Here is a 72,089-nt window from a genome sequence, read left to right as displayed (position 1 = left end):
TACCTTATACTAAATACTTATCATAAGTACTCATTTATTATCCCTACCATAAAGCCTTAACTACAACAAATATTAAAAGAAACACCACAGCATCCACGAGTGGGGAGATAGAACAATAAAATGATTACTGATTGCATACTCAGACAAAAGTCCTGGTTCCCTGTTTGGTTAGCCCATGCTCTACCGACTGAGCTAGCCGGGCTTATCAGTTTTAACAACAAGATCAAGACCAATACTGTACTCAAATTGCAATGACCACGGCTCTTCCTTTCAGTCATTGCCATCTTCTTCAGAAGATGCTTCAGCTTGGTCCTCAGGTGGACTGCTAAGGCTTGAAGTTAGGCCCGAGGCTGGAGGAACCCAACGGCTAGGAACCCACAAGGAATGGTGGAAACAATGTTTTACCATTATTTGGATAATCCCTTAAAAATCCTCATCAATTAGTCCTGTTAACACAGTAAGACCTGACATACTAGAGATGAACACCCGATTAAAAGTGCTCCCACGGGGGTCCCATCAATCATAGTGGGGCCCTTAATGTCCGTTAATATCTGTTGAGGGCGATTATCCAAAAGTACACATTCTACTGCGGTTGCCAAGTCCATGCCGAGGCTTCCGCTTGTAGCGGGCCGGAGTTCGGCACCTGAGCCGAAAATGCTGATGGGTTGGGAGCAGCCATTTGTGTCGCCGCATGGCGACTCTTCGTGCTTGACTTCCCGTTTCCCGACTGCACTTGACCCCGTCGGCAAGCAGAGTCACTGTGGGTGTCTGACTTACACTGACGACACCACACGGCTCCAGAGCGGCACTCACGATGGATGTGTCCAGGCGTCCCACAGCGGAAACATCTTGGTCGCGAGGTAGCATGGCTAGGGACTGACGAGTGACTGACAGGCGGTTGGAGTGGAGCAAGGGCGTCTAGTACTTGGCCCTGCATAGACCGCGCCTGTTCCCTCATGCTAGCTCCCAGTTCCCTTACCGCTTCTACTAACATAGCTTGCGGCCCTGTAGGTACATGGGACATACGTTCCAAGGCCTCTGCAATCGTCTACAGTTATCCCAAAAAGTGGGTCTCCAGGCTGTAATACTCTTGGTGTCTGCTGGGAGTAAAATATTGCTGCCCCAGAGATAATTTAACATTTGTCGAGTGGGCTCTCCGTGGATGCCACACTCATTAACTGTGGAACGCAACTGAGCAAGCCATTTCCAATCCAGCGTTATTATAGCAGCTTGCAATCCCCCCCCCAGGATTTGGAGTGAACATGACCGGGAAAGCAGTTTCCATAATAGTTTCCGCTGCCTCCCTGTCTTCTGCCGACAACGCTTACCCAGCCAAGGTTTACCAGAACTGGTGTCTTTCACGGGCCAGCCGTGCTGCCTCTGGCATTGCTAACAGGGATGAATGCCCTCCAGGAGCCAGATCCCTGGCAAACCCGTCTTCCTTTGTAGGTGGAGGAAACTCCTCCCTTAGAGGTGGGGGAGGCTCCTCACTTGGAGGAGCAGACAGGATAGTGCGCTCGGCGGGGGGCTGAGAACCTGCTCCTATACATGTGGTCTGAGAGGCCGTTGTGGCGGGTAAGGTTTCTGGTGGTAAATACAAATTATGGACCGCGGGGGCTATCGGACAATCGTTTTCTCCTTCACTAGAAGACGGGATCACAGGTGGGGCCCCTAGTCGTGATTTTGTGGCAAGGGCCGCTTTCTGCTCTGCTGCATATTGTTTTAAGCAATTAATCACAGCCTGCCAAGGTTTTGCCAATTTTTTAGCTGTCTTGTCCTCATCTAGAACAGCTTCCCAAATCTGATTCCCTAGTTTGCTAAATCCATAGCTAAATCAATTCCCTGAACGCGTCGCTTTTCTAAAAAGCATTTAAACAAGTCATACGCCACTTGCCTCTCCATTTTACCGTCAGTGCTGTTGCAGCTCTTTTCCGAGGCTTCGGCAGCGTAGTCGTGGCTGGATCACCTCTGTAGGTGCCTCCAAGGTGCGGAGCCTTCTCGTCGCTCTTTCACCTCCTGTGCTGCTCCAGGGCCGAAAGTCGCACTGCACCGTGGCTTGGGGTCAGGGTCCTTTGTTCAGGCGCCATTTGTCGCAGTGAGGGAAGACTTGGACAACAATCAATATGATTAATAAGCAAGCTTCAAACTTTATTGAACATCCAGGTGTTTATATAGGATAGCTCAGATACAATAACAATCTCTATGCAGAACCATGACAGTTTATTGGATAAAGGCTGAAAGCCAAGTCCTCCCACCTGTGACTAAGTATCATGTCAGCAGTTCAAGGACACACTGTCCTTGCCCTTGATTGGCTTAGGCCAGCGGTGTTCTGTTCCTTGCCGACTCTTGTTCACCCAGCAATGTGACCCTTATCAACCAGCCAATCCTCCACATAAATTAGTAATTTCTAGAAATACATCAATGCACACATTATTCTGGCCACTGTCCATCATTTACCACCAGTCCTGGCTCACCGGAGAGGTCCTAGATGACTGGAAGCTGGCCAGTGTGATGCCCATCCACAAGAATGGCCGGGTGGAAGAACCTGGAAAATACAGACCTGGCAGCCTGATTTCAGTGCCAGGCAAGATTATGGAGCAGATCATCTTGAGGGCAATCGCACAGCACCTACAGGATGGCCGAAGGATCAGACCCAGCCAATGGCATCCTGGCCTGTATCAGAAATAGTGTGGCCAGCAGGAGCAGGGAAGTCATTCTGCCCCTGTACTCAGCACTGGTTAGGCCACACCTTAAGTACTGTGTCCAGTTCTGGGCTCCTCAATTTAAGAAGGACATTGAGATACTTGAACATGTCCAGAGAAGGGCAACAAGGCTGGTGAGAGGTCTGGAGCACAAGCCCTGTGAGAAGAGGTTGAGGGAGCTGGGGTTGTTTAGCCTGGAGAAGAGGAAGCTCAGGGGAGACCTTATTGCTCTCTACAACTACCTGAAAGGAGGTTGTAGACAGGTGGGGGTTGGTCTCTTCTCCAAGGCAACCATCAACAGAACAAGAGGACACAGGCTCAAGCTGTGCCAGGGGAGATTTAGGCTTGAGGTGAGGAGAAAGTTCTTCACAGAAAGAGTAATTGGCCAGTGGAATGTGCTGCCCAGGGAGGCGGTGGCGTCACCATCCCTGGAGGTGTTAACGAAGAGATAGGATGTGGCACATGGTTTAGTTGTCTTTGAGGTGTTAGGTATTAGATTGGACTTGATGATCTCTGAGGTCGTTTCCAACCTAGTTGATTCTGTGATTCTGTGAAGATCAATCATACTATACAATTATGGAGAAGAGTAATAAGTAGACAAAAAGTTAGAAAGAAATACTCATTCTTTACTTTGCATGTTAGTATAGTGTACATTTAGGAACAAGCATAGATTATGGATGCAGTAATCTTTGTCAGAGCAAGTATGACATTCAAAACAGAACAAAAACTAGATCATGCCACTGAAAGGCTCCACCCCAAAGCAAATAATACAGATCAAAAGCTCCCTGCCTCTGTAATGAGCAGGTTCAGATCCTGCTCTTTCAGATACCACATGGCATCGCTTTCATTTAGTATCTCAAATGATGATTTTCCTTTGAACTGCTGACTCTGTACAATAGAGTACAGTAAGACACATTTTTACAGAATCATGGAATCACAGAATGTTAGTGGCTAGAAGGGACCTCAGAAGATCATCTAGTCCAACCACCTATACCAGATCACACAGGAATGCATCCAGGTGGGTTTTGAATATCTCCAGAGAAGGAGACCCCAGAATCCCCCTGTTACAGTATTCCATCAACCTCACAGTGAAAAAAATTTTTCCTCATTTTGATATTTATGAATACCAAACTTCATAGCTGAGACACCAGGGTTTTTCCTTCTTGGGTACTCCCACAGAACTACAGAATTCTTCAAAATTAAATAGGTATTCAATAGTTCTACTCAGATAGCATGTTATGGTAACAGCTGGGTCTTAAACTGTAGAACTGTAGCCCAGAGATAACTTCTTTCCACTATTTTTTAAAATTATTTCTTTTTTTGTATGTCAGCAAAAACTGTGTTTCAAAGATACCATAAACTGGAAATGAGATGTCCTCAAAGGCACAGCATTAATGTCATCATCCCTTACATGGTTCTACTCCCCCCACCCCTTCCCTTTAAAAAGCCTTTTTTCATTAACATTTCTATTGTCCAAACAAATTTAAAAGCAATGATGACCTTTCTTGGTTGCTTTGAGAAAGCAGAATTAAATTTCTTTAGCTGATCATATAAAACTAATTCTAAGAAATACAGTAATTCTTGGTGTTCATATTAATATGCATTTCTTCAGTATTGTCTAAGCAATAACCTAAGAAAGGTTTTGTATTGTTTACTCACAAAGTCCAGCTCAAGTAAGCCAGTATAGTGATATTAACACAAATTGTCAAGTAAAATCCAGTATATCTTTTTGAGTGATTTACTGAGCATATATGAAGTAAATTATTACTTAGAGGTTATCTTTTAGGAGATTTTTCTTGCTATAGTGCTTTTATACCACTTTTTGTCCAAATAATAGTTTTAACTTGTAGTTCTAATCAATATTTCACATTGGAGAACATGTGTATTGTACCTTTGCCAAGACTATAGCATAAAGTGTAGGAATTTTCCTTCATTGTTACTATTCTTTAGTGAGCACAATATATGTTTTTATCTTTTTGAGAGACAGAGAGACAGAGAGACAGCAGCTACAGCTGCTGGTCTGATTAAGTCTCCACCCTGAGAGATGGGTTGTTTTAAAATAGTATTTCTTTTTCTTTTCAAAGTAAGTCATTTATTTTAAAATACTAGCTAAGTAACTTATAGTATCTCAAGTTATTACATTGAATGAGGCTCTCTCTAGCCTTTTACACCTCTTCTTTTGCCATGTTTGGATATCTTCCTCTTACCCAGGTTCTAATCCCTGCAGGAAAAAATGGCCAATAATCTTTATTTAAAGTGTTAATACATTTTCCCAGTGTGTGCTTGGGTGTGAAACAAAACATTTCCAGAGCTGAGCACTATGTATATTTGTTAAACACTATGGGCCTGTAACTAGTATGAAGGTAAGATGCATTTTTTTGGGTTTTGGCTGGAGAGTGTTTTGACTTCTAGCTTTAGACAATTAAATTCAGGTTTTGAATTCCTGTTTGCCTATTGGGAGGGATGCAATAAAGTCCTTGTCCATAGAGATACTTACCAGCTTGCTGATCGATACGTATCGTGGTAGTAGTAATTACAGTAGTAGTAGTAGTAATCCAAGCAGTTGAATGTTACACTCTTCCTCCTGTTGTGAATATTAATTCCTGGGCTAGTATAGCTGTCCTTCTTCCAGACTGTAAACATACATTCTAGCCATTTATGCATAAGTTAGATTAAATCTATGAAGTTTTTAGTTTATATGCTTTATTTCAGATTTTTATGACAAAACTCTCTTTTAGCATAACCAATATAAAATACTAATTGTTTTATATGTGTAAATGTTTAAAATTAAATGGAAAGGGAGCTCTTTACTGAACTGCTGCCTAAAACAAAGCTTGTTTTTAAAGAACTGTAAATTAGCAGCTTCTCTGGCATGTGTCTGGTTTGTCTGAGCATTTAAAGCATAAAGTAACAAACCTTTGCTTAACCTAATACCAAAGGGGAGTGGACAGTGTGTTTATGCAACTTATTAAAAATATGATTGTAATACTTCACTTTATATATAAGGTAAGTAAGGGAAGATGGCATGGGAAAAGATGTACAAGTTTGATTGTTTTTCTAGAAACAATGCAAATCCATAGGCAAAACATACAGTACTTATAAACTACATATATGTTTAGTATTTATCACTGAGCAAATTGTAAATTCTCATTTTATTCTGATGATCTTAAATAGATCTCTCACCTAAACTTATATTTTATGTCTATAGTTCCAAAAGCTTTATCATTGAAAGGTAGGTAATTATTTTCAAACCCATAATTTAGTTTTACATCACTAAGTGAATGGGATTACAATTGATTTGCATATCCTTTTTTTCCCCAGAATTATTCAGCTGTTTCATACCACTTTTCCATAAATGTTTTGTCAGTTTTTCTATACAATATCAATGAGATGCTGATGCAAATTTTCAGAAGGCAATATCTTTCAAATAGATATCATTGAATGGGGTGGCTGCAGCTCTGGCACCTTTAGTTTGCTTGGTAACAGAGACAAATGGAAAAGTTGGATTTGCCCAGCTGTGCTCCCTTACCAATGGACCAACCCCTGATGAATATTAGAGTAGTCTTTGAGCTTCCTTGTGCTGAGCTGAAGAGGCCTTAAGAGACCTGTCAGTCACTGAACTATTGCAAGAAAAGAAATCCTGTGATCTGTGGTTACTGTCTGCAGGAAAATGCCTGGGAACCATTATAAAAAATCCAGCATGTGAAATGCTAATCCTCTTGTAGAGGCAACTGCCTGCAGAGACCTAGACAAATCCTAGGAATATCCTTGGTATCTGTATGCATAGTGTGAATTACTTTGGACATGGATGCACCTCTAGGAACAGGGTTTAGCACTGGTAATCTGAGAGAGCTAGTATGTTCTGAAAAGTGCCTGGATGAGCACTACAGGAACAAAACACTGGTGGCGTTAAATGTCTTCAGGCTCACCTGATGTCAGATGTAATAGGTTTATACACCACAGGCATTAATGTAGGTTTTAAAATAACTGTATTTTCTACTAAGAGTCAACAGGAATGCATCATGACTGGATGCTTCTTATTGCTTGAGTCAAAGTAATTAATTCTTAGCAATGTTTTTTAAAAAAATACATTTCCTGGCTGGAAATCTTGCTGAAATATTTTTTTTTTTTTTAAGTTGGAAGGATATTCCTGTATGGACTTTGTTTTGTGCTTTCATTTTTTTTGGGTCCATATGATGCAAGATTCAAGTAACAGGATACTGTTCTAGCCAGTAACATAAAGAAGAAGCTAAACCAATGCTAAGCTGATGAGGAAAATGAGGAAATAGAACTTTAATGCTGAACATCATGTATTGCTTAAATTGTCTTAGTTTAGGTTTCAGAGCAGACAGAAAGATATTTTACCCCTCCCCAAAGGAGCAAAATGAAAATGCTCTTCACAGATTTGGAAATTTAAATGGAAATACTATTTACAAATATTTACACAATTTACACAAATGCAAACCACCTAAATTCACATTTCAGCTTACAACAACTTCATAAAGACAAAAAGCTTCCAACAATCCATGTTTCAATGCCCTGCCAGGCCCCTCACCATTCCTCCCTACCCCCCCAAGCTAAGCCTAACAGCACAGCTACAAAACTAGCTTTGTCTAGGCTGAGCCAGGCCACAAACCTCCCCCACATCACAAGAGACAAGAGATCCACTCTGGGAAGGGAGAGAGAGGCAGAAAAAGAGGGACAAATTTAGTCTGCAAACCATTTATATAGCAGATTCAGGGCTTATGGGATAAAACAACAAATAATTACAATCTCTTGTGCCTATCTAGACCCTTGGAGGACTTTTCAATGCTATGGTTAAGACACCCAGGCTTAAACCCACAATATACATCCTGGCCTCATCCGAAGCTGTTGTGATGGAGAGCAGTAGCACAGTTGTATTTGTGAAGGCTTTGTACCAGAATAGCTGGTGCATTAGCTGACAAAGCTGAGAAGGTAATTATCAGTATTTGAAAAGAAATCGTCCCATTTTTATTTTTTGTTATCCATGTTCTGACTGGGAATGGATCAAACCAGAACATGATTCCTTTGTAATTGTCAGTGTATTTTGCATGGTTTTTCTTTTCTTTCAGCCTAGTGACATGGGAAGATCAACCAAAACCTAATTGCTGATAGCTATTAAGCCAGGTTATTATTAGGTTCCCAGTTCGCATAACCAAAGATGATCTCTACATGCTTTACATACACTTACAGTAATACACATTCATCAAGTTTCCAGGAAATGGTTTACATATGCATGGAATAATTTAAATAGATAGAGTCCTTTTTACTTCTTGGTCACTGCTGTCACTTTCTGACCTTTCAACAATATTACAGTCCCTTGTCAATGTTCTTACCAATTTATCTGTGTGTGAATCTTTATCACTTTTGCCCCCCTTGAAGCTTTAGCCATTGTTCTGCAGCTGTTCTTCACTCTAGCCAGCTCAAGACCTCACCATTATTTATGTCTAGAAACCTAGAGTCTAATCTCTCTTAACTACTTGGAAAGTTTCTAAATGTAAAAAAAACTATTAGTAAGTCTCCCTGCTTCACTAGTAAATATTGTAAGATGAGATCACAGGACTCCTTTAGAAAACAGTACATAAATCACATTAATGGTAATTATAGAATGAGTATTTTATTTAGGGCACTGTGCTCAAAACCAGTACAGTTCACCAGGAAGCACTCAGTAACCCTTCACTTCTCTGCTGCTCACCTGCAGATTGTTCAGTTGTTCTGGCAGCAGCTTTTAATTCCATGTTGATCACATTTTTTTGGACTTCAACTCATATTATTCCACATTGTGTGCTTCAAGGCACCATCAGGAATAAATTTGTTCTGCTTGAAGTTTATAGTTAGCACCCCAGGAAAATGACTGTGATTAGCCAAATCAAAGTATTTCAGAGACAGCTACCATACCCCAGCTGAAGTGCTGCAGCTGATGTCACCCTATTAAAACAGTGTCTTAATTTTAATTAGAGGTTAGAAGACATTAGTTTATTCAGTGTACACAGTTCATATAATGAACTGCCTCTTACAGACTGAATCTTTGTGAGGTGACAAATGGGAGGAGGACTGGGAGTTTGTGGTTTTTTTTTCTTGCTTTCTTACTTCTTCCTTGCTTCTGTACTCCAGATTAAAATAAAATTGCTGATGCTTCTTTCCCAGTTTAATACTGAACAGCCTCAGATAAGTTTTATTTTATAGAGATAACAGCTTTTGTGCTTTGTAGATAACAGCGTCTGAAGAACCCAAATAACTACTCATCATGTCACAGCAGAAGTTGTGGCAGAAAAGTTAAGCCCCATGTCTGTCACACTTGGACTCACTGACCTTTTTACTGGTAGAAATGTGTTTTTGAAAGTAATCCATATCACAGTTTTGCAGTATTCTCAGCCAAATCTCCCAGTCTCTGACAGGGTGTGGTAGTTTTAGGCTATGCCTTTAAAATTTTTCACAGATCTTGAATAGAAAGTGGTAAAATGTAAATAAATCATTATTGGGAGTAAAAAGGCAAATAATGACAGTTCTGAACAGTCCCACTGGAGAGTTATCTACCACAAGAATCAGTCTGGTAAATAATTTCTCTCTCTTCTTGCTTCCTTGGGCTGGGAGATACTGACTGGCTTCTGCTTGACCTTGGCTGCATTGTTTTGGCTAAGTCTAACGTCTCTCTGCTCCTTTCTCTTGTTGATTTTGTGTACAGGGAGGTAAAGGGGAGCAGGGAGAGAGAAGCTGTTAGCTTCCCCTGGTCTTCCCCAGGGGGATCCTTGTGTGCTGTTTATTAATTGTAAATACCTGTAAATATTGTAAATACTGTATATTTTGTACATATTCATTGCATTTCATTGTAGATTGTAGTTTTGCTTGTAAATACAGCTTTCATTTGCTTCCAACTGAGCTGGTCTGGCAAATTTCATGTTGGGGGGAAATTTTCAACCCACCACACAGGGCAGGCTGGGGAACTATAGGCCTGTCAGCCTGACCTCAGTGCCTGGCAAGGTTATGGAGCAGCTCATCCTGAGTGCCATCAAGCGGCATGTACAAGACAACCAGGGGACCAGGTCCAGCCAACATGGCTTTGGGAAAGGAAGATGCTACCTAACCAATCTGATCTCATTCTATGACTGGGTGACTTGCCAGGTAGACAAGGGGAGGGTGGTGGATGTGCTCTACCCAAACTACAGCCAAGCCTTTGACACAGTCTCCCACAGCATCCTCCTGTGTAAGCTGGCAGCCCATGGCTTGGACAGTTGCACCCTTCACTGGGTTAAAAGCTGTCTGGATGACCAGGCACAGAGAGAGGCTGTGAATGGTGCCACATCCAGTGGGTGTCCAGTGACCGGTGGTGTCCTCCAGGGATCAGTACTGGGCCCAGTTCTATTCAACATCTTTATTGATGACCTAGATGAGGGGATCAAGTCAACCATTAGTTAATTTTCAGATGACACCAAGTTGGGAGGGAGTGTGAATCTCCTGGAGGGTAGGAGGAGGCTGCAGAGGGACCTGGACAGGCTGGGTCAAAGGGCTGAGGCCAATGGCAGGGTCCTGCACTTTGGCCACAGTAATCCCATGCTGTGCTACAGACTGGGAGATGAGTGGCTGGAGAGCAGCCTGGCTGAGAGGGATCTGGGAGTGCTGGTTGACAACCGGCTGAACGTGAGCCAGCAATGTGCCCAAGTGGCACAGAAGGCCAGTGGCATCTTGGCCTGTATCAGGAATAGTGTGGCCAGCAGGAGCAGGGATGTAATTCTATCCCTGTGCTGATTCATAAGAGAAACCACTGGTGAGGCCTCACCTCGAGTACTGTGTGCAGTTCTGGGCCTCTCACTTCAAGAAAGATACTGAGGAGCTGGAGCAGGTCCAGAGGAGAGCAATGAGACTGGTGAGGGGCCTGGAGGGAAACTCTTGTGAGGAGAGGCTGAGGGAGCTGGGGTTGTTCAGCGTGGAGAAGAGGAGACTTAGAGGGGACCTTATCACACTCCACAACTAAGTAAAAGGAAGTTGTAGTAAGGTGGGGGTCAGGCTATTCTCCCAGGCAACTTGTGGCAAGATGAGAGGGCATGGCCTGAAGCTGTGCCAGGAGAGATTTAGGATGGAAGTTAGGAAGCACTTCCTCATGGAAAGGGTAGTTAGACACTGGAATGGACTGCCCAGGGAGGTAGTGGAGTTGCCATCCCTAGACGTGGATGTGGCACTTAATGACATGGTCTAGTCAAGGTGGTGCTGTTAGGTCACAGACTGGACTTAATGATCTCAGAGGTCTATTCCAGCCTCAATAATTCTGTGAAATACTTCAACAAGTTGCCCAGGGAGGACTCATCCCTGGAGACACTCAAGGTCAAACTTGATGGGCCACATGACACTGCCTCATGCTTCACTCTCTTCATGTACAGATTCAGGAGTCAGTGTGCAATTGAGCGAGAGCAAGGGACAACTCCAAGGAAGAAAAGATGAGTGCCATGCATTTGGGGATTGAAGAAAGGGACATTTGGAATCATCTGCTCTTATTTTGTTACTGGACGGGTTTTGTTTGTTTGTTTTGTTGTTCTTTGAGGATTTTTTTTTGCTATTTTCTTACTATCATAATGTCACTGAGCCTCACTTTGACTCTCCCTTTCCTGCAGTCAGAGGATTATACAGGAAAACCATATGTGAACCAGATAACCAGACACTTCTTGAACTTAACAGCCCTGAAGCTTTTTTGTTTTGTTTTGTTTGTTTGTTTTTGTTAAAAGATGGACCAAAGGATTTGAAAGCTCCAAACCAGCTGCTGTGTCATGATGGTGGGTCTGAGAAATTTGATAGCAAAAGCAGGCAGATAGTGGATTTAATAGCAATTGTCAATGTCAGAAAGAAACAGAAAATACTGAGAATAATATTCATGAGGTAATAAGGAAGCAAAAAGTTCTTAGAAACACTGCCTGGATAGCACATCTCGCTCATCAAGAAGTGTTTTTTTGTCAATGTACTATTTGAAAAGACGTGTGCACCAGTAAACACAGGGTTTGCACCTGTTTATTTGCTACTATCCATGGAAATAGCCTATTGCAGCCCTTCTGTATTAGTGAAACACTTAGCATGTGTCAGGATTTCAGAAACTGACCAATTACTTAGTAATTTGAGGCAAGGGGACCAACTGCAAAAACCATACATCTTCTTAAAGCATTTGCTAGAGATATGCATTAATATGATGATGGTGACTATTTGAAAGGATTCCTTCAGTGTACAGTGCATAACTTCAGACAGTCTTGGAGGACTCTCCATGCCCATTCTGATGCTGGCACTAATTCTTTCCCCAGCTTTCCACTGGTCTGGGGCTTAACTCCTGGACAGCATCCTAGTGTGCTAATAGACTTTCTTTTGGCAGAGGGGTTTCCAGGAATGCCTTTGAGTGTCCATTAGAAGAGGACTATGTCTAAAATCAGGAGCTGAACCTTACTTCAGTAGACTTGTAACTCTTCTCTGTATGCTATATGCACAATGACATAATAGTAATGGAGTTGTTCAACCACAGTATATAGAAGAAAGAAATTTATCAATAATGATGATCTATAAAATGGTCTAGTCAGGTGTCTTAGTTTGAGCTAGAACAGAATTAATACTGCTTTGTCATTTTACTTTTCAGATGAGTCTCAGTGACTGCACTTTCTGAAATTAACAGTATATACTTGCAGTTGGTGTCTGCTTGATGCTTATAGTTACTACTTAGAGAGGCTTTTGCTTATACTTGCTCCTATAGAAACTAAGGTCACTGCTAAATCTTGTCCAAAGGGACTTAAAATATTGTTTATATTTTAAGTGTGTATTGGACCAGGGGGGTCCAAAGGGACTTAAAATATTGTTTATATTTTAAGTGTACAGGTTGGACCAGGGGGGTCAAAAGGGACTTAAAATGTTGTTTATATTTTAAGTGTACAGGTTGGACCAGGGGGGTCAAAAGGGACTTAAAATGTTGTTTATATTTTAAGTGTAGAGGTTGGGACCAGGGGGGTTCCTAAAGGACTTAAAGTATTATAAACACTGTTTATAATTTCAGTGTGTGGTTGAGTGTGTGTGACTGAGACGTAGGAAATCTACGAAGCGAGAGGGAGTCCCAGTCTGTGGTTCCATTTCTCCGCAAGGAGGACAGCCAGAAAGGGACAAAGCAAATGAGTGAATGGGAGCGTGGCCAATAATTGTATGTTTGGGACCGGTCATTTTGCCATAATTGTATTTGTTAAGTGTTGCAAAAAGCCAGTACTGTGCTGTACTGTGTAGAATGGGGGGGAGACAAAGTAGTGAGATCCCAAAACATACCCCACTTGGTTGTATACTTGCCCACTGGGATGAAATTGGAGGCCTTCCAGGAGGGTGGACAAAACAACAAACCCTAATTAAATTTTGTACCCGGTGGTGGCCAGTATATAAGTTAGGCGATGGAGAAAAATGGTCTGTGAATAGGAGCCTAGAGTATAACACTTTATTGCAATTGATGTTGTTTTTAAGAGGAGAACAAAAATGGGAAGAGTTAATATATGCTGATATGTTTTTCTATCTCCGAGAACATCCTGAGCTTCAGAGGGACTGTGGTATAAGAGCTCCCTCAGATCCCTTAGTTTTGGCCCTTGAAAAGGAAAATAAGTCTAAGAACAAGAGGAAGGCACATTTGAAAAGGTGGTGTTCTGCATGTAGCATAGGGCAGAGATGCCTTAAACTTGAGGAACCGAAAGACCTGCCTGAGTTTTATCACCCCCCAGGAAAACTGCAAGGGGTAGTGACAGCAGGTCCAGGAGATAACACAGAGGGTCCTGGTAACAGCAGTGATTCTGATAGTGACACTGGAGTTAGCTCCACAACCCAGGCTCTGGGAAGCCCAGTGGCAAGAAGGACCCGAAGACAACAAGTAACTGCCCTGGCTTCCCAGCTACCCATTCAGGCCCCTCTGCGACAAGCAGTAGGGCCAGAGGGTGACCCAGTCTGGATTAAGGTACCTTTTACAAGCCAGGATTTGGATAGCTGGAGGAAAAAGGCTAAAAATTATCGTAATGACCCTACTGGGACAGCTACTCATTTTCGATTTATGATCAGGCAGCATAACCCAGACTGGGATGATATCCAGTTATTACTGGAACAAATGACTGAAACAGAAAAACAATTAATTGAAAGACACGGATTAGAAATAGCAACAGAAAGAATACAAACTCGGGGAGGGGGAGGAAATACAGGGGATGTATTTTCACTCCAAAATCCAGGATGGAATACAAATGATGCCCTGCAAAGAACTAGACTGGAAGAGTACAGGGAATTTATAGCCAGGGGAATGGAAAAAGCCATCCCGAAAACAATTAACTGGTCTGTATTATACTCAGTCAGACAAGGGCCTGGTGAATCGCCCTCAGAATTCCTAGATAAGCTGAGGGAGGTCATGAAAAAAAAAACCTCTCTTGACCCTGGGTCAGAAGTAGGTACACAACAACTGGTATCATTATTTATTGGGCAATCTGCTGGTGATATCAGAAAGAAGTTGCAAAAATTGCCAGCTCCGCAGAGAAGGGATTTGGAGGCACTTTTGGATGTAGCATGGAGGGTATTCTCTAACAGGGAAGAAGAGAATAGAAGAAAAGAAAAAAGGATGTTGGTGGCAGAACTACAGGAAAATAGGGAGACTAAAGGGCCTACTAGGGCACGGTTGAAAAAGGATCAATGTGCAATCTGTAGGAAGAAGGAACACTGGAAAAGAGAATGTCCAGAAAGGAAAAAGAAAAATAGGGTACAGGCACAGCTGGAAGAGGTTGATTAGGGGGAGGGAATTACCCTGGCAGACCCTCTGGTTGTAATAAGGCTAGGGGAAAAGGAAAAGAAATTGGAGTTTCTGGTTGATACGGGACCAACCTTTTCAGTCTTAAATGAAGCTTTGCTGCTTTTGGATGAGAGCTATGTTTCTGTGGTAGGGGCTACAGGTCAAACTGAGAAGGTGTATTTTTTTAAACCTCTTAAATATAAATATGGTAAAACCTGGGGCTTACATAAGTTTTTATATATGCCAAATGCCCCGAAGTCATTACTAGGAAGGGACTTGTTAGAAGCATTGGGAGCTGAAATTAAATTTAATGAGGGGAAGGTAGAATTTAGGGTAAGGGAGGAACAGTTAATTAAGGTTTTAAGTCTTGCACTAATGAGCCCTCAACGAGATGAAAACAAAATAATAGAAAGTATAAAAGATCAGGTATATCCTGGGGTTTGGGACACTGAGCAACCTGGAAGGGCCAAAAATGCTTTACCGATAACAACAGATCTTAAACCTGGAGCCCAAGCAGTCAGGATAAAGCAATATCCTTTAAGGAAAAAAGATAGGGAAGGAATTTTGCCCATTATAGAAAAGTTTATAAAATATGGGCTGTTAACAGAATGTGAATCATCATACAACACCCCAGTTTTGCCCGTGAAGAAACCCACAGGAGGGTATCGGCTAGTACAGGATCTAAGGGCCATAAATACAATCACGAGGGACATTCATCCGGTAGTAGCAAACCCATACACTTTCTTAACTCGATTGAGGACTGAGTTAGAATGGTTTACTGTCCTGGACTTAAAAGATGCTTTTTACTGCCTACCTCTGGCCCCTGAAAGTCAGTCGCTGTTTGCTTTTGAATGGGAGAATCCAGAAACTAACAGAAAATGCCAACTGACCTGGACCGTGTTGCCCCAGGGATTTAAAAACAGCCCCACTATTTTTGGAAATCAACTGGCAAAAGAATTGGAGAAGTGGGATCAGCCAGAAGGAGACAGAGTCCTACTACAGTATGTAGATGACATCTTGATAGCAACTCGAACCACAGAAGAATGTGAAAAGTGGACTGTGATTATGTTAAATTTTCTGGGACTTGATGGGTATCGAGTCTCCCCACAAAAGGCCCAAATAGTACAGCAGCAAGTAACTTACTTGGGATATGAACTGACTGTGGGACAACAAGTACTGGGCCCTGAAAGGAAGGAAGCCATATGCTCCATTCCATTTCCCAACACAGGAAAAGAATTCCGAACCTTCTTGGGAATGACAGGCTGGTGTAGGAATTATGGCCTGTTTGTCAAATCTCTTTCTGATAAGGCTCTGCAATGGAACGGAGAAGCTAAACAAGCCTTCCACACTTTAAAAAAGGAACTGATGAGGACACCAGCATTAGGCCTACCTGATGTCACTAAACCCTTTTTTGTTATATTCCCATGAAAGTCTGGGAATAGCACTTGGGGTCCTCGCACAAACTTTAGGACCCTATCGAAGAGCAGTGGCATACCTCTCTAAACAACTGGATGAAATAAGCAAAGAATGGCCAGGATGCCTGAGGGCTGTGGCTGGGGTGCTCGCATTTTGTGGCCAAGGTAGTACAACAAATAAGTAAAATCTTAGGAACTGATTGGCAACTCGACACTCCTTACAATCCACGCTCAAGTGGACAGGTGGAGAAAATGAACCATTTAATTAAGAATCAGATAATAAAAATTGGACAGGAGGCAAAACTCCCTTGGCCACAAGCATTACCAATTGCCCTGCTGCGAATTCGAACTAAGCAAAGGACTAAGGAGAAGCTAAGTCCATTTGAAATTCTATTTGGAAGACCCTATGTGGTGGGAACAATGGATCCTTCTGAACCAGGGCAGTTCAGAGAAGAGATGCTGAATAAATATGTCCAAGAGATTTATAAGAATTTAAACATGATTAACAAACAAGTGATTGGAACCAATGTGAGGGGACTAGACAAACCAGTTCATGATGTAGACCCTGGAGATTATGTCTGTGCTAGATCTCTTTCAGAAAATCCCCTGGAACCCAAGCGGACAGGACGCGGGTAAAGAAGGCAAAAGGCAGCCCTTGGAAAGCAGAAGAGCTGGGAGATTTGAAGTTGAGAATGACTCATCAATAATGTTTACTTATTTGCTGTTATTTAAAATAGTAATAGTGGTAGCATGGGATAATAATTTTTGTGTACAAGTAATGAGAAATATAACTTTAGGGTTTAAGCTAGAATCATGTTGGTTATGTACTACTCTCCCAACTGATCTATTAGAAGTGCCACTTTATGGAATACCTCATAAGAATTGGACATTTGAAGTTAAAGTAGGTAAAGATTTTTCAGATCTTACATGCCAATATGGAATGGGGAATGGAGAAAAGGGACCTAAATATGATCTCTTACCTTGGGATCAGAAACAAGAAATTAAAGCATACGCAAGATGTACTGACAGAAATATTACCAGATTCCCATTTGGGAATAGGCATTTTTTAAAAATCTTTGAGTTACCAAGTTGCATAAATACTACTAAAATAGGAAAATTTAGAGAACTCAAGAGGAGGCTAAAACAGTATTATTATTTTAAAAAGCAATCATATTTGAATCAGTGTAAGATGGCTCCAGGTTGGTGGCGGCTGTGTGGAGATGGATACGCACGAAAGAGCTTACCAGAGAACTGGGAAGGACATTGTATAGGGTGACAATTGATCCCACAGTATACAATACATAATGAAATAATTACAGGGATTTTAAGAAGTCCCTGGAGAAGGGTAAAAAGAGTACTGAACCCACTAATAGAGAGACAGACGGGATTCCATACTTTTGTCAGATGGCTGATTCCTATGATAGGAGTAAGTGATTAGAAAAGGCTACAGTGAATATCTCAGCCAGTATGGAGATTGCCCTTGCAGCAACTGAGGATGCCATTTGTGCAGAGCAGAAGGAAATAGAGAGTCTGCATAAAATTACAGGACAGTTTAAATACGCTCTGGATATTTTATTTGCCAAAGAAGGAGGACTATGCACAATAGTGAATGATAGTTGTTGCACATATGTAAATGAGGAAAAGAAGATAGAAATGGACTTGCATAAAATATGGGAACAAAGTAAGGTATTCCATGAAGTGAGCAGGGATGATATATCATACGGATTTTCAAACCTCTGGGAGAAGTTAACCTCGTGGATGCCCAACATTTTCTGGCTTAAACAATTATTAGTAGGAATTGTAATGATTATCATATTAATAGTATTAATAGTAGTCTTGATTAAGGTAATTATGTGTATTGGAAAGAGTGATGTGAAATCATATGAGAGGTATAAAAATGATAAACTTAGGCATGAGTTGGAAACTGGAAATTATTTTAAGAAAATATAGTATAGGAATATACTATTGGATGGTAGAAAGGGGGGAAATGATTGAAGAAAAGAAGGAAAAGCCCAACAAACAGGAACCAGGACTTCCATCCCCTGTATAGATAACCTTTGACATTCTGTGAAATATGGCCATCCCCTGTCATCTTTAGATAGATAACCTTTGTATAGACAGGAGGAAACAGGGTTGCCTGTGTAAACCTCAACATCCCTCTGTTATTTTCACATTGATATATTTCCGAATAAGATAAGAAGCATGGACTATATAAGTTTGTACTGAAATCTCTTTCGATACACAGGTCTTTTGGAGAGATCCTACCTGTGTCCAGTGCTGTAATAAAGGCATAATACAAGAAACTTACTGAGTTTCCTGTCCTTCTCTAAATCAGTGGTGATGATGACGAAATTGAAATCAGAGACATTGGGTTCAACACTGGTTTTGTATATATTTGTATTTATTTAATTTTATTATTGTTTTAATTAAAGCAGATTCAGTTTTGTTTTTCTACCCATAAGTCTCTCTCCCTTATTCCCTTCTTCTTCCCCTTTGGGAAGGAGCGGAGTTAAATAGAAAACATCTGTCATTTGTCTAGTGCCTGGCCCAGCCCTAATCCTTGACATCCTGAGAAAAGAACTGGAAAGATTGTTTAATGAAATACAAAAATCTAAGTTCATCTTCAAAAATCTAGGCTCATCTACAGATATGCAATCAAAATTGCTGTTGCTTAGGTAAAAGAAACCATTGTGATAATTACTTTTCTCTGGAGCAAACAAAATTGAGAGACTGAAAATCTTTTACATTATATTTGGAAATGTCCATACATGTAGTTTTGGCATTTGGAGTCCTATCACAGGAGTTTGCCATTCCTGTCTGGAAATGTTTTCACAGAATCACAGAATAGTAGGGGTTGGAAGAGAATTCTGAGGATCATGTAGTCCATACTCCCTGCTCGAGCAGGATCATCTAGGATAAATGACATAGGAACACATCCAAGAGGGTTTTGAATGCCTTCAGAGTCAAGAGACTCCACAACCTTTCTGGGAAGCCACCCCCAAGAGGGGCCTTGCCTTCAGCCAAGTGGAGGAATACCCCAGAGTCCCCATGCATCCTTGGTATAGGACCACCTCAGAAGAAAGTATTTCAAGCATGCCATGGTATACCAGTGGGCCTTTGGTATAGCTGCCTTAGAGGAAATTCAATAGTTGTCACTTTGTTTCGTCTCTCAGATGATCCTGTGGTGCAGTTGCTGAACATCAAAGAACAGCAGGGGCCAGCTGCTACCACAATAGATCACCAGCAGCAATATCACAACAGCCAAGTTTCCCTGACTCCTTAAGCTGATTTGTCAACTAGAATGCCCAAGGGTGATAAGAAAAATCTACTCACCTGACACTGACAGTAGACTACCATGGCCTGAATAAGATTAGCAATGAGTGCTGCCATGCTTGAGCTTCAATACTAATTGGAGTCAAAGCCAAATAAGTGGCACACCACAACTGACATCACTAATGTGTTCTCCATTCCTATAGCATTCCTATAGCATCAGAGTGCAGGCCACAGTTTGTTGCCACTTGGAGGCATGTCCAGTATGCCTGGAATTGACTGCCACAAGGGTGGAAACACAGACTCACCATTTTCCATGGACTGATTCAGACTTCACTGATACAAGGTGGAACTCTGGAACAGCTAAAGCACTTTGGTGACATGAAGAAAAGAAAAAAAAATAGTTCAAATCCTTCTGAATGCCAGTTTTGCCATCAAAGGAAGCAAGGTCAAGAGACCTGTACAAAAGATCCAGTTTCTAGGAATAAATTGGCAAGTCAGGCATCCCTAGATTCCAATAGATGTGGATTAACAAGGTAACAGCTGTATCTCCACCCACCAACAAAAAGAAAAATCAGGCTTTCTTGGGCATTGGTTCCTGGAGGATGCATGTCCCAGACTACAGTCTGATTGTAAGACCACTCTACTAAGTGACCTGGAATAAGAATGATTTTAATTGGGCTCTAAGCAGCAACAAGTCTTTCAACAAATTAAACAGGAGACTCAGCCTGGGCCTGAACCGTGACAGGTTCACAAGACCACTATTAAAGGCTGCATAGTTAAAGGCTGTCAGTAATCACAGCTGAATGCTGGCAGTGTAAGCAGGTGGACAGTTGCTGATTATCAACTGTACGCTTATATTTTGGCTGTAATAAGTAATCATAAGGCATTACTTAATAAAAATGAAGAGTAATTTGAAATAATCTAATTAATATTACAAAGATATAATCAGGATTCAGCAAAATATGGCCTCTTGCACCTATGTAATGAAGAAGAACACTGGTCAGTAAAATATTGACTATCACAGCATTTTCAAATACACACAAGCTCCAACAGTGTGAAGGCTGAATCTGCAATTATAAACTACAAATATTAATTTGATTATGGAAAATGTTGGGGTTTTTTCCTAGTTTCTAAAGCTGGGGTGGAGTTGTATATTGCTTTTGCAGCATGGCTGGAAAGGTTTAGAAATCTGTTATTAAAGTCATTACACTGATTTAATAGGCTTTAAAGAATAATGCATGGGTTTTGCATATGATTGCATATGATTTTTACAAATATTTTTAAAAATTTCTTTTAAACTATGAAGTATATACAAAGATTAATTCTGTCCCTCACTGGGTAAGTCTTACTCTCAAGTGAACCAGTTTAAGTATTATATAATAGATTATATTAATGGGGCATGATTATAAGCAGCTGCCTCCCCCAGCTGCTTCAGGCCAGGGCCTCTCCTGCACAGATGATGGAGCTCAGCCTGGTGTGCAAGGACCTGAGGTCTCTATCCCAGTTGAGGAACATGGCTGATGTTTTCCCACTTGCAGGCTCAACCCATAGAGACACCATGCACATCACTGTGACAAAGCCACAAGATCACAGACACAGAGGACACGGACTTGGCTACTCATGCATGCTGCCAGAGGGCAGGTGCTGTCTCCCCTCAGAGAGGATTCATAGAAATAAAAAAGCAGATGGCCCAGACCCCTCCTCCGCTAACAAAGCAGGTCACTAGTGCAGCACACAGGGGAGGCTCTGCAGGTTCACAAGCACATGCACTTTGCAGATCCTCCTGGAACCCGCACTGCCCCTCTGCCAGTTTACCTCAATCCTGGACCCCCTTGCCAGCCGTAAGGGTCCCTGACTTGCTGGCTAGTCCACCTCAGTGCTCACTGCAAACATACAGCACTCACACACTTGTACCATAGCATTCCACAGTCATGGATCCCCTTAAGCACACTAGCACACACATCCTCTGCCTGGCTTAAATATCTGCCCTAATGTCTCTTATTTGCTGACTGGTCCGGCTTGAAGTTTTCTACTGATTACACACAGGCAACCCATTCACTCAGGGTCTGGGGAGAACAGACATCACCCCAGTGAATGGCACCAGGCACAAAAAGCTGTGACCTGTGGTCTTGATCCAGTGACTGGTGCTGAGCCCCTCATTTGTCTCACTTACGCTGGTGACCTGCAGTAGCTGTTGGCACTGAATCACAGAGTTGTATAGGTTGCGAAATATGTTTAAGATCATTGAGTCCATCCATAAACCTAACTACCAAGTCAACCACTAAACAATGTCACACATCTATACATCTTCTGAACACCTCCAGGACTCAACCATTTCCTTGGCCAGCCTGTTCTGATGCTTTACAAACCTTTTGGCAAAGAAAAGTTTCCCAATATCCAATCCAAACTTCCCCTGGTGCAGCCTGAGGCCGTTTCCTCTTGTCTTACCACTTGTTACTTGGGAAAAGAGACCCACCACTCATCTTACTATAGCCTCCTTTTAGGTAGGTAGTTGTAGAAAGTGACTGAGACCCCACACTCACTCCAGCAGCAGACAATACAGGCCAGAGAAGCCCGCATCCCTAGTGTGATTACAGCAGTTGGCATCAAGTCCTCTCATAACAAGCTCCCAGCAGCTGTCACTGAGTCTTTGCAGCACCCATGCACACTGGATAGACAGTGAGAATACGCAGAGAGGTAGTTATGAAAATATTTTAATGAGGGATTAGGACAGACTGTGGTGATCAGCCACAGGGCTCAGCCAGACAAGCACACTGACCAGCCACAGTCTATACACGACTAGCCCCTTTTCTGTATCTCATTTCTTCCTCTCCTGCACATTGCCTCATCAGGATGCACAGTCCTATCCAGGCTCCCCTCCAACAGCTGGGACTCTCTGCTCTGCACACTCATCAGCTGTAAAGTCCAGTTTGCCTGCAGTTCCTTGATAGTGGCTTTAGTCAATGTGACTGAGGAGGCTGGCTTCTCGTCTTTGTCTCCATTACAATTTGTCTGTCAGGTCTGTGTCTCCATACACATTATCTTCTCCCCTTTCCCTTAGTATTCCATTTTACAAGATTCTTGATTGGATTATTTGACCAGAATATATGTATTCCTACACTTCACCTATCCTTACCAGATAGTGTGACTGATAGTTTTAGTTCTTGTAGCTGCCTCCTGCACAATTTGTTGGTCAAGTTTGTGTCTCTCTGTATTGTTGTTTATGGCTTCATCCTTTCCTTAGTATCCCCTTTTGTGTTGAGAAACTCCTTGACCAGACATTGTAAAGAAGCAGACAATTTCCTTCCACATATTCTTATGATTACCATGTAACTGAAAAATATTATCACAATTGTGTCACAAAGGAATTTGGAAAAGAATATATATTATATATAAAAAAATTCCTTTTTAAAATTTTACAGTTATACAAATAAAAAACAATCCCCATAGCTGTACTTGAAATAAGTTTTGAACATGACAATCCTGTTAGAACACATTATCAATAATTCAAACCACAGAAACTATATTACATATGCTCAGTAGGAATAGTACTGTGCAGGAATGAAGCTCTCTGTAAATGCTCTTTATCTGCAGTCAGAACAATTGTACTTTACCTTACATGAAGTAACAGTAGTCTTAAATAAATAATGTGCCATTTCAGAGCTGTATCCTGAAATATGTAAATCTAGATCCCCCACTAAATCCTGGATGTCTTCTCCAGGAAAGTCAATGTAAAGAGTGCTCAGCACTTTGCTAATCAAACAATAAAAAAAATTACTGAACACAACCCTGTTCTTCTTCAAATTGCAGTCAATTAGAGAAAAGTCACTGATATCACACACATGTTGCTTATATTGTTTAACAATAGTACAGTATTTAGTATACATCAGATTGTGTAAACCAGTCAAGATTTGAAAGATCTGGGAGATACTGTATCTGGAGACTGGCTCAGGGCTATGGAAGAGACAACCTGCCTCAAAGCTGAAAATTTAACAATCAAATATATTTATCTATTATTTTCACAAATTATGAAAGACTCTGCCATGGAAATATTAACATTTTGTTAACAAACAATATACAATAACTTTATCTCTGTGGCATCAGGTTGTTCAATCTAAAGGTGTCATAACATTCAGGAAAATATACAGACTGCTCTTTTGATTTTCTTGTCTTATGTTTAGGAACTATAGGTGGCAATTGTCATAACCTATGTGAAGATAAATTTGAGGAAATCTCAGATGGTGGGCATTCTTCAGTTGTTCCTCACCAAGGCAGATAGAATTGCAGTATTAGAGATCCTTCTTTTTATCCTATCTGCTTTGTATTAGTTGTTGATAATGCTGGATGGTCAAAGTAGTATTTACAGTAAAGTTTATCTTTTCTGTGCTCTAGGCCACACAGGACACATGAATATGTATTGCAAACGGGAATTACCCAAGGTGGCTATGGTGCCTTGAGTTGTTGACTGCTGTCCTGTGAAGGACCAGGATGTGAAATTTATTCCCCTGTAAAGTTTCTGTACAGCAGCTAAGCCTTTGGTGCTATGCCTTGGGTCACCTAGAACAACCAGTAACTGCTGATAACCAGCCATCTAAAACCAGACAATTTGCATCACAAACTGCACACTGGGGAGCCCTAGAATCTGTCAGCTCCACATGCACACAGATCAATCAAGGCAATGAGCAATAAAGTAAAACGACTCCCAGTGTTCGTGAAAAATCTTCAGAGTCAAATACTACAATTGTTACTTGCCTCAGGATAGTCTGAAATTTACCACTCCCTACATTACACTTCAGTTCAGAATACAGGTGAGGTGAGTGGGATGGGCTGGTAAGGAGGCACACCTGGGTGCCTGTTTGAGGGAACAGTGCAATGAGACAGATGAGTGTGGATGATGGCAGAGAGCCATGAGAGCATGGCTCATGGTGCCAGAAGCGTGCAGCACTGAAAGTGGAACATCTCCAGGACATGAGGTTAAGGCCAAGTTTTGAGAAGGCACAGGCCTCTTCTTTTTGGAAGAAGGTGCTACTGTCATGTCTTGAGTCGAACCAAGTGGGACAAACCTTGCCCTGTATCACTCTGTTTTATCAGATTTAGTGACAAGGACTCAATGGCTTGTATATTAAAATTAACTTCAGTTGCAGAGAATCAAATGTGGAGTTTGCGAAATAGGCTCTGGCCAAATTCTTACTCTGCTCCTGACTTCGAAAGGCAAACTTTATCACCTGTCTTCTTCTTTACCTCTCACTGTTTTCACATATTCATCATTTACACAAGTTACATATATTTTAATTACCATAGGAATTAGACTGTGTCCATCTAGTTTGCTCTCAGAGAAACACTCTGTATATTAAAACCTTTCTTGAGGTAAGAAAAAATTGCCTGACAGTTAATGTTTCAGTTTACTTGAGTTCCCTTTTGTTGATGGCCTGACCCTATAAAGTAGAAAAGACATTCCCAGAAGGAAAAATAAACTGATGCTTCTCTGAGCTTCTGTGTGGCTAGCACCTTTATCTCACCAGAAATTATGTCAATGTATATACTTTAGAAGATCAAACAGCAGCAAAACCCTAACAGAAAGAACATGAATAGTCCCACCTTTCATCAAGGAAATAATGTTGTGTAAAACTACAAGTTTACACAGTGTACAAGTAATACCCTCCGGCTTATCAACAACAGATCAGACACATTCCAGTCTGTATTGTTGCGTAGTTCCTGTGATGCCTTGGTTTCAGTTTGAACCACATTAGAACCACATCCCGCACCTTGACATATAGCCAAAATACACTACCCTGGGCAGGACAGGTTGGTGAATAAGGAAAGATTTTACTGTATGTTGGATATAGCAGAATGATTTTCTGTTTTCCATCACATTTTGGAAAAACTCTCTGCTTCTAAATTTTTAGCTACCAAATCAGCATAATCACAGACCTCTAGTCAGGCAGGACAAAATACGTGTGAACTTAAGCAGAAAAATGGGTAATTGATGAGCATTTTCAGCTAGTAAAAGCTTGTCAGTGATGTGCTACATATGAAGTTGCTCAAGCTAGATCAAAATTTGATAGATGCAGTGAGTATCATATATGCAGATGAAGAAATAACGTAGAGCTGAAAACAACAAGAAAATACTCATACATTGTATTCACATCCCTTGTCCTCAGCCTTGCCTGACATGAAAATGGTGGAACCAGAGTCTTCCTTATTTACCTGCTCCGTTATTGCTGAAACATAATATATGCAGACAGGTTTTGTATCTTAGTATATGCTGCACTAACATGCCACTCCTTCCTAATTTCTTTTTTTTTTTTTTGTTTTTCAAAGAAGAGAGTGAAAGAATCCTTGGTTTCATGGATAAAAAAAAGAACATTGCTTAGAAAAATCACTGAGATAATGCAGCTCTCAGTTAATTCAGTCAATCACAGATGAGAATATCAAGCTGATATAAAAGAGGTATATTAGAGAGATCCAACACCACCATTAGAAATTAAATTTTTAAAAGAGCTGTTTAATCTACAGTTATTTCCCTTTAACTGGTGAAGTCTTTGTTTTCTTTAGATGTGTTCCAGTGTCACCTGAGTTTCTTTAGACTTTGTATTTTCCTTTCAATCAAGAATAACAACTGTGTATATAGATTTGCATATACGAAATAGTGTATTTATTCCTGCAGATTCTTCTCTGCAGGAAAGACTGCAGAATCCATAAAGAAGCTTTGTCTTGAGATTCTTAATTAAAATTTTTAAATAACATAAAGAATATGTCCCTTCAGCATAAAACAAACACACGACTAGATTTACACTATTTCTTTAAGGAAAGGAAAAAATATGTAATCTTTGGTACTAAAAATAAGGGTCCCTTCTCATTTATCTTCAAATCTGAATACAACAGAAAAACTTATCTTTAAAAATGGATCAAAATGACCTCTTGAGTAGTCCATGTAGTGGACATTGACAGTGGTAGCTAGAAAAGTAATTCAGACATTAAGGATTGTGTGACGGCAGGATACAGCACAGTAACGATAAAACATTTGATGTTTCCCACCACCCTCTCACTCTTACAAATCTTTTTTCTAAGACATTTCCATCAGATATACACTTTTAATTACTCATAACATCCTCAAAATCCTTTAAGGGCTCCAGTATTTAAAAGCAACAAAACCTAACCAACCACAGTAAGAAAAAACAGCAACAAAAGCTGAGATTATAATACAAGATCAGAAACAGTTCTCTGACTGAAGGTATCAACTGATTTGTTTGATCTTATGGACTTCACTTTCTCTACTCAATTCCATCATGACCTTTCTTGTCAAAGCCTTGATTTTAGTTTGATCGCAAAAATATACCTTCACCGGGAATTTCTTTTGTGGGCTGACCACAGTGGCAATTCAGGAGGCTGTAATCTTTCTTCTTTAATTCATGATAAATTTGTCACTGGATCTTGTAAACACTATTGAGTATACATTCAAGCTTTGTTCTTAGAGAAAGTGGCACTTACTTGAGCCCTTGCAATCAAGTTAGCTTAGTTATAGAGCACTTTGCAGGTCTAATAGCTGGTTATGTACTTCTGATAAAATTCCTTTTACCAGTGGCTTAGAGGATAGGGAAACATATCCTCATTAGGATCCCATTATCATTCCACAACATCTTTGTGATGAAGTCTGTATCCATACTTCTTACTGTATTTTGCACGTGCTTTACTGCTTTATGCATGTCCCTGTTGTTAATTTCAGTGCTCCTCTGTTGTGTAATACATACAATGTTTTAAACTCTAATGGCATCCTATGAGGACTGGAGTTCGAAAAGTAGCGATACTTCAGATCATCATAATAATGATACTTGACTGGTTTTCCATGTAAATCCTTTGGGAATGGCCAAAATCCATACAGGTGTATTTCATCACAAAACCTGGTGGCAAGTGTATACATAAGAAGACCAGTGCTGGGTCGTTTTATGTGGACCTTGTTTGTCAGCCAATAGCTGCAAATAAAGAAAAAGTGTATTAGGAAACTCTCACACAACTTCATGTGAATAAATCCTGTAAATTGTCTTTTACCTATTATGCATTCATTTTACACTATAAAAAAGCACAAAAGTTTCTTTCTTATCTCTTGAGATCATAAATGGTGACACTGTTTTGGCACACCTTTAGGCCACCTAGAAGAAAAGCAGTATGTTAGTTAACACAGTACTGGAGAAAAGCTGACCAACCAATTCAGTCTTCAACCTTAGCAAGAAACCAGTCAACTGTAATTACCCTCCTCAGTCAGATCAGTTAAGAGTCTCTCGATAGACACTATGACCTCTTGCAGTATCCAGTTCACCTTATCAAGTCAGCCTTACACATAATATTTAATAGGCCTAATGATTACCTCACAGATCGTTTATCTAAATAGAAAGTAAATGGAAATAATAAATAGATCAAGTTAAGAATATAATTGTCAGAAGTAAACAAAAGTGAAGCTTTAATTTCTTTGCTTCGTTACACATTTAATATGTGTAAATCTTGCCGGCTGCTAACAGTAGATTCCAGAAAAGCAAAATCTTACAGTAGTAATTCTAAAAAGGTTTTATTTTCTACTCAACCATTCACAGATCTGACTGAAACTGTAAGACAAATTTCCTGAGCCAGTAACTGCATGTCTGGTTGTGAGTTTAGAAGTCACAGAGGGTTAGAGTTGCAAGTGGTGCATAGGTACAGAAGGAACATGGGAACTGAACTTCATTCCAGCATGTACTTCATATTAGTCCCTTGAAAATCTATCACCATTCTTTTACATCCCCAGTCTTAAAAAATAAAACTTCACCAAAATAGTGCCATCTTATTACTGGCAAAATGCTTCTCCTCAGCCTGATTCAATGTAAAGTCTGTTAGAAATATATATAGAATAAATAATATATGGAAATAAAAAAAGGGCACTTAGAAACTTAAAACCTAATCATTCTGCTGGTTTGGATAAACAGCAGCCATGAACACAGTTGTACTGGTCAAACTATGAGAACAAGTAGCCTCAAGTAAGGGAGGCAAGCAAATTAGCACTCACACACAAATCTGAACCATTCTATCACTACATTCTTTGTTGTTCTACTATAGCCTAGACAGGGAATTAAGGGAGAGAAGCCTTATCAGAACAGGCTTGTGTTAAATAGTGTTACAGTAAGGTTAGAATTCTGCATATACAACCACACTGCTTTCAAGGAATTTAGCAGTGTAGCAGGAGGCACACCCCACCCACCACTATGAGACAGGATAGCAAAAATATGTCTTTTAATGAAGGCTTAAAGTGTTTCACAAGCATCAGATGTTTGGCAACATTTAAAATAACCATCTCAGTGAAACTGGCCTTTTTCATTTCACTCTTTGCCAAAACAATAGGGCTCAAAGGCTTATGTCTTTGAATCACAGATACAATGCATATGAAGTTTTTGTTGTTGTTGTTGCTGATTTTTTTTTATTGTACTCAATTTCTTTTCTTGAAAGCTGAAGGACTCTGCAGGTAGAAAGCAGTTCTAGGCTGAGTGAATTTTATTTGGCTGTAAGAAGCAAATTTAATGGGGAATTGCTACATGTACAAATGACAAATGTATTGCATACCATTTTTTTCAGTGTTTTCATAAACCTCGAGCTGTTAGACAGAGGTTTCTGAGATAAGATGCTCAGTACCTGTTCTAAGAAACTGCAACATTTCAAAACAATACAAGTCTGAGACTCCAATTCTAGAAGGTTTTCTTTTTAAACTTTTGCTTTCAGAAACGTTATTGAAGAAACAAATCTGATCACTTTTAGTACTTCATATCACAGACACAACAAAACAGGTTGCAAGTGAAACTAATTATTTCATATTTGTCTAAGTGACATTTGTCTCTTCAAAACTCACCCAGGCTATATTCAAGTATTAGGTAAATATTAAGCACACAAATCTACAATGCAGTATCTACAAATTCCATAGGATTTCTAAGTATAAACAACATTAGAATCCGGTTGTGTCTTATTTCAAGTGATTTTGAACTCCTTTCTCTGGACAGCATGGAGTCTGAGGAAACACTTTATAAACCTGAAAAGCTCTGAAGATTATATACCAAGCTCTGTTCACTGAGTGGCAAGCCTGTCACAAATTCTGTTCTTTCTACAGCTATTACATGGAGAGAGCATTTTTAAAAAGAGTTTGAGAAACCCTGTATGGTGTAAAAAAAGTTAAAATATTAACATTAATAAGAAGGTAGGGGAGAAAGATTGTGAGAAAGAAGACAAAACATTTTGGCATTTGTGATGGTTTTAAAGACTATGTCTGTAATTTTTCTTCACAAAGTTTGAGCAGAAAAATGAAAAAAGTAATTAAATCACCATTGGGTGTAAGAAAGCAAAAAATGATAATTCTAAACACTTCCATTAGAGAAGTCTCTCAGTCACTCTCAGTTTGTCTGCCCTCTTCTTTTCTTCTCTCTCCTGGCTGAAGATAACTTACACCTGCATACCGACCTTGACAAGCTAAGTCTAATGAACCCCTCTTGGCTTCTTGGCTTTTCTTTCCCTTTGCATGCCAGCTCCGGGAAGGGGGGGGAGTAAAAAAAAGGGGGTGGTTGGGAAAGAAGCACAGCCCCTCTTGGGGCCAGAGGACTTTGCTGTGTTTTTCTGTTGATTGTGTACATATTTGTAAATGTTGTGAATAGTGTATATTTGTACATATTCATTGCATTTCATCATAGATTGTAGTTTTGCCTGTAAATACAGCTTCATTTGCTTCCAGACTGAGCTAGCCTGGTTATTGTCAGTGTGGGAGGGGGATTTCAGCTCTCCACTGTAACAGTGTTACTCAAGAGTGACTGTGTCAGTGGGAGAAGATAGAGGATGTATGTACTTTCAATTACGTTCAAAGAATACTGTAGAACATGACAAGGCACAGAGAAAAGCAACAGAGGCTATCAGAAGCATAAAGTAATTCCATATGAGAAGAGAGTAAACAGAGAAGCTTGAAAAAGAGACAGCTAAACAGGGATATGGCAGACAAGTCCAAATTTATGTTGTGTGTAAAGAAAGCGAATAGGAATTTAATGACTACTTTAACATAAGCCCTGTCACATAAAGGCTATGGACACAGTGAAGTTGTTCAGTAATAGGTCTAAACTAAACAGATTAAAGTACAATACACCACTGAACAGTGGAATTAATTCCACCAGTGCTTTGGATGGCAATAGCCAACTGACTAAAAGATACAAATTGTTAAAAGTTCACAAACAAAGCAGAGCAGTTGAAGCACCTTCTTAAGCGTTTGCTAAGCTGCACACACCACAGGGTAATAAACATTGATATTTCCTCTGACTTTTCTTCTAAGCCTCTGTAGGCACCTAGTATCGCTACCACAAGCTAGGCAAGAAGCATCTACTTAAACAGGTAATTTTATGTTCTCAGACTCAGAATCCCCTTTCTCTAGCTGTTAGCTAAAACAAATTGCTCAAACTCAGAAGGAATAAAGCCTTTGCATAGGCTTTCACATCTTCACTGGGATTACTCACATCATAAATGTGAACAACTCTTCCAACTGACCTTTTCAATTTATGTGATCGTCTTAAATAATTATGCATTACTTGTCCTTTTCTTACTGAAACATGCCCTGGGCATGAGGCTGCATAAGGAAACTGCAGTGAAAAAAAAAAAGTGTGAACAGTAACACAGAGTGTGAAAAAGTGTGAAAACACTGCTGAGTGTTTGCATAAGACCTACTTTACAGTTTTCAACAAACAATATTTTGAAGTAGCACACTGCACTTCCTCTTATTCTCTTGAGTATACATACTGAACTTAAAGGAGCTCTTAGACAAACCAAGAAAGAAGTTCACCAATGGCTAGTTAGTAGAGGTACTGACATGAGGCATAGCTTTTTTATTTTACTGTATAAACATTTGCTGTTAATTTCAATCAGCATGCTTGCTTTGTGGAATTATCACCCAGCACCCTTTTCTCTGCAGAAGCGGAACAAAGCAGATATCTCAACTGTGTGTGTCAATTGGCTTTTGTACCAAATCTGGGTTCTTTACCTATTGTACAACATTTTTGGCTACCCTGATGGGGCAGACACAAAGCTGTTCTTGTGGGATGAGCACAATTCCAGCATGCATCAACATACTGACTAGGGACTCCTCCAGCTCCTCTCCATTGTCAGGCAGTAAGCAACTTGAAGCTGCAACATGTAAAAGAAATATTTGTATGGGAATACGGGGAATATTCTATTAGTGAGTAGTCAATTTATTTTTTGTAAGAAAGAGACACTTCTACAAGCAGACATGTGACTACCAGAGGTAGTCTTTCACCTCTGCTGACAGGGGGTTGGAGCTGAGTGTACGAAACCATTTTGACACACAACTTAATGTAAAGCTCAAAAGCAAGAGATTCCCTTATGAAGTCCGTTAAATTCTGAAACACTCAATTAACAATACACCCAAACAACTGTTGCTCACTTTTCTCATCCTATTAATCTCTAGTTTCACTGCAATGATAACCAAAATGCCAGTTAGAGCAAAGAGTTCTGTCAAGTCCACCAACTGGTTTCACAAGGACATGCAACAAACCAAGAAAAAAATATTTTCAACCAATGCTATGCTTGGTCAGAAACAAATGTATGATACCTATGTGGAAGGCAGCAGATCCCACAACTGGCAGTAACTTCCCAGCAGAAATTCCTGTCATTTTCAAGTATGGATGTTTTCCTCCAGAAAGATTTCCCATCTTTAACTTGCTTTTCTCCAAGACTGGCTGATATGACATCCTGCTGCATCAATTTCTCTTTTCTACTACATATTTCATAAAGGAGTATGGAGAAATATCACCGAAGAGTCTGTCATAATTGACTAGTATTTGCCAAAAAATTTAGAGATGTATAACCTCCATTGTATAACCTGTTTTATTCTGTTTCTGTGGGTTTCATGCACTTTAAAATGTACCGAGAGGCATCCACAGCAGTTAAGTATCTACTATTATTCCTGCAGATATAAATCAAAGAAAGAAAAAAGGAATTATGACAAATCAGCTGGCCAATTTACTAATATAAAACAAAAGGAACATAAAACAAAAAAAACTGCTCTACAAGTGAAAAACCTCAAACTTGTTGCTTTCTGGATTGACGTTTTTAAGCAGAAAATGAACTGTCTTACTGTCAGTTATTACTATGCTAAAAATCATGGTATACTGCTTTACTAAGTTACCAGTGGCCATGTAATTCACAGCAATTTGAAGTCAGATCTGAACTCAAGCTACTCAACTTCAAATCATCAGCGTTATAGAAATGAACTGTATTTACACACTGGCACATTTCCCAGATATTTCCTGGAGGAAACTTGCTTTGCATAGTACAAACAAGTTTATAGAAATTGAAAACAAACCCAGAAAGATATATTTCCTCTATTCTTTCACATCTGCTTCAGAGGATGATCATAGTATCAAAATAGCAAATAGCAACAAAGGCTTAGCAATCTCATGAGTTACAACCAGGACATCTCAGGCAGTAGAAATCCCAGCTTCCATCACCAGTCTTTAAGGCCAAACCCTAGGGTTTTATTGCAGCACCAGCATACAGAAATCTCCTACATCCGGCCAGCCTGCACCATCTCCACAGCATGGCTCACAGATACACTTCTGAGGTTTCATGCAGTCACGCAGCTTCCCAGCTGATGCAGGCATGTGTTTAAACCTTACGGTTTAGAGGAGAACACACTGTAATGCTGAGGTAGGAGATCTCCTCAATCCCATCTTTCTTAGTCCTCAGGGTTTTGCTTTAGCCATTTTAAAACTACTGCTAGCTCTGCAGAGGAAGATAAAAGGAAACACTGACATGATTTTCTGAACACCTCACTGAGAGCCATGTTCTGTAGTCTGCCTTCTCTCTGTTGCAACTCTGTTCCTTACAGACTAAAGGTGAGAAAGGCCTTATCTGGAATGCTCCTGCCAAACATGAATGTTTCAAATGCTTTGCAAAGCCCAGAAATGGATTTTACATCATAGGACCAGTCTAGGACAAACAGTATACTGCCCTCTTAGACCTTCTGTATGTTACATTTCACCTGAAGCTGAGGCTTTTGATATCAGCATAAGCTATGCTACCTCTTGGTTTCAGTATCACTGATACACTTACTGCTTCCTCTCTGACAACATTTCCCTTGTGGGTGCCCACATTTACTCTGAAATGGAAAAAACAAAAAACCCTCATGAGCCTCCAAAATGTTCTGAAACCAGCAGTTGCGCTTGCTCTCATTAGGTCTAATCTCAGATCCTTTGTGGGTTTTCTTTGCTTGTAAGTAGTAAGAGAAAATAATCACTCATTCTGGTTGGAAACTCCCCTGTATTACAATGCGAGATAATAAACTGCAACTCAAATTTAAAATGAAAAAGCAAGTTCTAGCAATAACTTTCTCTAAGTCCATTTTCTTTGAGCACTTCACTAAAAATACGCTTCAAAAAATTCTTATGATGACCTGTTTCGATTAAATACAGATTAGAAAATGTAAACAAGCTGTCACCATAGTGCTTGTGAGGTATATCAACTATTATTTCAATATAGAAACATTGTTTGTTTTTTTTTTTGTTTGGTTTTTAAGTTAGAAATAGAAGTAATGGTTTTTACAAGTAGTGGACATTTTCTTAATTTTTCCTGTCAGCCATTAATTCACTTGTTGAAGACTGAAGGGAAAATGTCAAAAAAGGACTTCAATGTACCAACCTTACATTAAACTCAAACACAATGTTAATCTCTCACAGATGTATAAACATGTCCTCATGTCTACACAAAGACAGCAGGACAGCTAAGAACATGACTGACAGGAGTAACTTCTACTGGAAGAGATGTCTAAGAATGCACAGAGGGGCATAGTCTTCAGTCTCGCCTGGAAAGAAAATGAGGACTGGTAAGAAATTTATATCTCTACCACCTAACTCAACTATGGTGCACCTTCTAATACCACAGAATCCAGACCTGCCACCTGATCATTTAGTTATTTTCTTTAAAAACATGTTCTGTGCTTGTACTATCAGCACTGACCTAACCACCTGACCTCTTTATCTCCCAAGTGTCTGATACACAGCAAACTGAACATGTTAGTAGGTTTCCTTTAGTCTCTTCAAAACCTATTTGCTGATACAACAAATATACAAATACCTTTCCTCAAGTGATAGATTGATACAGCCAGCAGCCAAGCATCCACACAGCTGCTCTTTCACTCCTAGCTCCCTTCTTGGTGCAGGAAGAGCAAATGTAAGACAACTCATCATCTAGATAATAGCAGGTTATTAGGTGAATGGAAGACACACAGAAAGGCAATAGCACACCACCACCAACATGCAGATTGAGGACCCACCTTGTCTGCTAGCAATGGCTACCTTGGAATATAACCCCTTTCCTGTTTCCTCTTCTGCTACTACAGTATTATTATTTTCTAAGCATGATGCTGCATGGTATGGCAGTTCAGGTCAGGTGCCTGGGATGTATCCCTTCCCAGTTTTCTACCCGCTATTAGCCTACTAACTGGTGGGGCGAGTCGCACACTGAGAAGGCTTTGACAATGCAAGCACTGTTCAGCAACAACCAAAACACTGGCATGCTACCAATACTGTTTAAACCTGAAACACAGCACCTGTATTTTGACACAGGTTGCTATGATGACCATTAGCTCCATCCTATCCAGATCCAGTACACCTCAAAAAGAGAAATAAACAGAAGCTTTCCTCCTACACAACAGAAATATTCAAACCCCTGGATTTCTTGTGTGAAATGTCTAGATGGACTACTTCCTCACAACCTGTGCTTGTAAGGAGGGCAGCTGTTTGCCTTAGTATTTGGTAACCTCAGACACAAAATACCCAAATGCTACTCAGTATTTCTGACTTCAAGCACTTAAGTCTTTCTCGATATACAAACAACAGCCCAAGGACATCAAACAAACCCATTAAAATATTATTGAAAAAACTTGTATGCATTAAAAAGCAAGGCCACAGTAGGCATGAAGTCAAACTGCTCCTTCCTATCCTGACAGCACTGGCGACTATTTATATATTATCACAAACAACCTAGTGACTTGGAGTATAAGGTAACTGACTGCACATAGTGGCATCATCATCTTTCCAGGTACAGTGGGGCACCCAGAATTGTAATACAGAATTACAAAAGGAATAATAACAAGCATGTGTACCCATTTCTATCTTACCTCTTTCAATTTATTTTGGGCTTTTAGTTCCCATCCCCAACATGTAACAAAGATCCAAAGAGAAAAAAATAGAATCATAGAATCAAGAAGGTTGGAAGAGACCTCAAAGATCATCGAGTCCAACCTGTCATAGCTTAGTCTTTCAAAAAAGTAATTCTTTTTCTAACTATTCTTACTGTTTTTCCAGACAAAGGGATCACTTTGGAAAACAGAATTGTAAGCATATTTAGAAATGGTAGAATTGTCATGGTATCATAACAGCTCTCCACTTTTACTGAGAAGTTCAGATGCAAAGGCAGATGGTAGTAGGTAAAAATCTGAGAAGGGTCAAAGCTGGTACAGTTCACATAAACTGACCAAAAGGAAATGCTACACCATACAGTGTATAAAGCTCTAACTTTGTTTGCTTATTTCCCACATTACCTTAGTAATTAAATAAGTATCTGAAAAAAATCTATGAGTGGCTGGATGCTCAATACAACTGCTCCTCATCACAAGTTCAGTAAGATCAAAGATAAAGATCTTTGAAATGTCTTGGTAGGCACTACAATAAAACAAACAAACAAGCAAGCAAACAAACACCAAAAAACCCAAACCCAAACCAACCAACCAGCAGAATTGTTGTTATGCCTTATAAACATCACTTTAAAACAGGAAAGAAACCTGACAGAACTTCCTCCTGCACACTTGTTATCATAAAGAATCAACTGACAGTTCACCTTGTGTCAAGAGAGAAGAGAGAAGCTACTCTCTATCCTAAGTGTTACCTGCCCAACATGACTTTTGATGGGACTCCAGTTTTCTCAGTACTTTGGCTCACAAAAACAGACTACAAGAACTGTTTCTGGTTTGTCTCTCAGGGACACAGGTTGCTCTCCTCTAATTGAAACTTTTCTAAGACTGAATTTTAGGTAAGTTTTACAAGTTGCTCATAATCAGGAAAAAGCAGCTGGCACAACAAAAGGGACAAATCATCTCTCCTACCCCAAACCTCAAACCAAACACACAGAATTTTATTATCGAAAGTAAATAAAAATAAGAATAACGGTTCCCTCCCCAGAACTGTGATCAGGCTTTTCATAACCTACTTTGCAGAATGGGCCAGGCAATGAAAATAATAAAAAGCAGACAATTTAGTGCACATTCAGTTTCCCCATTGAAAAAGGTCTCCTTTTTCTCAAAAAGTGATGTATCTCTTGTCAGACCTTGCTGAATCTTTGTGAAGGCAGTCTCATGAGGTACATAGGCCCAGCAGCTTGTAATTAGATCTTAGGCTAAAACATCAACCCCAGAGAGTCTCAGATTTAGGAACAGAAGCAACACCTCCTGCTTGCCTGGTAGGACAGTATCTCAGGAATCCAAACTAACTGGCATGCCAGCCTTACCATGTGTCACAGTGGGGCAAAGAACTGTAATATAGACGTTCTATTTTAACGTTCACATATATGAAAACTGTGATAGTACTCCACTAAAAAGATGGAAATGTGACTTCTTTTCCTAATATATTGCTTACCTGTATGACGTGATGCAAAAGACATTTAGTATCATACTTTCAGTTTAATGACCATTTAAAAATATTTTGTTTTCTACAGTGATTATTTATTCATCTACAAACTCCACAATGCCTTAGAAATGTATTTTATCAGTAAAGAAAAAGTGAGGTCTGATAGTAATAAGGAAAGAAACAGAAGTATTTACAACATAAACTGCTCCCAGCAATTGTTATTAGCACAGAGTATAGAGAACTATTTGACTTCTGAATGTTGTTTCTGCAAGTATTTTATCTGTAATTACCACAGGAAAGGACTCTGGAGCTCTGGTGAAGTTGTGTAAAGTCACCTACATTCAAAGAACAACTGTCTGCTTTCACTAATACAAAAAGAAGACTCTTCGCTGAGAAGTGACCTTTGTATGGGAATCCTGCCATGCTTAATGCAAGATCAACCCTAATACTACTCTTTTACAGGCAGTATCAAGGAGGAAATAAGCTGAGCACAGGCAAATCCCACAGGACGTCCAAGCGATTATTCCATAACCAAAAGACAGGAAGGAATTTATGCGAAGCAATTTCAGTGACACTGTTGCTGAGTGACTAAGTGACTCAGTGTCTGAGTTCATGGGATGGCTCCAAAAAAAAAAAAAAAAAAGCCAAGAAGACATTCTTACTCATGCAGATGAGCATGAGAACTTTGTTTCCTGGAGCTGGGAAAGGAAGGAAACACAAGAAAGAACTTTCCAGAAAACTACTGTGTTATTTAAGACTCTGTAGCTTGGTGGGGTTGGTTGATTGTTCTTACTTAAATTACCAAAAAAAACCCCAAACAGTAGTAGTATCAGATGACATTGCTAGGTATAATGTGAAGTTTAACACCAGTTGTGATGGCAGAGCTCTTGCTGCATTTCCTTCACAGAGACAACGTAGGTGCTGATTACAGTTTTTAAACAAAGCCCCCTAATAGACCTTCAACTATCTAACTGAAAGACTTCACATTCTGAATTACTATTTACATTTTATAAATTTGCCCAGATTTAGCAGGTCTAGAAGAGAACAGCTGTTTGTAAACTGGAAGTTATCGCATTTGTTCAGATTTATACACACACACAAGTACACTACACCTATCCATGTGTTATAGGCATTTTGAATACTCGAAAATTAAATATAATTAAGGCTCATAATAGCTAAAGTATAGCTGCATAACAAAACAACTATGCAAACAACTATGGAAGCTGAGCAATTCAGTAAAATATTAAAGTATTTCCAAAGGATTTCCAAATGGCAAAGGGAATATGTTAATTTTTTCCAGTGCCACAACTGGAAATGCAGAATACAGCAGTTAATCTATTTGAGGCATGGCAGAAGAAGAACATACTCAAAAGTCCTAATACCCCAAAGAACAATATATTTCTCACACTGTCATACTGTATCAGGGTAACAGCTATCTCTCATCATGCCTTATGATCTTATATCTGCTGCTGTAACAGTAACACTTTTTAGGCAGATACTGATATACAAGCAAATCCCAGTACCTTATGGCACCTCCCAAACCTCCCCAAACAGAAAGCATAGTTCAAGGAACTCAAGCACAAATAGATACAGCATTACCATTGTCTTCTGAGTGTTTTTAATACATAGTCCTACACACTCTTAATGACAAAGACACTGAAGCCTTAATCTGACAGTCTTGTTTAATTATGTGGTTAAAAAAGACTTTGCATAACACAGGAATGCCTATTTTTTTCAACAAGTGGTTAATATTTTTAATGATTCTGACCAATGTTTTTGAATTGCCCAAGCACCTTGCCTATATGTTTTCAGAAGGAACTCATAATTTTCAGATCAGCCAGACTTGGTATTTAAATTATATTTTTTGTCCTGCACAAAGGAAAACATGCAGCACTTTAATTCCCCTGCTTTCATAAATATCCTTTGAATTCAGACTATTTTTTTCATTATCACTGTAATGATAATAAAAAATGACTGTGCACAATAGTGAAAGCAAAAAGTTATGTGGTAACACATTTCAATTGTTTGCATTAGAGCAGTTTAAATGAGCAGATGACATATATGGACAAACTTATCATAAATGCAATCCATTACAACAACAGTGGAAATATCATACTCCTTTTAACATTTCATAAGCTTTTTTCTACCTGGTAGGAATTCTCGTTGTTGCAAAGACAGACCAGTCTTTTCCAGACACTTACCCTCTGACAGCATGAATAAGTCTCAGTGATGGGTAGGCCGTTTGCACTTTCAATTTATTCTTAAGGATTAACGCATTAACCCACTCCACATGTTTCTCTCCACCTTTTACCATGAAAGCAGGGATCCAAAGGACACTGTCATTCAGCATGGATAGTCTACGCACAAATTTTTCTCTGTCGCTCTCCTTCCGAAAGCCTCCAAAGGCTCTTTGTACAACTGATGGGTTCATGGTAATAAAATCAGATTTAGTTCCCACATCGGCAGCAAACTCCACCACAGGAGCTAGATTGCACCTGAAAAGATTAACGGAGAAGTGAAAATAAACACAAAACTAACTCAGAAATATGTGTGCATGAAGGGAAAGTTGAAAACAAACATTCAAAACCATTTCAATGTATGAGAAAGAAGTAGTATCAATAATAGGTAGCGTTTTACACAGCTTGGACACAAACTAGAAATAAAAAAACCCCCCACATTAAAGGTATATAATCCTGTGAGAAACAAAAAAGTCCTTTGTACATTTGAAAAACATGTTATCAAAATGTGTTGACTGTTAGAGTAGCACATGACTAAGAGCATGCTTTTTAACACCTATTACCTTTCATGAGTGTTCATTTGTCATCATGTTACCAACAGCTCACACTCTTAAAGGAAGCCAAGCCAGCCAATTAAGGTATAATTTACAGGTTAGTCATTGCAAATTTTTTTTAACAGTATTTAAGTATGATTTACAAATCAACTTTATCTCATATGGAATGAGTTTTTGGTATTTTAATTTTTCATATTATCTCTGCAGCTGATCATAGGTTTTCATTTTTTTAATCTTAATTTAATTTATAAATGAAGTATTAAGATTTCCAGTTTTCATTAACATCTCATTTTCATTCCTAATTTTGCAGTGGCTTTGTGCTTTTTCCTACCCTTGAGAAAAAGGCTGCCTCAGGCCTTTTTCCATCATATATGACCTCAGTTATATAAATACGTATATATGTAATCACACTAAGGCAGCATTCTTTGTGGGCATCATTGGATGCAGGTGACAAAACACAAGCAATTCAGAAATTAACTGTGACCAGTAACATAGCAGCCAATATGATTCACCTGAGACAAATGACCTCCACAACATTCTCAGTGATATAGCCTGTAACTAGTATGACCCAAACAGGTATCCTGACACAACAATACTTTCACCTCTCTTGAGGTGAAGGATCCTAAGCAGCAATACTGGAACTAAGTCGTTTATGTTATTATATTTCTAATATAAATAATATTGTTTTAGTTCAGTGATTCTTTACTGGTGGCGTAAACTTTCTACACAAGCTTATCCCCTACCGTCTTCCAATGGCCAGATCTTCACTGGCACACAAAAATAAGGGAATTCCACAGGGCAATCTAGATTAACAACTACTAATGACCCTAGTCTTGACTGATAGTACTAATTCCTCAGAACACTGGTTTCATTCTGTATTTACCAACTATGAAATGGTCATATCGTCTCCTGAAAGAAACGTTCTAAAGATCATAAAGAGATTCTTAGGAGACAGAGCTGACCAAGTTTCTGATAAGATGTGGGCAGAGGTAACTTTCTTAGAAAATGGATTTGCATTGTACAGTGTCATTACATATCTTATGCAACAAACCATCCACATATACTACAGGCTGCTAAAGGTAGTATCTTCTAAAGAATTACAGTTAGGGCACAAAAATAATTCCCACTGACTTGAATACTGGTTTTGAAAATTGTTTCTTAAAATCTTAATGCATGAAACTGTAACCTGGAATTGTCAGAAGTTTAGTGGGGCATAAAATCTAGTAAAAAACAAAACAAAATACAGAAATTAAAACAAGGATTTAAAATTAACCAGGAAAGAGGCAGTTGACTGGAGATTGGCAGAAGTGATGCCCATCTACATAAAGGACTAGAAAGAGGATTTGGGGAACTACAGGCACATCAGTCTGATTTAGGTGCCAAGGAAGAGCACGATGCAGATGATTCTGACTGTAATTATGCAGCACATACAGGACAACCATGGGATTAGGCTTAGTAGTATGGGTTCATGAAAGGCAGGTCCTGCTTGACGAACCTGATTATCCTTCTGTGACAAAATGACCTGTTCAGTGGATGAGGGAAAGGCTCTGGATGTGATTCACCTGGACACTGTTTCCCACAGCATTGCCCTGGAGAAACTGGCTGCTTATGGCTTGGATGGGCATGGTCTTTGCCAGGTGAAAAAACAACTAGAAGGCTGTGTGCAAAGAGTAAGCTGGTGGCCAGTCACAGGTGTGTTCCCCAGGGCTCCATATATTTTACAAGGATCTGAATGTGAGGATTGAGTACACCCTAAGTTTTCAAGATGTCACCAAGTCAGGTAGGAGCACAGATCTGCTTAAGGGTACAAAGCCTTTACAGAGGAATCTATCTGGACAGAACATTTCAGTTGGCCAAGGCTAATATGCTACAGTCTTGGTAAAGAGTGGCAGGAAAGCTGCCTGGCAGAAAAGGAGCCAGAGGAGTTGGTCAACAGCAGCTGAGTATAAGCCTGAAGTGAGCCCAGGTGGCTAAAAAGGCCAACAGTATTTCTGGCTTGTATCAGAAAGTTTAGCTAATAGGACTAAGGGAAGCACTTGTTCCTCTAGACTGGGCACTCATGAGGTCACACCTTGAATACTTAAGCCACATCTCATTTCCTTCAAAGAGTGATTCCAGTGCTCACTAAATTAGAAGTGTCAACATTGAATATTTACAGATTCACAGACTGTATTGGATTGGAAGGGACCCTCAAAGGTCATCTTGTCCAATCCCCCTGAACTTAACAGGTATACCTCCAACTAGGGTCACAAGTCTGATCTTGAATGTCTCCAGAGATGGGGCCTCAACCACATCCCTGGGCAACCTGTTCCAGTATTTTGCCACTCTCATAGTAAAGAATTTCTGCATTATTTTCAACCTATCTACCCTGCTTGAGTTTAAAACCACTTAAAGCCCTTCATCCTATTGCTACAAGCCCTTCTAAACAGTCCTTCCACAGCCCTCCTGTAGCTCCCTTTCAGTTATTGAAATGTAGTTACTAGGTCTCCCCAGATGCTTCTCTTCTCCAGGCTGAACAGTCCCAATTCTTTCAGCCTGTCTTCATAGGAGAGGTATACCAGCCCTCTGATCATCTTTGTGGCCCTCCTCTGGTCTATGTCCTTCTTGTGTTGGGTGTCCCATAGGTGGACATAGTACTCCCAGTGAGGTCTCACCAGCAGAGAGTTGCAGAATCACCTCTTGCTCTGCCTCTTTAGCCACAGCCCAGGATGTGATTTGCCTTCTGGGATGCAAGTGTGCATTTACTCTGTATTTATCCACAGAGTTGGAAAATATAAAACATCTGCTAAAACCTATCAGCTACAATCAACACATTCTTCAGTACAGAGTAAACAGAGTAAAACACCACAAGCGATTTCATTTTAGTTGAAGAGTTTGTGCTAGTGAAACCTCTGACACTTAACCTAAATTGTTAGTAGCTGATAATTTGTATTTCCAGAGGAGTTCAAGAAAATTTTATAGAAAGGCATCACAGAATGATTTAGGCTGGAAAGTACCTCTGATGGTCATCTAGTCCAAAACCGCTGCACTGAGAAGGAGCCCCATCCAACCTGATCTGGAATATTTCAAGGAATGGGACATTTACTGTCTCTCTGAGCAATGTATTCCAGTCTTTCACCACTCACTGTAAAAAAAAAGTCTGCCTTGTCTCCAGTATAAATATACCCTCTTTTAGTCTAAAAGCATTACTCCTTGTCATACCACAACACGACCTGCTAAAAAGTCTGTGCCAATCTTCTTAATATGTTTCAGGGCAAATAAAAATAACTACTGTGTGTATTTGCACACAGACCTAAATATATCTAAATAGCTTTTGTTACCTGTTTCAGAACCTTTATCTTAACCTCTAATGCTTCTTTATGCTATGCCACAGTTTCATACAGTTGTTGGAATTTAAGTTTGTCAGCAAATGTCAATCATCTCCCGTGAATTCTCATGACTCTTTCCAGAAAACTCTGTATTCAGAGACACACAAAACCACAGGCTTATTTTCCTTTAAGTCAATTTAAGAAGCCTATTAACTGAACAACTTTGTAATAGGCAATGAGATTCCTTTGTTACTCTAATTCTAGCATATTTGACTTAAGGCTCAGAATGCACAAAACTGCTGAGGTAAGGAAGACTGCTGCACCACAAGCTTTACCATTATGTGCCTAAGAATTTGTACACAACAAATGAAATCTTACTTTTTAATTCTTCTCTTTTTTTTTTTTTTTTAAGCTGACATTGCAATATTATATCCAGCTGAAAGAATAAATAGAAGACTATTTTACTGAGTTTCCTTTCTCACATGCCACATTACTGACACCTTGCAACAATACAATTCCTTAAAATTGTACTTCAAAACACAATTTTGTGAAACACACCATTGGTTTTCATCCATTTATAAACTTCAGTGTTGCCTTCATGTTAGTCAGCCTGCGAGTAAGATGGCTACAGTCAAAGCTGAGCAGGATACATTTGCTATGAGGTTACTAACACTTAGGCTATGAGAAGTTGTAATTAACTGTCACAGATAGCAATGAAGATGGACTTGAGACATTAAGCAAAGAGCTGTAAGTACAAGCATCCACAATATACCTCCTTATCCTGAGCCTAAAATACTGACTGTTTCCAGAGGAAATTAAGAAACACAGCTTGCCTCAGGAAAAATAAATTTACAAAACAACGGTTTTCATTATTTCATTAGCTCCTTAGGGGAAAAAAAGAAACCTTTCTCCATAAAACTTCACTGTAAGTGTATTTTTAAAAACTTAGCAAGCATATACTATTTCATAATATAATTCTCTTTAATGAGAATCTCTAGCTCCTTTTTTCCCTTGCCCTAAACTAGCAAATATACTTGAGTCACCATTTGGTCTCTTGCTTCTTTTAGGCATTACCTACTATAGAAGTGTGCAGAAACTGAACACTAATTAAAAATGCAATGTTGATAATTTTTGTAATTGGTACTATCAGAGGCAATAATACACCAGGTAACCTCAAAGTAATGCTTGCAGTTCCCATTATTCCCACGACATCAGCCCAGATAATATCCAAATCCTCAGTGCAGCTACTTCAACAAAGTAGTCAGTCTAAACTTATTATTACATATCAATTACACGATTTAGGTAATCAGTAAGTTTACATGGCCAGTAATTTACATTGTATTTGTGTAGAATCATGATATTAAAAGGCAAATAAATATATAAAATATATATAAAATGCAGAGGTTCCACACAAGCTTTCAGTGTGACAGCAGAGCATTTTCAGCACAGGGACACACTGCACTGCTATCACTGAATAGTTATCTGGCATAAATGGGAAAAAAATTAGTTCATGTCTGAATTATCACATGGTATTTAGGTACCTGCAGAATAACTGAAATCCTAAGGTACATAGACCAAAACACCTCAGCGACTGAAAACCTATTTTTTCCACAACTGTCTGTTGCACTTATTAGTTACAGTAGGATATTATCATGAAGAAGTGAGCAAAAAAGAAAACCACCAATGGCTGGAGTTGCATTCTATGCAAAAGACAGAAAATTTAAGTAAGTGCTGCTATACCACACCTATAGCAACATAATCAACCCTGGGCTTGCTGTGGTACCTTTTTAGCCAAAACACAGGCATAACATAATTAGTCTAAAGAAAATAATGTTTTCATATTCACGAAAACACGCTCAAATAAGAAGTCAGTTATCCTACAGACATTCAGTCCAACTTGCTTGGTCACTAGTAAACCTTATATATATACACATGTCCAATATGTAATATTCATATCCGCTGGTATTTTCAAGTTAACTGTAAATAGAAGACAAACATTTGCTTGAGTAAAAGTGATTATTATTTCTGTTTTATTTGATACTAAGAACTACAATAACATTCTTCATACAGTAATAATGCAAGAATTTGCCCTGAGTCTGTACCCTTGTTAATCCTTTAACAACCTACGCACCTGACATTTACAGGCTGAAATAAAAGCTTAGAAACCACTCAAAAGCCCAAGCTGCAAAGAAGTGCTGTAAAAATTATTCTCCTTAAATGAGCAACCACATCTCCATTGTGTAATTAGAAGGTCTGTCCTTTTTTGCCTTCCAGAACAGATATGATTATCTTCTGCTCCCATCACAGTCAGTCACTCAAAAAACCAAGATGCAAAGTCAAACAGATTATCCTTCTCTTCACACAGCATAAAAGAACAAATTTATTAAAGGACTACAAGTTTTTTTCCATGTGAACTTGACTCATGACAAGAATTGCCAAGTCAAATAATTAAAGCCAAAGGACACTGGAAAAATAAGAGCTACATCTACCCAACAAAATTTTATCACCAATAATGGCAAATATGTTCAAGTTTGATTCCTAGATATTGACGAATCAGCAAGAAAACACTCCAATGAGAGAAGCAAGAGGTACTTCAATTCAAGGAAAGAAGAACGTAGTATTTTTTCATGGCTGTTCTTTATCAGAGCAGCTCTAAGATAGTGAGACAGCTGCACTCAAGAGGTCTGTTCTCCATATAGTCCAACTGAAATGAAAGGGACTTTCTCAGAAGTAGTGTCACCATAAGAAAAAAACCCCAAGATTACTCACAAGATTTGGGGTTTTTTGGTTGATTGGTTGTTTTTTAACGAAATAACCTCAAAACTCTACTTGGCTTTTGCTTTGATGTAGTTCCCACCATGGATGCCAGGTTCTATTAATTAAAAACAAACAAACAAACAAACAACCTCTGAACTTTGGCACTGTTCAAATTCTGAACCCAAAGCTCAGCTGGATCCTACATGGTACTTATTTGCTATCAGAAGCAACTCCAGAAATCTGAAGGCCATTACTTGGCAATATTTAGTATTGTTATTTTACATTTAACCAAAATGTGGTTCGATTTTTCCGGAAGTCCTACATAACTAATGCATTTTAAAAGGTACAACTTAGTATAACAAGTTCTTCTGACACAGCTCTGACATGAGATTTTTCAGCATCACTAAATGTAGACAACAGGGGAATAAGATGTGTACTGCATTTAAATCTCACAGGGAATGAGCACCAGCTATCTGACCCTTTTCACTTTAACGTAAGGAAAAAATCCTTTACTTTGAGGGTAATGGAACACTGGAACAGGCTGCCCAGACAGATTGTGAAGTCTCCTTTTCTAGAGACTTTCAAAACTCTCCTGGCACATTCCTGTGCAACCTGATCTAGGTGAATCTCCTTTAGCAGACAGGATGGATTAGATCATCTGTGGAGGAGATCTTCCAATTTCTACCATTCTGTGATCCAACAGCTAAAGAAACAGTTGAAAACAGTACCATGCAAAAACGTGCTCCTGCAACAGCGCTGGCTATAATTATACACTTAAAACGTAGTCTGGTTGATTATCTCGTATTTTCATTCAAATCCATTTTATGGAATCAGGGATTTGTGAATTCTTCAGACACCTTCCATGTTTGCAGCATGCTTTAGCTCATAACTATGAAAGCAGCAGAGGTGCAAGGATCAATGTTCACTTAACACATGGTATGAAAATGTAAGAGATAAAAAGGAAAATTATATATGGGAAACAGGAAACAGTTCATAGTCACCACGGGGTGGGGGTCTTAATAGTGAAGAATCTCCTTGCTTCCTGTTTTCAGATGGGTCACTTTTTGTACTGTCAGAACAGGCATGACTTCCCTATATTTGTGGAATTAAACCATTTTATCCTAGCAGAAGACACACTCCTAAACTCTTGAGTTCTGATGTAAGAAGTAAGCCCTTAGGCGATCAAGTAATTAAAAGTAAGCTACTGTAAAATGTTCTAATTACTCTATCAACATGCTTTGAGAAGCATCATCATACAGAACTGAGTATGCTTGGACTTCTCAAAGGAAGACAGACATTTATTAGTGACTTTGGATGACTTTCAAAGGCATTGACAGTATCAAACTATGCTATGTATTGACATTCTTCTTTGTCCTTACTTAGGCATGTATTCTGTGTCCTTACCAATTATTAACACCTTTACAGCAATATCAAAATTCAGAATACTGAGTTTATTGTACTGTAATGCAAATATCAAGAGATGTCTGTTTTGTCCACTTTCACAAACCTATGCTTTCAGTTGCTATCAGTTTTATGATGAAATTAACAGTATTACTGGTGTTATTATTTCTGCTCTAAGAAGCAACTGAAAAACACACACTTTTGTTTCCAACCTCAGAAAGAAAAATCAACTGGGTAACATATTTAACCAGAATAGTATGATGTCACAGCATACAAGCATAATGCACTCAGCATCAGGAGATTCTGCAAAATTACTGTTTATCAGCCTATACACCTAGCTGCATACAGTACAAACAGGTGGTAAGTAGAATGAGTGCATTTTACTGTTGGAGAAATCAGCTTAAAGCAATGAGAGTAACAGTGTCACAGTACATTTTAATACCAGAATCCAAATAGAAATAGAAGTGAGTGGCTACCAAGTGTGCCAGTACCATTAGATCACACGATTAAATATCATGATGCATACAACTTTGTAAAACGGAGAAGAAACAACATTGGAAACTATATTGAAAAACACTTTACCTTTAATTCAAAATACAAATGCATTAACTGCTATCTACTTTAAACAGATCACATCTACATATGCACCACCTGTTCAGACACACATAAACATGTATCATACACTTTAACATCATCATCTGTGAACTTCTAGAATCTTTTAACCTTGATTTGCAAATCCAAAAATTACATAGTATTAAAATTCTCTGTAGGTTGCAGAGGCAAGTATTCTTTTCCTGGAAGCTTAAAAAGACTATTGTTCATGGCATCATCAGACTAACTAGTTATTACATTGATCCCTTTACTAGCCATGTGAGATTGCAGAGTTACAGAATGTTAGAGGCTGGAAGGGACCTCGAAAGATCATCTAGTCCAATATCCCTGCCAGAGCAGGATCACCTATACCAGATCACACAGGAACTCATCCAGGTGGGTCTTGAATATCTCCAGAGAGGGAGACTCAACAACCTCCCAAGGCAGTCTGTTCCAGTGTTCCATCACCCTCACAGAGAAAAAAATTCTTCCTCATGTTCACATGTAACTTCCACCCACTGCCCCTTGTCCTGTCATTGGGCATCACCAAAAAGAATCTGGCTCCATCTTCTTGGCAGTCACCCTTTACATATTTATAAACATTAACAAGGTCACCCCTTAAAATCTCCTCCTCTGCAAGCTAAAAAGACCCATCTTCCTCAGTCTCTTCTCATAAGGAAGATGTTTCACTCCTTGAATCATCTTTGTGGTTCTGTGCTGGACTCTCTCTAGTAGCTCCCTGTCCCTCTTGAACTGAGGGGCCCAGAACTGGACACACTATTCCAGATGTGAACTCACCAGGGGGAGAAGACCCTTTCTTGGCCTACTAACCACACCCCTTCTGATCCACCCCAGAACGGCATTGGCCTTCTTGGCCACAAGAACACTTTGCTGGCTCATGGCCAACGTTCTATCCACTAGGACCCCCAGGGCCTTTTCCCCTTCACTGCTCTCCAACAGGTCAGTCTCCAACCAATACACGGGGTTGTTCTTTCCCAGGTGCATTTGCCCTTGTTGAACTTTATTAAATTCCTCCCTGCCCAACCCTCCAGCCTAAGTCTCCCTCTCACTGAATGGCAGCAACAGCCTTCAGGTGTGTGAGCCACTCTGCCCAGTTGTGCATCATCAGTGTACTTGCTGACAGTGCACTCTGGGCCCCCATCCAGGTCGTTGATGAATATATTGAATAGAACTAGTCCCCGTACTGACCCCTGAGAGGCTCCACTACAAACAAGGTCTCCAACTACACTCAGTCCCATTGACCACAACTCTTTGACTTCTTTCCTTCAACCAGTTCACAATCCACCTCACTACTCAATCCTCCAGACCACACTGCCTCAGTTTAGCTGAAAGGATACTGTAGGAGATGGTGCCAAATGCTTTACGGAAATCAAGATAAACCACATCCACTGCTCCACCATCATCCATCCACCCAGTTATGTCCTCATAGAAGGCTATCAGGTTGGTCAAACACGTTTCTCCAGTCTAAATAACTGGTCAGCAACAATAGTTTCCTGGTGTTTCTATTAAGCTTCACCATCTCCCTTTCTCCCTTCTGTAGTTTTCCTGTCTTTTCTTTTGGTAATCTGATATCCCTGCAATACAGTAAATTGCCCTCATCTCAACTAACAGCTCTGCCTACTGGGGTCTTCCGCCAACCCCTGTGAAGGGTGAGGGAGGGTGTCAGGGGTGTGCGTTTGGGAGCAGGCTGTGTTAAACGCAGTACACATACACAAGTTTATGTTCTCTTTAAAGGCCACATGGCCTGAATTAGTTAATCTCCTATGAGATAGCATCACCTAGTTTCATAGATAGTTAAAATATGGGGAAGAGCATAGAGATGACTGTGAAGACATTCAGTGCGTGATTTGGTAAAAGTATTTACCTTGCCTTCTGAAAGCAAGTTTCTTTTGTCAGGAAAATTTAGTATCTAAATCTTTCTTTAGTCCCATTCAATGAATCACACCTAATCTGTGAAGAGTATATAAAAGGCTAAATGTGCTTTTTAAATGTCATGTTTTTTGATTCCTTCTGCAGTAAAGATGCTAATCTGAAAGACCAGTGGGAAAGGGAAAATAAATAAGGAAGATGAAAGAATAGTATGTTACTGTTTCAGTTGCCACATGCTGGTACACCTTTCAAACAAAATATTTGTATCTTGCATTGTGTTATGTACTGAGAAACCTTAGTTTTTCTTTCACATATCCTTTTTTTTGACACCATGTTTCATCAAGGTGAAGAAAAAAAGGCAAATAATTTGCAATGACAACTTCTATATTGTTTTCTGTCACTGCCCTTCTGTTTTCTTTCCTTTCATTCTTCTCAAACCAAACCAACCGAAACTTCTGCTTCCTAAGCAAAAGGACTGATCTCTGCCCAGCCTTCTCTAATATTGTGTAATGCTACACTGTCCAATGAGGCCAGCTATTCCCCCTCACTCTCTATTCATATGTGAAGGCCACAGTTACTCTTCGTGTGTTTGAAGAATCAATAAAAAGTGAAGGAAATCAACATTTTGTCTACACTGCAGAGACATTTTTAGAGCCATGTTAAAGGATTTAGATGCCTGAATTCCAATTACCTTAATGGCAGCCATCTGGTTCAGTATCAACACATCACACTCAGATTTTACTCCATGCTGCACATAGTTAATGTAGCAATTTACAACAGGCAATCTTTATTGGCCAAGAAAGAGTATTTTTGAAAGAGAAAACATTTTGCATTTCTTCAACCAAGACCTCCAAAAGAATGTTTTCTCTGGAATAAATACAATGTACAGCAAAAATAACTACCACAAACCTCTGCCCTTAGTTTTATTTTCACTTCAGAGATAATCTTCTTGGCAACAACACAGGCACATATTTAAATCTGGGGAATCACACAGCGAAGGATATTATTTCTGATTAATTTCAGATAATGCCTGAGATCTGTATCTCAGATTAAAACACTTCTCCCAGCTTTTCTCCAAGAAATATAGCGGGCATGGAATCTTCAACAACAGATAAAAACTCACCTTATTACAAAGTCATGGCCATCAATCTCTTTACCACATCCACTGTCCAGAAGGATGCCAGAATTCCCAACAACTGCACAGGTTTTAAATCGGCGATTTTTCATTGGGGAAACTTCAGGAAGAAGACTGTGCAAGTCCTGAGAAATGTTTAGGGTGCGACGTCTGTCCAGTACATAATGGATTACATCTCCTGGCTTGAAGCTGCTTTTAATCACTGAGACATCTCTTTCAGCATCCAAAAATCGAAGAATATTCTTTCTGGGTTGACAGAAAAATGCACAGACTAAATCCAACACTCACTGCTTACGTGGAGTTATCTAACCTATAGCTAATTTGTACAGACTCCACAGGCCGTACACATATAGCAGAAGATAAATAGCGTCTAACAGACTATGGTAACTTCAAATTCTCTAGAATGGAGTTAGAGCAAAACTGTAAGGCGAGAGCTCAAATCTTGGTTACAATTTAACACAAGTACTACAGCAACAGAGCTGAATAATTTTCTATAGACAAGGCACTAACAGAGCAGGGGAAGGTGACTGGGGAAATTAGAAGGTGTACTATTTTTCTGTATTTCAGAGAACGCAGCAATAAATGCGTACTTGAAAAAGAACCAGGACAGTTTATTTTCATAAAAACATACTTAAATATATAAGGTATTTATAATTTAGAAAATAAGTTCTTCACACAAATAACCTTGGTTCAGGAATAGGCATAATTTTTTATAGATTCTTATTTTCCTGTAAGAATATTTGTTTTAGCATAAACTTGCTCCTAATTAACTGAAGTCCAGTCAACATTATGCTAATAGCTTAAAATACTGACAGCCTTCTGTACCAATTTAAACAAAATCATCTTAAAAACACATTTCCAATTAAACTACTGAAGTTCAGGGTCCAGTCAAGCTATTAGGTGACCTCACAAAAACACAAAATCTAATGTCACTTTAAATCAAGTCAATCCAATCCTTTATTTTGCTTCTCTGTATTAACTGTTTTAACTACTAGCTGGGTTCAGACACACAAATCAGCAAAGCCCTACAAGCTTCTGTCCAATCCTGCTCTGCAAAGGTTGTATGTTGGGTACAATCAACATGGCTCCACCAAGGGCAAATCATGCCTGACAAACCTGGTGGACTTCTATGACACAGTCACAACATTAATAGACAACGGGAGAGCAACTAATGTCATTTATTTGGACCTGAGCAAAGCTTCTGACACTGTCCCAAACAACATCCTGGTCTCCAAGATGTTCAAATACAGGTTGGATGGATGGATAAAGAACTCGCTTGACAGCCATACCAAAAGAGTGGCTAACAATGGGTCTATGTCCCAGTGGAGGTCAGTGACAAATGGAGTCCCTCAGGGATCAGTACTGGGACCAGTCTTGTGCAACATCTTTGTTGGCGACATGGACAGTGGCATTGAGTGCACCCTCAGCAAGTTTGCTGATGACACCAAGCTGTGTGGTGCAGCAGACACACTGGAGGGAAGAGATGGCATCCAGAGGGACATTGACAGGCTGGAGAGGTGAGCCCAAGCCAACCTCATGAGGTTCAACAAGACCAAGTGCAGGGTCCTGCGTCTGGGTCGAGGCAATCCCAAGCACAAATACAGGCTGGGCAGTGACTGACTGGAAAGCAGCCCTGAGGAGAGGGACTTGGGGGTGCTGGTGGATGAGAAGCTCAACATGAGCCACCAGTGTACACTTGCAGCCCAGAAAGCCAATCGTATGCATCAAGAAAAGTATGGCCAGCAGGTTGGGGGAGGTGGTGATTCTCCTTACTCCACTATGGTGAGGCCCTACCTGGAGTACTGCATCCAGTTCTGGAGTCCCAATTACAAGAAAGATGTGGACATGCTGGAACATGACCAGAGAAGGGCCATGAGGATGATCAGAGGGCTGGAGCACCTCTCCTACAAGGACAGACTGAGAGAGTTGCGATTGTTCATTTTGGAGAAGAGAAGACTCCGAGGAGACCTTTTTGTGGCCTTCCAGTATCTGAAGGGGGCCTACAAGAAAGGTGGGGAGGGACTTTTTAGGGTGTCAGGTAGTGATAGGCCTAGGGGGAATGGATCCAAGCTAGAGGAGGGTAGATTTATATTTGATGTCTGGAAGAAGTTCTTCACCATGAGGGTGGTGAGACACTGGAACAGGTTGCCCAGGGAGGTGGTAGAAGCCCCATCCCCAGATGTTTTTCAGGTAGCCCAGAGCCACATCCAGCCTGGCCTTATCTACTAAAAAGTGTCTGGGCCCCACAGCAGGTGGGTTGGAACTAGATGATCCTTGGGGTCCCTTCCAACCCTGACAATTCTGTGATATATATGTTTGTGAAGAGGCCAAATCTGAACTTAAGCACATTTTTAAGTATAACATACTTCTGGAGAGACAGAAAATGCTAAGCTGGAGCAGGGTATTCACTAAGTGATAATACAAACAGACATTTTATCTCTGTAACTTTTACAAGACAAAAAAAAATCCCAGTAGCTTTATACTTTTCACTGTTGTCAGCAGGTAAGGTGGCATTTAATACAGAACAGACATTTTGTTGAGTAAGAGAATGCTATTTTTACATGGCAACTTTCTAGAGCAGAACTTCCTTTGAGCAGATCAAAACAGGAAAAGATAAATAGAGATGACACCCTAGCAGTTGCAACACCCACTCAGAGCTAAAAAGGGGAAACAATCCCCCCAAAATGAGAAGGGATGATCACCACAATTACCAGACAGCTCTTCTGTGACTGCCTCAAGAGAGAAGAACATGTCTGAACCTTGCAACCAGTGACACAAAACACTCACCCTGAAACTGACTTTTAACAGTCACAGTGGAAGTGAAACATGATAAAAATATTAAAATGTTTCCTCTCATTTCTTAAACTAGGACAAAAAAAAAAAAGGCAAGACCATCTTGGGCTGTCTGTTACAGCTGTGATGTATGAAAAAGCAACAGGGCAAAGACAGCTTATGTAGAGGCATATAAGGGACTCAGAATAAAGGAGCAGGATAGACACAGTTAAAATCCTGAGTGTCCAAAGCTTTCTGTAAGGTCAGGCAAGGTTTTTCTGTAAAGGAAAGATGAAGACATCGTATCAGCCTTTAAGTTGAATGGACTTGATATCTCCATGGGTTTGATAATCTTTGTTTTGTGGGTACTCTACAAGAGATATAAAAATTGCTACGAAATGATAAAGAGCAGGACAGAGGACATTTCCGAATCTAGCAGTATTAAAAATGACTGAAATACTTCATTATCTAAGAACTGAGCTACCAGATCTGTGGTTTTAAAGGATGAGATCATCAAAACTCATCAATAGCATTAGCCAAAGATATCCAGAGATTCACATGCACTCTGACATGAGAAGCAGTGACCACAAATGAGTCTTATAAAGCAAAAGGAAGTGTGTGAAACAGGAAGAAACCTAAGGGTCTGACTAAAAAAAGTCACCTGTAATCACCAGAGTGATTTAAATTACAAAAGTTGTTAGTAATTTTAAAGCACCTCCCCCATGCCTAGAATGAATGGACCTAACAGTTTTGTTAGCAAACAATTAGCAGCATTTGTGCATGAATAATCAAAGTAAAATTATGCAGTGTCAAAAAATTCAAGAGCACCTTCCCTTCCAATATTAATTTGATAACTAACAGTAAAAGCTTATTTATCTATGTATTTTGTCCTGAAGGGTCAAACCCCAAACATGGCCCACCCCACACAATGGGCTAAGAACCTGTGAAGGTGCTAACCTGGACAGTTCCTGGGGTCCTGATGGCTAAGGTAAACGTATAGCATGTGTGATTAACATTGTAAGCACTCCTGAATGTGCAAACCCGGACACTTCCTGGGGTCCAGATAAACATGTACCATATGTAACTAACTTTGTAACACAGCTGTGAACTGGCCATATTTGGATATGCCCCATCCCATAGGTCCAGTTATCAGGGTTCTGTGTTACCAAAGGACATTGTCTTGGGACAGTATTTAAACCAGCCAAGAAGTCAGGTGACTTGCCTTGTCCTCACCCAGACAGCAACAAGAGCCAAATATTGCCCAAGTAGCAGCTGAGGGCCTGCTTACCACAAAGAGACAAGAGCCAAATGCTGCCTGAGTAGCCTGCTAGATCAGGTTCTTCAGCTGCTAACAATTTCACCCAGGCCTTGCACCTGGACCAGGGTTTAAAGTGGAAAACCTCCAAGGGAATTGAATCCCAGAAGAGGCCTAGCAAGGGAGCACACGAGAGAAGCGCCTTAGCCCTCCCCGAGCCAAGGACTGCTCAAATTATAGCCACAGCATCTGGGAAGATACCAGACACAGGAGCAAGTCATGAAAACCCGTCCAGTCTGCCATGAAATCCCGTTAGTGGGAAAACCACGAATCACAGCACCCGATTTAACCTGCACTTAAATCACTTAACCGTATTTATATGTGGAGCGTAAACCCACAACCAAATAATTGAACCTGTGAATACATTTTGTAAATAAGTTACGGTGGTGTACGGCAGGAAATAGTAATTATAAAATATATAAAAATATACATGTTAATTACATATTTACATCTGCTCCCAGAAGTCCTCCATAGGGTTTCAAGTTTAACACAGATGAAAATTCAAAAATGCCTAAACAACATTTTGAGGGAAAAATTCACTGAATATTGTCACATAGGAAAAATGTATCTGAAGTTATCAGTAACATATTCAATGAAATCTATGCACAGGAAACAGTACACATAATAATCCTCATACAATAACTGTGTAATAATGTTAATGTCAAAATATTTTAATTGGTTCATCTGACTGTATCCAGATGTCTTTAAATACTGGAAGAAATATGACTAATAATGCAGAGTTCATGTTATTGTTTTCAGTTCCTCTGTACTACTGACTCATTTGTACCATGGGGATAGTAGCACTTCCGATCTTCACATAAGCATTTAGAGAAAAAAGAAATTACTATGGGATATAGCAAGAACTGAAAGTACATACATAAGTGGGTCAGTCAGCCTTGATGCTGGCTAATATTAAGAACTTTTTTAAAAGCCTATTCTGTCCCAGAGAGAGCACTGAAAATAGCACAAGGTTGTTCTGACTAAACAGACATTTAAAAATCATCATAAACGCTAATCCACATCCAGCTGCATAAAAAAATTCAAATGTAAAATCAGTTAGCAGAAAGAAAAAAAGTCATGTTTTTTAGTAAATTTTGAAGCAAAACTGTTCTGCAGCCTTAAGCTGAAGTCTGTAAAAAAATTATTTGAGGTGCTCTTCAAATTTTGCTTTGATGAATAAAAATTGTATCTGAGGTGTCCTCTGAGCCATTTGTGGGAAGGAGAGGCAGATGTGGCTTGTTCTTATCTGAAGCCAAACATCTGTTTACACGACTCTCAGAAACAGCGTCACAATTTGTGGTTTACTTAGTGTTTGTCTTTGATAGAATCATAGAATCACTAAGTTTGGAAAAGACCTCTAAGAGCATCAAATCCAACCTTCTACCCAACACCTCCATGACTGCGTGCCAACGTGCCACATCTAACTGTTTGGATTTGCTAAAAATACACTTAACTGCACCTAACCAAGGAGCCCCACACAAACAGAAATGCTATGTTATGGAAGCTACTGTTTGGATCTGTCCCTGTTCTATCCCTTCTTGTGTCCCTTCATGGCACCCCCCCCTCCTCCTCCCTGGATCAAAAAGGTCACTTAAATAGCTGAAGCACACACTAATCGGGCAGACATCTTCAATGAACATTCAAAAGGAAAAGAGCTTTTAAGTAAAATGTAACTGAACTACTGCTTACCATACGAAGGCCAGCCACTTTATCTTTTCATGTAGTTAAGCAAGTTAAAAGAAAGGAGTGGAAGGAGTTAATAATTCCATCTGACAGTGAACACCAACTTTTCGGTGGAGGCTAGAGTCTAAGGAGTGAAGCAGGGAGACTTACTAATTGTTTTTCTTACAGTTAGAAACTTGCCCAGGAGTTAAGAGAGATCAGCCTCTACATTTCTAGACATAAATAACAGTGAGGCCTTGAGCTGGCTAGAGTGAAGAAGGTAAGACACAGGTGCAGAGAACAAAGTACAAAAACCAGGTGCCTAGGGAGCAGCCAACTGCTTGAGAGTCCCTTCATCTAGGCAGGGAGGGAATGGGGACTCCACAGAGCTCCAAACAGCACTCCCCAGGCAGCTGAGACATAGCTACAGGCTACACAGTATTAATTTGCTGCCTATACAAAACCTGCCATTTTCCCATCTCTGATGCTGTTTCTCAGCTTTTACAGTGGGGTTGAGATGTCCATCATACCACAAGTCCTTCCAGAAATCAGTACACTTCTGAGCTGCTAATATCTTCTGCATGTTTTATATATTTAGGGACATAAAATAGAAGTCTTCAAAAAAACCAACTAAGTTCCTCATTCAGAGAAGCCATGCTTTTGCACATGGAAACACTGAGTGTTTAAGGGTTTTGTAAGCTGTCCTTCAATTAAAAAAAGTAGACTGGGAAACTACATAGGATTCAAATCAAATTCCTATTCAAAATCTTAATATTCAGAAAATCAAGTTTACTCTGTTACATGATTGCTGCTAAAAATATTTTCTATCATTTTTCACAGAATGTTGACACTCTGAGCCCTCCACACTGCCAACCCATGCTTCATACACTCCTCTCACCAGCCACCTTCCAAATTAAGACAGGAAAGATACGATGACTATACAACCACTACAGATCTTCTCTCCATCTCCAAGGTGAGTGACTATAGATACAAAGACACATCAAAACTATTACTTACTTTAACTACTTGACTGTGCTCTGACCATTTGGCATGAGCCTAAGGCTCTTTTTTTTGCCCCTCTCACTTCAGGAAAGAAACCTGCCTAAGATATGGGTGCTGTCAGCATATTATCTTGTGATTTGGACCAGACACAGACTGGATTGAATCCAAACCACTTTACATACTAGTAGCTTCACTCTTCTATCTGCGTAAGCTCCCTTTGTAGTTAAGAGAGAAAAACTGGTATGTTCAGGACATTTCCATCTGTTCCATTTCAGATTTTTATATATGAGGAAATCAAGTCCTGAACACACCAGTTTCTCACCACTCATTGCAAAAGAGTTCTGAGAAAACAGCTCAACTATGGACATGCATAACATTGAAACTGACTGCACAGGTATGGCTGAGAGAGTCACATGAAAAAAATTATTTACTCTTATGAAGGATGACTCAACTTTGGAATCTAATGTAATTTGGTTGCATTTAGCAGTGAATGTAAGTATGTACAGTTATAAACCAGCAACCTGCAACTGTAAATGAAATTACTGTTTTCTAAATCATAAGAATTGTAAGTAGTAAGAAATGAACTGCTTTTCATTTAAGACGCTTACCTTATTTCCAGTACCAAAGAAGAATTGATTTTCCAACCTTCTAAAGCATGCTGGAAGATTGAGGAGCTGCCCTTTCGAATTATCTTATCAGAGCTATTGATCATTGATCTACTCAAACTCAGTTCACCATCTCTGCAATGCAATATAGAAAAGACAAAATTACATTAAGGCTAACTCTAGTTTTGAGTATTTTATGTCACAAGCATCAACGACGTTTCCTTTTGTTCACAATATAAAGAAGCAATTATCTCTCTGCTTACTAAAGCAAATATACTGTGCCTGTAATAAATTGACCAGGCATCTATATCAAACACTTGAATATGAAATTTAAGAGCTAAATATGCTTGTATTTGTAATTAAACAGACATTTAAAAATTGCAATAAACTCCATATTGCGACCCCAGTCTAAACTTTATCCTGTTTATGCAGCAGATTTTTCACCTCCATGTTCCAAATTTCCAGTATTTAAACTAAGAATTAACTTTCAAGCCTTCACCGAGCAACTGCTCATGTTCTACAATAATGGCCTAATCAACTCACTTTGCTTCCTTTTGATACTAAGAGAATTTCATGCACAGAATTCTGGAATTTAACAGCACACAAGCCACAAAATTTCCTCAAGACTTCCTGAAATCTTTTTATGTACAGGTCCAAACAACCCCAGCTATCTTATCCTCTTCTATGAATCTTATCAGTCATAAAATTCGGTATGGCAACCTTCAAAAACAAACAAAAATACAGTAAGCTGTGGGTGATGACCACTGAACATCTGATGAGGTATCATGTTAGCAGCTGCAATAATATTAAGTCGATAGGTTCACACAAATGTGACAGAAAAGCTAAAACACTGCAAGCATAACTTCAGATGCTAGGTCTAAAATCTGGTTTTATCTCCTTATGCTTCCATTATGTTAGAGTGCTTCTACTTGGATTTCAGAGCAACATTCCTCTACGTTCAAACATAGCTGTTAGTTCCAAATATATCAGACTTGTCAGATGTAGCATTCTACCATATAGAATGCCTTGTATCTAAGGAGTACATATAACAGTAAAACACCAAAATCTCTCATCTCTTAAGCATGCTCTTAATACTTAAAACAGCAATAACCTCATCCAGCTTCCAAACAGAATTTTCGACCTCTTTCAACCAACAAAATGGAAAGGATGTGATACTGTAAGCTTCCTAGGGAGCAGCTCACTCTTTTTTTCCTGTGGCTTTAAGTTCTTAAAACAGTTTATTCGCGGCCCTTAGCAAGAGCTATGTCAACATTACTGCTGTATGTATCTATTAATATTTGGCAAATTATAAAGTAACAAAACTGGCAACATGCAGTAATCTGCAAAAGCCCCTGTAACTAATAAACAAATATTACACAGTTCATCAAAACCAACCCAGCATTACTAGCAACAGTCTCCCTCCCTTACCCCCTCAAAGCCAAAAGATGCAGCACTCATGTTGCCCTGGCTTACAGGTAAGACTGCCACCTACCAAAAACGGGTTGTGTAGGTAGAAGATCTGTAAGCAAACTACCCAGATTATGGTAACTTGAGGGCACAGGAAGATACTTCGACTTACTGAACTTCTGCAGCATAAAAGTAATACTTTTTGCTACTTCGAAGTATTTTATTCCCTATTTTTTCCATAATGATTCCAAAGATATTTATTACCTGTATTTTCCCATATATGTTTTATAGAAGCACAGAGTTTATGCATCTAAAGAAAAATTAACAAAATGCTAGGTAAAACACACAGTCTTAAAATACTTCAAGGTGTTTCTAGTTTATGCTGGCTTAAACATTATCCAGCACACACAGCTCTTAGCAACATACTGTTGCCACCACCTGAAGTACCATAGCATTGGAAACGTGGTTGTCTTCCATATTCAGAATTTATATCCGAAGTGAGCTATATAGATGGTACAGTAAAACCACGTTCAATCATGTTCTCATAAGATAAAATGGCCCTAGGCCCTCCATGTTAATGTTCTATTATGAATATAAAGGTGTTCACTTACATGCTCCTCCTCCTTTTATTGGTATTTTTAATTCAAATTTCCCTTGAAGAAATATTAAATAAACTAAAAGTTGGGTTTGTTCCAGAAAATTCTTCACTATGTAAACAACTGTGAAATAAATTTGGGCTATTTTGTCTTCAAGCACTACTGGCAAATCCTCTCTGATGTAAAAGAAACACCTGCTCTAGTGTGACAACAACTTGTGGCTGCTAGTGTCAATTTTCACTCTGAATTACCTTACCTGGGTGACCAATTAGACCAATACGATAAATAATCTATTCTCAAGGAAGGTCACTAAATCTAATTGTCCTCAAGCACATTCCACATCAGTAGAAGATATTAAGAAACACTGCACTTCACATAATATATGTGCTTCATTACTTGCTTAACTAATATAGGGACATTACTGTTAAGAAGGGCATGCTTTTGCAATTACTTCCTAGAAAACTGATATAAGAACAGAGATGATTTAAGGCTTATTATATACTTCAGAATTGTATATAGGTAATTTTGGAATACCTGGGATTTATCTGTGGTGTCACTAATAACAACACAATGGGCCACCTTGCACATTCACAGTTCTGCATTACTAGTATTTTCGTAAGTAAAACATCACATGCAAACGCAACTTTGCTTCCCCGTGTGGCCAGTCAAAAATTACCAAAGAACAGGTGTAACATCAATAGTGGCAGCAGATACCACTAGTGCTCTCTGTTTTTTGGGGTTTTTTTTGTCTGTTTTTGGGGTGGGGGGTGTATTTGTTTGTTTGGTGGGTTTTGGTTGGTTTTCTTGGGTTTTTTCCCCTGTTTCATATAGTAACAGATGGGACAGCTGGCAAGGAAAACAAACTGCATTCCAACATCCTCAGCAAAAGTGAGCAGCACCATACTGCACAAGAAGTCTGATAACAAAGAAACAGAAGTATCACTAAGTGAGCTAGCCAAACTACATTACTGCTGATTCTCAAAAGATGTACATATTTATGACCAAATATACTTATTTCCTGTCATTTAATATGAAATCTACTCATTTTAGTACGTTTTAATTCATGTCAAATAATGCATTGCAAAATGGAACGGGCAAAAAATTTGCATATACGGATTCTAGCAACTAATTTATGAATCACTTTAACAGCTACTTTCAGTCTGACAGAAAGGAGTACATATTAAAAAAAACATGACAATCTTTAATGATGATTCTTTCTCACACGTTCACTTTCACATGTATTTTTCGCACACCTACAACCCTAGTATTTTAAACTTTCATGCATCTCCTAAGTATGCTCATACCACAGGATCATGGCAGAAATGGGGCTTACACCAAAAATGAAAAAAGAGGAAAAGTTCAGAACAAGTTGTGAAAATCTTTTAGTTCCAAGGGAATCGTACATCACCTCAATAACCACGCACTGACACAGGCGAGGCCTCCCCCTGCTCCTGGGAGGTGGCGGCGCCGCAGCTGCCTCCCTTCCGCACTGGCTTCCCTGAACAAGGGCTGGAGGGATGTACTTTCTGCCTTTAACTCTGGGACCGAAGGGACGATGGGGAGGAAACTAGGTAGCTTGTAACCGTTCCGGCTTCCTTCGGGCTCGCATGGACATTTACAGCCTCCTTACAACTCCTCCTCCCGGCAAAGGCATACCCTGAAGGACGAAACAGCATCTGACCCCCTCCATCGATCTGCACAGCGAGTGCAAGCCCCTTCCATGCCTTTCCTGATTTCACTACGCCACCGAGGAATTTATGCATCCCTCCTGTGAGAACAATAAATTATACTTCTCCAAGTAAAAAACAGGCTTGGCTGAAAACCCAACATCTTCACAGGTCAACTGCAAGTTAGAATAAAAATGAAGAATAGAGGCACAAACACATTCGCGACAAAGAGAAAGCACAGATGAAAACAGCAGAAATGGCAAGGGGCTTTTCGCTTTTCCAATTTCAATTTAAGATAGGCAGAAGAAAGAAAATATATTAACAGAAAGTCTCAGCGAGGCACCAGTTTCCAGTGAATGAGCCTCGGGGATACCCAGCACATCTGCAGAGCAAGCATCCTTTAAGAGCACCGAAGTTGGGCACAGCTCCCAGGCAAACTTCAAGGACGGAGGCAGAAGCCAACCTGAGCTGCTTGTGGCGCAATCAGTTCTGAAAGACTCCCAAAGCAGGAAACCAAAGCACAACGCGTTCCGGCGAACGCCACCTTCTCTATCTCCAGCCACTCCATTGCTGGGGAAACAGCCGTGCACTGGTGAACTTGCCCAGGAGTGCTTGTAACTGAGGCTGGGTGGGAGCAGCACCTGCTACAACCTTGGCTCTAGCAACTCACTGCTTGTCCCCAGCCCGCAGCTACTGAGCTGCCAAATCCGCTTCGAAACGCGTCCCGCGGCTGCATATTAGCCCGCGGTGTACCCTCGTGCCGCATACGCCCCCTTTACTCTCCCACCCCTTCCCTTCACCAACCAGCCAAGGCGCCAAAATGAGAAGGCACGGCAGGGGTCAGTCACGGTGCGGAGAGTGCCGGAGGACCCAGGTGAGATCTCAAAGAGGACCTCATGCAGCGACACCACCAAGGCGCCCCCTCGGGGGAGCCCTCCCTCCGCGGCGCCCCCACAATTACCCTGCGAGAGGTGCCTCCTGATGGTCCTCGCTCCGCGCTATTTCTTTCGTCTTGTAAAAGATGAGGAGGAGGCTTATCGTGCATACAGTCCATCTCTTCCTGACTGAACGCATGTCTTCTACGAAACGCAGTCCCCCTCCCCCTTTTCCTTTGTTTGTCAGGGCTATGCGGAAAACAACTCCATACACGGCACAAATTGCCAACACAGTAATGGAGTTTTTTCCCTCGAAATTATTTTAAAGGAAGCAGGCGGACCCAGACGCTGGAGGTCGCTTGGTGTTTAGCTTGTCTTCTTTCACCCTGTTCTCCTTTGCCCATAAGCCGGGTTCGCAGGCGGCAGCTCGCTCTCCTCGGCCGCGGAGACAAGTTCGTGGTACCGCCACGGCGCGTCCGCGGAGCCACGCATCTCCCTTTGCTGCTCCGCTCTAACACCCGCTCCACTCCGTCCCCGTTACAATAACGGCAGCGACAGCCCGGGAAGACGCTGCCCCCTCCCTCCCCTCGGCGGGGCGGTGGCAGGCGCAGCGTGGCCAATGAGCGCCGCGCGGAGGCAGGCACCCGGCGACCGGTAGCGGTAGCAAGAAGCGGGTAGCCTGGGCCAGGGCCTGCGACAACCCGCGAAGGCCTGCGGTGGCGGGAAATGCGAGCCGTGGGCGAGGGGCTTGTGGGTGGCACCCGCTGATCCCAGGCGGAAAGCTTCTCCTTTTGTAGTCCTGCTGTGTTTAGGCAAGGAATGCCTTTTCAAGCACATTGATGGTGTGTCAGAAAGTTTGACTTTCTGCAATATCAGTAAAAGGAAACGACACACTTCTGAGAAGGCTAACAGTTTTGTTAATTTTAGTGTTTCCCCGATGGATGGCTGGAGCTTGAAAAAGAATTTGATCTTTTTTACAGTTTTGGGACACCACCTCGGCTCTCCCCCGGTTCGAGGAGAGAACTATGGGAGTGGGGTGGGGTGTGGCTTGGGCAGCAGAGGGGAAACGGCACCGGCCTCTGCGCGCTCGCTGGGAGATTGAGCCCTGTCCACCGCCCACCCCGGCTCCTCCGGAGTTCTGTTTCATCTACATGGTCGCAACATAGGTGCGACTTTCCTACTTCTGCTAGCACAACTCTGAAAGGTATTAAAAACCCCACCTAAAACAAACTATAAAATACATAAATGAAAATGAAATAATGGGCTATATCGACTTCTCTCAGTGTCATCTTGACGTCTTGACTGGCCTGTCCTGGAATACCTTTGTGTGACAGGACTCTCTCCGTAGTCATTAAATTTGCATTTATGGAGCAGGTTTGAACGCCACAGGAAGCCAGGAAGGGTTTGTGTCAAATCTAAACGTGATTCCTCTTAGGTTAAGAGCAGGAGCTCAAGGGATGGCAGAAGCTTCGCTGGATCTATTTGATCTGATATGTTGTTTCCAAAACTATTTGGTAACAGACATTTTGCAGCAAGACACGAGCAAATTTGGAGATAAATATTAATTTTTCTTTCCCAAGAGAGTATTGCCTGTCAGGAATTAGAACTAAAGAAAGGTTAGAGAAATCCTTGAGAAAGTCAGGGCTGTTAGTAGTTGTTAGGCTGTAAAAATAATGTTTATTTTTAATAGGAAAAGTTTAATTTAGCCTCAGTGGAATGGAAGCCTTGCAATTGCCTTCCACACAAGCCAGATCAAGCTGTGTTTACTGTGCACTTTTGTGCTGTGGCTCTGATAACCCAGTCTGTGACAGTCGCCTTTAAATACCACCAGCAAAAACAAGAAGAAAAAAACATTCTGTGAGTATGAACTTCAAACTTTATGTAGTATAATTGATGTCAGAAAGTCTCTTCTGGAAAAAAAATAGATTTAATGTGAAAACCTATTTAATACCATTTTACAAACTGCATCAGTTATTCAGCTTAAAAGATAGGCTTCCGTCAGTCTTATCAGCCCTGTTGAATGTCTGTAATACTCTCTTTTGTAAATTATAGTATTTCTCAGCAACTCATAACTCATCAGCAACAAATACTGAAAATGTATACAAAGTGATTTTACTTAGTTCCACCCGCAACTATGAAGAGCAGCTTGTAGTATCAGCTGCAGCAGCTCTTGGTTTCATGCCAGACCAGGTGCATTATCCAGAGAGTAATGTGCCTTATTCTTCCTCATCTTCTGATGCAATTCTTTCCTTCCTCTTGAAGCCTAAAACCCAGCTTTCCTGCTGCTTACTGTGGACTAATCTTCATCTCACACAAGGAAACCTTGCTTGCCTCCAAGAGACTCGAGGACTGATGGTGACGGGTATTGTGAGGTGCCTTGTCTAGCAGTGCACTTTTCTCTCTGTGCTCAGTCTGCTTGCCACAAGTCTGACTGAAACTGACCTCCACCACCTTGGAAGAGGCCAAAAAAGTTGACCGCAAACCGACTCTGTATGCAGGTAGCCACAACACCCTCATCCGGGCGAGTGGATGCTTTTGGGATTGTTTATGTTTATGTAGTTTTATATACTGTCAGCAGTACCAGCATGCAGTCTGTGATACTTCCAGGACTCTTGACTCTGGAGCACTCCATAGAAACTTCTGCCACATGGGTAGTGTACATTAGGATGACTGCTTTTTGTTCAGATTGTTACTGCAGCACAGTTAATTTTTTCTGCAAACAGGCTAAGCTGAGCTAATTGTGCATTGTATTATTACGTTACCTCATTTATGTTAAACTCTTTTAATCTCAACTGTTTATCTCAACCCAGAGATTTTTTTATGTGCTACTTTTCTCTCACTTTTGTGTTGGGGGGGAAATAGGTTAAACTGTTACAGTGCATTCACCTGTTACGGATACAAAGAAAGCTGAGTCAGTGAATGCCGCCTTTGTCTCTGTCTATCCTACTGGAGACTGTCCTCAGGAACCCTAGACCCCTGAGGCCCCAGAGCAAGTCAGGATAAAGGAGGAGTTTGCCATAGTTGATGAGGACTGGGTGAGGGATCTGTTAAGCAATCTGGACATCCATATATCCATGGGTCCTGATGGGATGCACCTGTTGGTCCTGAGGGAGCTGGCAGAAGTCATTGCAGGTGTGGAGGAACTGGCCTAGGAGTTCAGCAATTCAAAGAGGACATGTCCTTCTCCCCAGCTGTACAGTCCTGTATCTCAGCTTTTAGGAGCAGGCTGTCCTTTGTCCAATAGAGAGATTCTGGGAGTTAAAACAGGGTACCCTGTGATGCCTGTGTGACCATGGAGAGGGCATGATGAAGTGGGAGGGAAAGTCAGCTTCAATCCTAATGCACGAATACCTGAACTGAGAGGGAAAACAATTGGAAAAAGAGATTCCTCCAGGAAAAATGCCACTCCAGTTTCCAGTGGGAAATTCTCCACTGGAGTAGAATGGCTGGTCTTATTTCTGTTCTTTAAGGAACCTCTAAGTCATTTGCACAAGAAGTGAGCAGTTCTGATCAGGATTAAAAAGGCCTGCCTTCAGCCAGATGGAGGAAAGGGACAATTTGGTTTACTGGATTGTGTGGATTCAGTGGCCTAGCACATCAGAGTCATAGAAGTATAAGGCTCTAGTAGATACTAGTGCACAGTGTACCCTAATGTAATCAATCTATAGAGGGCTCTAACTCATGTGTATTTCTGGAATGACAGGGGGATCCAAACAGCTAAGCGTATTGGAAGCTAAAGTGAAATCTAACAGGTAATGAATGGCATAAACACCCCTTTGTGGCTGGTCCACAGGTCCCAAGTATCCTTGAAATGGACTACCTCAGAAGAGAGTATTTCAAGGACCCAAAAGGGTACAGTGGCCCTTTGGTATAGCTCCTTTGGAGACAGAGGGAATAAACAGTTGCTCATCTTGCCTGATCTCTCAGTGGACCCTTCTGTGGTAGATTTTACAAGTGTTGAAAAATACCAGGTGCAAAATACTACCACAGTAGTGCACCAATAGTCATATTGCACTGAGATTCTCTGACTTGCATCCATAAACTGTTTTTTTTTGAGGGGTGATCAGCAAAATCTCACCTTCCAAAAGCCTTATAAGGTCAGTGTGAAAGTATGATGGGGAATGGAGACTGACTGCTGACTGCTGAAGAAAAAAGTTAAACCAACAAGGAGTGCTGTAATGTGAGACATGCTAGATCTTCCGTATGAGGTGGAGTCAAAGGCAGCCAAGTGGTATGCCTCTAGAAACACAGCTCCATTATTTGCCATGGACTGATTCATACTGCACTGGAACAAGGTGGAGCTCTGGAACACCTGCAATACATTGATGACATCATTATATGGGGTGACACAGAAAATCTTTTTGATAAAGGCAAGAAAGTAGTTCAAATCCTTCTGAAGATAGGTTTTGCCATCAAATGAAGTTAAAGGTCCCGCAGAGGAGGTCCAGTTTCTAGGGATAAATTGGTATGTGGACATCACCAGATTCCATTGGATGTCATCAATAAGATAGCACCTATGCTCCTGCCCACTATTTAAAAAGGAAACCTAGGCTTTCTTGGACATTGTGGGTTTTTGGATGATGTGTATCCTACCCCTGATTGTGAGGCCTCTCTACCAAGTTACCCAGAAGAACAGTTTTCAATGAAGTCCTGTGTAGCAGCGAGGCTCTGAACAGGGGATGATTGTTTTTAGACAAGAATGGGAGGATAACTGCATGAGGCAATTGGCTCAGGTAACTGGGGCGGACCACCTGCTACATGGCTCTAGCCTGCAGCGGCTAATGGGTAAGGACCCAACATTGATTACCCCCCAAGCACAAGCCCAGGGCATGTGGGCTCATGAGATCATGACAACCACTTGCACGGCTAGGGAAGCCATTCGTACAACCTCCAGAGCTATTGCTAGACCATCACCGTGGTCCACCGTAAAGCAAAATGAAAGTGAGAGTTTTACACAATTTGTGGACTGCCTCCAGGCGGCGGTCAATTCCTCGACCCTGCCCTCGGAAGCAAAAGGTCCAGTTGTAGCCGACTGCTTACGTCAACAGTGCAACTTGGGCAGGGTCAAGTATCGTGGACATGATTAAGCATGTCGTGAAGGAAGAACATCTAGCTCTGATCCAGACGGCCGTTCGCACTGCTATAGCTAATGTGATGGCATGCTTTAAATGCGATCAGGCGGGCCACGTTGTAGCAAACTGCCCTCAGGTGGGGGATTCGCCGATAGCACCTCACCTGCGACAAAACCGACCCAGAGGACCGTGTTGGGCTTGTGGAAGGAAAGGGCATTTTGCTAAGGAATGCAGGTCTAGAACACAGGGAAACGGGAGGGGGAGAGGGCATCTGGGCCACGCACAGCCCTCTCCCACCTGGGGTATGAGGCGGCCCAACTATACCAATCCCGGTTGGGACAAGATGCTCCCGAACCCGTGGCCCCCTCAAGAAGCAACCAATTTTATGGCTCAACCGACAGTTCAGTCAACTTTGTCCCCATCTCAGGGCAACAGGGGCTGGCCCTTGGGGGCAAGACCCCAGGGTGGCCCTGGCAGTAAAGTGTGACAACCCACCAGTGGTGTGGGGGACCTGTTTCCTCTGTAACACTTCAAATAGTACTACCATTAGCGTCTCCTTTTTGATTGACACCGGAGCAGACGTTACCATCATCCCTGAATCGAATTGGCCACCACACTGGAAATTAGTAGATGCCCCCATGGTGGGTGGGGTCGGGGGACTAACCCAAGCTCAGAAGAGTGCTGAATTGGTAGCAATAACACTTCACACTGAAAACGGATCAGAGAAAACTATTACCCTCTTTCCATACGTCATGTCAGGAGTCCCTCCCCTGTTAGGAAGGGACGCTCTAACCCTACTAAAAGCCAGAGTGACAAATTTACCATGAGGGCCACTGCCGCACACCCACTCCCACCAATTAGACTGACATGGAAATCGTCTGACCCAGTGTGGGTCGAGCAGTGGCCCCTGTAAAAGCCTCGAATGGATGCTCTTCTTGAGCTAGCTGACCGTGAATTACAACGAGGTCATATAGAGCCCTCCACCAGCCCATGGAACACCCCGGTTTTTGTAATACCCAAACGAAATGGCGAGGGGTTTTGCCTGCTCCACAACCTGTGTGAAGTAAACAAAAGAATTCAACCAATGGATCCTGTCCAAACGCTGTTGCCCATGAACACTATGATACCAGTAGGACAACCCTGTGCCGTTCTTGATAACAAGGACTGTTTCTTTTCAATATCCCTGCATGAGGAGGACAAGGAGCGGTTTGCTTTTTCTGTCGTGTTCCCGAACAGCCAACGCCCCAACCTGCACTTCCAGTGGAAGGTGCTGCCTCAAGGAATGATCAACTCACCCACTATCTGCCAGATCACAGTGGATCAAGCACTGGCACCGGTTCGACACAGCGACCTGACCGCGACCATCATTCAATACATGGATGACATCTTGATTGCTGCGCCGTCAGGAAATCAAGTGGATCAGCTGGTGTCGATGGTTTCAGAGACTTTGAAAACAAATGGGTTTGAGATTGTGAGCGCGAAGGTCAAAAAGGGACCATGTGTAAGCTTTTTGGGAGTGGGGGTCACAGGTTCTTATGTGACCCCCCCCAAATAAAGATTCGTCGGTACATTAAAACACTCCATGATATGCAGCAGTTAGTGGGTTCTCTGCAATGGCTCCATAACATCGTTCTGACCCCTCCTGCAACCATGGCCCCCTTGTATGATCTCCTGAAAGGAAAGAACCCATGGGAACAGAAAACCCTGACAACGGAGGCAATGAACTCTCTCAACTTCATCGAGCAGCAAATATCATCAAGCACGCTCGCCAGGTGGAACCCAGATGTACCGCTCGATCTGTACGTACATTTCATGGAGGGAGGGGAAGTAGGGGCGTTAGCCCAAGGACCCCCTGAAAAAGCTCAACCAATACAATGGATAGTTTTGGGAAAACCATCACGTGCATTCTCTCCAGGAGTCGAATGCCTTGGCAATCTCATCATGAAAGGCAGAAAATTCGCCCTAAAACATGTAGGCATGGAACCCGCCAGGATATACTTACCCTTTCGTAAACAGCTTCCAACACAATCAGTGGCGATGTCAGAGGATTTGGCCATAGCCCTCCTCGGGTTTGGCGGGGAAGTTCGATATGCCACAAGGCCCCCCTGGACTCAAATGCTGGCAATTGTTGACATCGATCTCCCACAGAAGATCATGGACCGGCCCCAACAGGGACCAACGGTTTTCACAGATGCATCCTCAGTGACATCAACTGCAGCAGCAGTATGGCAGTCAGAAGAAGAATGGCACTATATTAAAATGACCGACTGTACGCTCTCGGTCTAGCAGCTGGAAGCAACAGCAGTAGTACTGGCATGTGGACTATTTCCAATGGAACACCTTAACATCATGACCGATTTGATGTTTGTGGCTAAGCTTTGCCTGGCCATGTCGGGGCCCGGTGTGTCAACATCTGCAGCAACCCTAATGCTGGAAGAAGCACTTTTTTCCCGGAAGGGCACTATATCGGTCATCCATGTCAACAGCCACAACCCAATTAAAGGGTTTTTTCAAAGCGGCAATGACAAAGCAGACGCCGCCGCAAAAGGGTTGTGGACGCTAAGAGATGCCCGCCAGCTGCATGAGTCCCTCCACATCGGAGCCAAAGCGCTAGTAAAGAAATGTGGGATCTCGGCCACAGACGCAAAACATACAGTAGCCACATGTCCCCACTGCCAAAAAGCACCATTGTGGTCTGGAGGAATAAACCCCAGAGGTCTCAAAGCCTCTGAAGTGTGGCAGACAGACTTTACACTTTGCCAATTGCTAAAACCTCGAGTGTGGCTAGCGGTGACTGTGGACACTTATAGTGGGGTGATCGTAGCCACACAACACCCTAAAACTGATTCTAAAGCGACGATCCAGCATTGGCTAACGGCCATGGCATGGCTCGGCGTCCCTAACCAGATCAAAACAGACAACAGCCCAAATTTCATTTCAAAAATCAGTCCAGGCATTTGCCTTGAAATGGGGTATTACCCTTATACATGGCATTCCATACAATAGCACAGGCAGGCCATAGTCAAAAGAGCAAACCAAACTTTGAAATCTAAACTGGAGGTATTGGCAAAACCAGAATGTTTTACCAGCACCATTCCCTCGAGTGATCAGGCGTGTCTACTGGCAACAGCTCTATTAGCACTGAATCAGTTCCCCAGGGGGGAGGAAGCGAACAGCCCCACCCAAAAACACTGGGCCACTCGAGCGCTAGAGGAAGGTCCGTTAGTCATAATTAGAAATGAGCTGGGAGAGTGGGAACAAGGGTGGAGACTAGTTTTGACAGGGCGAGGGTACGCTGATGTCAAAAAGGATGGCAGGGTTAAGTGATGTCCACTTAAATCTATCAGACCGGACCTCCAGAATAGAGCTAATGAAAACTGAGTTTTCGTCCACAGAATTGGATCATTGGACGCCCTCGTGACCCATACGTCCCGCTGGAAACAGAGGATGACAAACCAGTAACTACCCCACCCATATCCAGAAGCTCCACACTGGTAAAATCTGAACAATGGTGGGATAGTCCGAAAAAAGCGAGGCTGCGATGTTATTGCATAATTTTAATTTTGGGGATGGTAGTGCCGTCTAGTGGCTCATATGGCCACCAACCATGGGAATGCGTGCTAATGAGATGGGAGGATCAAAAAATACTACAAAAGATCATTACCTCAGGACCCCCTAGTTTTCAGGTTACTATCTGTAATTTAGTCCCAGTTGACCCCTGTTATCATGATGCAAGTTTTTATATTTGCCCCGGCTCTAACCCTGGCAGATCTTATTGTAACATCCCCAATCATTATTTTTGTGCCTATTGGGAATGTGAGACTATAGCCTCAGACTGGACACCAGGGGCAGGACCGGATAAGTATCTGACACTTCAGCAAGGACCTCATGGATGTGTCACTCCCCCTAAAGATCCTTTTAGGTCGGGATTTGCAGCGTCCGATAGAAAGATCAGAAATTGGTGTTGCTATCTTATGTTAAACGTGACCAATGAAAATTATTTGGGATGGACCATTGGTAAAACCTGGGGCTTTAGATACTGGGAATCTGGCAAAGATAGTGGGGGACTATTTTTTATTAAAAAACAGGAAGTAAGGAGCAGTACAGCGATTGGCCCTAATGCTGTAATCAAAAATGATAACCAGCAAAGAAAAGAAAGCTTGCCAACCTGCACCCCTGTTCCAATCGGTTCCCTGCCAACTGAGCAAATAGCTCTCTTAAGCAAACCAAATATGAACCCCCACTATTTGCCCGACAAACCATCTTTTGATGTGTTAGATGCCACCTTCCGGTTGCTGAATCAGTCAAACCCGAATCTTACAAAGTCCTGTTGGTTATGCTATGATGTGCATCCCCCTTTTTATGAGGGCGTTGCCCTCAATGC

General features: G+C 40.8%; 1 protein-coding gene across 1 annotated transcript; it reads right to left on the bottom strand.

Annotated features, from left to right (window-relative positions):
* Positions 1–26,611: 26,611 nt before the first annotated feature.
* Positions 26,612–62,832, bottom strand: ST8SIA4 (ST8 alpha-N-acetyl-neuraminide alpha-2,8-sialyltransferase 4). Its single transcript, XM_054397766.1, has 5 exons — positions 62,720–62,832; positions 58,092–58,223; positions 50,721–50,978; positions 39,061–39,354; positions 26,612–27,145 (listed from the first exon to the last, which is right to left on the bottom strand). Exons 1-5 carry the CDS (start codon positions 62,830–62,832, stop codon positions 26,863–26,865), a joined length of 1,080 nt encoding a protein of 359 aa, XP_054253741.1. The 3' UTR covers positions 26,612–26,862.
* Positions 62,833–72,089: the final 9,257 nt, after the last annotated feature.

The sequence above is a fragment of the Indicator indicator genome, chromosome Z (genome assembly GCF_027791375.1).
Source record: "Indicator indicator isolate 239-I01 chromosome Z, UM_Iind_1.1, whole genome shotgun sequence".
NCBI lineage: Eukaryota > Metazoa > Chordata > Aves > Piciformes > Indicatoridae > Indicator > Indicator indicator.
This window is presented reverse-complemented; position numbering and strand designations above follow the sequence as displayed.

Excerpts from the sequence above, each read along its gene's own strand:
- ST8SIA4 (XM_054397766.1), bottom strand. The coding sequence starts at position 62,832 with ATGCGTTCAGTCAGGAAGAGATGGACTGTATGCACGATAAGCCTCCTC. Across the intron at positions 58,224-62,719 it reads CAGGAGGCACCTCTCGCAGG|AGATGGTGAACTGAGTTTGA; the intron begins GTAATTGTGGGG and ends ATTGCATTGCAG. Across the intron at positions 39,355-50,720 it reads GGCCATGACTTTGTAATAAG|GTGCAATCTAGCTCCTGTGG; the intron begins GTGAGTTTTTAT and ends TAATCTTTTCAG.